General features: G+C 40.3%; 1 protein-coding gene across 2 annotated transcripts; it reads left to right on the top strand.

Annotated features, from left to right (window-relative positions):
* The first annotated feature begins 15,224 nt into the window (after positions 1 to 15,224).
* Positions 15,225 to 49,984, top strand: DCT (dopachrome tautomerase). Of its 2 annotated transcripts, XM_014864851.3 has the most exons (8): positions 15,225 to 16,004; positions 24,080 to 24,379; positions 26,654 to 26,754; positions 26,890 to 27,056; positions 29,870 to 30,049; positions 31,641 to 31,776; positions 42,958 to 43,159; positions 47,242 to 49,984. In XM_014864851.3, the coding sequence occupies exons 1-8, from the start codon at positions 15,614 to 15,616 to the stop codon at positions 47,409 to 47,411; spliced, it is 1,647 nt and encodes a 548-aa protein (XP_014720337.2). In that variant the 5' UTR covers positions 15,225 to 15,613; the 3' UTR covers positions 47,412 to 49,984. The 2 variants fall into 2 exon arrangements, with proteins under 2 accessions (XP_014720337.2, XP_044635757.1); XM_044779822.2 differs by lacking the exon at positions 24,080 to 24,379 and having other exon boundaries at positions 15,472 to 16,004; positions 47,242 to 48,034.
* Positions 49,985 to 72,089: the final 22,105 nt, after the last annotated feature.

Below are 72,089 nucleotides of genomic sequence, written 5' to 3'. Positions count from 1 at the left end.
TTTCTGAGAAGACCCCAGATTTCTTTTATACAACAAACTTAACATGCAGCGTCACTAGGCCTTGCAGAGTAATCTTTGCATGAATTCAGAAGAGGTGCCATAGTAAATGATTTATAAGAAGTTCCTCATAATGGAAATATGAAATGATCACGTTAAACTTCTTAGTACTCCAGTTAAATCATATTTGCCTCTCCCTTTGAGATTCTGTCATATCCTCTATCCTCTGCCATTGTGGAGTGGTTAATACAGTGAGAGACTGGGTAACAATTAACATTCAACAGAAATATTATAATATTAGTGTTGTGACATATTACGTCAAGTTCTTATACTATATTCTTATTTTCTCTTTGAATTTTTGCATCTGTTATTTTGACAGGCACTCCCAAACCCACTAAAATTTAAACTCTGATGATATGTGAAACACATTTTTTCTTTAAGTTTTTGCCTTAAAGATGAAATTATTTCCTGGGTACTTATATATTCTGATTTTGGGAGTGGAAATGGTGCAATATTTCTGGAAGGCAATTTTGGAACATTTGACAAAATCACTAAAAATAAACCTGTACTTTAACACAACAGTCCTTCTAAGAATTTAACCCATGGAAACGATCAGAGACAAGTACAAAGATTAATCGACAAGGATGTTTGTTGCAGAATTATTAGTACAGGCGAAAAACTATAAACAATACTAGATGTCCAAAAATAGGGGAATCCATTAAATCAATTATGATAACATCACAATTAGTTATTGTGCAGTGAGTTACTATGTAGCCCTTTAAAAATCAGATGAGAACAATGTGCATAATATATAGTTCAATAGAAAAAACTATAATACAGACTGTAATATGATCACAATTTTGTTTAAAACTATATATATGTACTGAAAAAGGGTTGGAAGTATCAATGTCAAAATGTAAGCTGTGCTTATCTCTGAGTAAAGGAATAATGGATGAATGATTTTCTTCTTTGGCCTCTGATACTTTATAAACTTCCTATAACAAAATGAATCATTCCTTCACAAGAGGGTAAAAGTTAGGTTAATGCTGGGGAGGACCCACAAGAAGCCAGACAGCAAAGAGTTAAACAAGATTTCACACTTGGATGCCCTAATTTTGCGGCACAGGGGAGAGTGGGTGCGCGTGAGGAATGAGGCACAGCAGAGAGTGGTGTACCTGAGGAATGGGGGAAGGAAGGGGAGATCAATGAATAATACCAGTCAGGCGTTATTGAGTACGACCCCATGTAGCAACTCTCCAAAGATAAAGAGGAAGAATTCATCTCAGGGAAGCCCCAGTGAAATGAGTGAGCCAGGACTGCACCTAAAAGAGACTTCCAGAACCCAAAGAAAAGGATGGAGACTGGGTAGAAGTAACAAAGGAATAAAAATAGATCTCTAAGAAAACATTTCCTGGGGCCTGACAGATGCCGGGACCCTGGGGTGTCAACTCCGGAAGGCAGGTGTCCCCAGCTGTGAGATCTACAGGGGCCAGGTGGGCAGTGTACGTGGGGCAGGAAGAACTAGCCATGACTTGGGGAGTTGGGTTGGGTTTAACTCAAAGTTGCTGGAGCGTCTGGTCTTTCAGAATGAGCTTGAGATTTGAACTTTTAGGTGGAATCTCCTAATTTTATTACTGTTGGCACCTTAAATTTTTTTAAAAAATTAATAGACTTTATTTTTTAGAGCAATTTTAGGTTTACAGAAAAATTGAGCAGAAAGTAGAGAGAGCACCCATATGCTTCCTCCCCTCTGCCCACCCCAGTTTCCTCTATTATTAACATCTTGCATTAGGGTAGTACATTTATTACAACTGATGAGCCAATATTGATATATTATTATGAACTAAAGTCCATGGTTTACATGGGGTTTCACTCTTGGTATTGTACATTCTGTGGGTGTTGACAAATATATAGGCATGTTTCCACCATTACAGGACAAGGCAGAGTGGTTTCACTGTCCTAAAAATCCTCTGTGCTCCACCTATTCGTTCCTCTTTCCCTTTCCCTGAACCCCTGGCAACCAGTGATGTTTTTACTGTCTCTACAGTGTTACCCTTTCCAGAATGTCATATAGTTGGAATCAGACAGTAGGCAGCCTTTCCAATTGGCTTTGCTCACTTAGCAATATGCATTTAGGTCCCCCGCATGTCTTCTCATGGCTTGATAGCTTATTTCTTTTTATTGATGAATAGTATTCCACTTTACAGATATGCCAGCTTGCTTATCCATACATCTATTGAAGGACATCTTGGTTGCTTCTATTTTATTTTTACAGCTTTATTGAGGTATCATCAACGTACAATAAACCGCACATATTTCAAATCTAAAATCTGATGAGTTTTCACATACATATACACCAGTGAAATCATTGCCAAAATCAAGATAATGAATGTATCTACCACCCCCAGAATACTCCTCATGCCTCTTTGTAATTCCTTCCTCACTCCTCTACCTGCCATCCTGTCCCCAGGCAAATACTCGTCTGCTTTCTGTCACTTGAGATTAGTTTGCATTTTCTGAAAGTTTATGTAAATGGAGTCACATAGTATGAGCTCTTTTTGTCTGGCTTCTTTCACTCAGCACATTCGGGGGGCCAGCATTTCCCCTGGATTCTGTAGAAGTTAAACTTCAAGAAGCTGGCAAATCTCCTGAGGATGGTAACTAATGATATGGAGCCAGAGATTTGCCCTAATATCAAATACCCCCTCACCAAATATCTCCTTATATACTATATTAGTTATGAAAATAGCCCAAACTATTCTTCTCTTCAGAGTCATGTTGCAAAAGATTCTTCACTCTCTTTAGTACAGGCATGAAGCATTTTCACGGTCTGATATAAAGAACCTTCCAAAAACAACGGACCTCCCGATGCTCCTGCTCTCTATGACCGCCATGTTTTGATACGATGGACATGGTTCTGATTGAGTGAATTTCTCAGCCTTCCTTTGCTCTGTACTTTGACATCTGCAAATTATGAAATAGCATTTTCAGTATATGATTAAATGGAGGATTAAGGTGGATTATAAAAATGTGTATCCTATAATTCCAATTTGATTAGAAAGACTATTGAAAGAATGAATAATTACATTCACCAGGAATGATAAACAGCAAAAGATTAATTAGAATTACTTCTCGATGGTGAGATTATGAGTGATGTAAATTTTCTTCTCTGTACTTTTCTGTGTTTTTCAAATTTTCTAAAATGAATGTGTGTATTGTTATCAGAAATAGCGTGGGAAAAGTTTATGTTCAGTCTCAAATTTCGGCTTTTGATTTGCAAGAAATTAGCAAGTTATTTGGAACAGTTCTCACCCCCAACTAACTTGAACCATAAGACAACAATAGTCATTGCTTATCATTCATTCATTCATTCACTTATTCCTCCAGCAAACATTTATTATTTAGTTACTAGGGGTTAACTCTGTGTTAGATGTTGGATATAAAGATGATCAAAATAGCAATGCTCTTCCCTTGGAAAGATCCCTCTACAGCTGACCAGTTATCCAAGTCAGTTTACTGATTGACGGGGTCAGTCAAGGTGTGGGGGGTGGCTTAAGATTTCAACTAGGAAGTAGGCTTTGAAAGAGAAGAAGAAATGTGCTGCTCTTGGTTCTCAAGGATGTGGGACCCATTCCAACGATGGATGTCATTCTGCATGACTGTGTTGGTGCTTCCATCAGTGAACTGCAAAAACAAGGAAGGGCCTTTAAACGATTCAGTGCAGTGCAACTGCAGGTCTACCAGTGTGCTTGCTGACTACGTTATTCTAGAGACTTTTTGACAGCTAACTTTTTACTCTGCAATAATTGTAGATTCACATGCAATTGTAAGAAATAATAGAGAGAGATTCCGTGTGCCCTTAACCCAATTTCCCCTAATCATAATATCTTGCAAAACTATAGGACAAAATCTAGAGATTTTAATATCTAGAAAAATGAAGAAGAGACAGCTCCATCTTCTCAGCAAACTTCCTATACGGCCTGTACCTTTCCCTTTCCTGGCAGGATTCTGCAACATTGACTCTTTCTCTCACACTTTAAAAGAGGCATACCTTAAGATAGATTTTTCTTTACATCATAAGATATTTAAATATTTCCTTTAAGGGTTACTTGGCAATCACCTTACATTTGGATTATTTTCTCGGATGAAGTTAATATATAAATATGAAGGAGCAGTTTCTAGTTGTCAGGCTGTGGGGACTCTGAACAGAAAAACTTAACCCCTGAATAGTATGTTTGTAGGGGTGGGAGGAAGGCCGATGGAAGGAATATTCCCCCATCACTGAAGGAGATTATTCAGCAATGCACAGTCTCAAAGGGTCGTTGACAGGGGCAACCAGAAGTCAGTGCAGTCTCCAGCCACAACCAACCATGATGTCATATACAAGGAGGCTTCTATTTCTCCTGCAAGAAGAGGAGCAGACACACTTGGGGACCCTAAGAGTACAGTTTAAGGGAAACAACTAAGAGGGCAAGAGAGGGAAGGTTTCCCTAGGAAGAGCCCAACCCACCTCCCAAGTCAGAAGGAAGCGAAGGAGCTCCCTGCACCTTTCCATAGAGAGGAGGGGCAAGTAAGTCAGGAGACCACCTGGCTGTTCAGCTGAGGAGTTTATCCTTAAAGGCATGGTGCTTCCCTGTTCTCATTCATAAATGTATTTAATAAGTATCATTGAGCACTTTCTATCTGTTCATCTCTAACTGTTAGTTGACAGAAAGACAAGAATTGAGTGACTTTTAAATATGAGCTGCTTGAGACAAAGATGAGAGAAAAAAAGTGTCCTTATCAGGAAAGAGATATCTCACATTTTCTCATGCCTGGTTGCCTTGTGTCAGGAAATAGCGCTATGAATCAGGAGACCGAGGCTCTGTTGCTAACTAGCTTCGTGGTCTTGGGTAAGTTATTTTTGACTCTGGCTGGGCCTTGGTTTTCTCAACTCAGAGTATTGGTCTAAATGATTTTTAACTTCTCATCCAGATCTGTAATTTATGAGATGATATGGTTCAAAGAGACTACGGATGGTACTAACTGTAGGAAAGTAGGAGCACCTGGTACTGACTGACAAATGCTCACCTTTACAGAAGTAGGCTCCCTTCCATCCAATTTTGAACTTCCAATGAGATAAAGCATAATTCCTTGTGTCGCTAGAGAGCAGCTAAGGCTTATGATGGTCTCTCCTCGAGTTCTCTTCATGTCTCTTCTCCACCCACATGACCCACACCAACTGTCCTTCTAAACCCAAATGTTTGAGGATGTGTTGAGGGTGACCTGGGTTGTGAAAAGAGATTGAACTTACGAGTTTTGATGCCCAATTTCACCATTTACTCTCTGTTATGAGTTGAACTGTGTCCCCCTCCCACCAAATTTCTAAGTTGAAGTCCTAATCCCAGTACCTCAGAATGCAACCCTATTTGGAAACAGGGTTGTTGCAGACCTAATTAGACGTACGATGAGGTCATGCTGGAGTAAGGTGAAGCCCTAATCCAATATACTGGAGTCCTTATAAAAAGAGGAAATTTGAACATAGAGACACACACATAGGGAGAACGCCACATGACGACTGGAGTCATGCTGCCACAAACCAAGGCACTACCAGAAGCTGGGAGAGAGTCGTGGAACAGATCCTTCTCTGTTGCTTCCAGAGGGAGCACAGCCCTGCCGATACCCTGATCTCAGACTTCTAGCCTCCAGAACTGTGAGACTATAAGTTTCTGTTGTTTAAGATACCCAGTTTTTGGTACTTTTGTGTTAAAGTAATCAACAAAGAGGCTATTAGACTGAGGAGGCTCTAATGCCTTGGTAGTCTGTGTAAGCAAACTGAAACCTGAGCCAGAGTCAGTTGCTGTAAACGCCTCAAGATTAGGAACAAGCAATCACAGTCAACTGGGTTTTCCCAAATAATGCAACTACTTAAGCTATAGCTAGTTGAATAATTTGCTTGCTTTGCTTCCGTATCTTCTCTGTAAAAACCTTGCCCATAGCTCCTGTTGGTGGAGCGCTCCTCACCACTTCTGGTTTGATGCCAGCCAATTTGAATGATGTTTGCTCAAATAAACTCTTAAAAATTTTAATATGCTTCAGTTTATCTTTTAACAGTTCCATTTAGCAGTCATGGCAAACAGACCATTTGTGCAATCTTAGGCAACTCAGACAAATTCTGAATGGAAATTGAAGACATACAGGGAGGTTTCCTTTTTTTTTTAATGTAGGTATTTTTTCTAATGTCTTTACTCTTTAGCTTTCACCCTCCCTAGTGCCCAGTCCCCATAAGCACCATGACTTTGCCTGTTCACTTACAAATTTGTATTTCCTCAGGTCTCCAGTGAGGACAAACATGTTTCCACCAAGAAACGTTGCTCGCTCCTCCATCATTTCTGCATCTTCTGCTGAGTTCTGACTTGGCCTTCGAATCGTCCCACTCAAGATGAAATCCATTTCCATGGCATAAATAGACAGTTGGTGTTCATAAATTCAATCGATTTCGTGACTATAGAAATAGTAACTTGTTGTAAGTTTCTCTTACAACCAAAATGTCCGAGAAATTGTCTTGTTTCGTACTACTTTTGTCTGTTTCCTTCTTACGCCAGAACACTGTTTAAGAATGAAAAATTCGTAACAGCAAAATTTACATTTAGAAGGCAGCTGTCTGCCCTGATTTGTGAGAAGTACATTTTTGGTGATCCTTCCAGACCCTGAGCACTCTTGATTGCACATTCATAAGCTCTAGTGGATCTGTTAGCACTAAAATTATCCAGAAAAGTTTACATTTTTTAGCTCACACGACCTCTTACAAATGTATAGATGGTATTTGCTGGGTTTGATTGGAAGTGGGCAGAAGGAAGAGTGATTCCTTCCTTCCTTAGATCCGTATCTTGAAGGAGGAGTAGCTATATTACTTACTCAACTCAGACATTAAATTTAGGGATACACATAAAAAAACGCAAATTGAATACCGCTTACCAGAATGGAGGATGAAACCAAAATGATAAAATAAGTGTTAGAGGGCACAAATGTGCATAACAAGGAATTGAGATGAGTATAAAGGTGATGCAAAATCTGAAATCAAAAGACGTGTTTGATGTATAAACACAGCCTTAAGGGTAGACTATCAAAAAATGCATGCAGGCAGGAAAAAAAGGCATCCAATTGAATACCAGAACCACACAGCCCATTCCTAACCCTTAATTCCTCTGAAGAACAATTCACACGACTAGAAAAGAAAAGCTCTTAGATGTAGAAAGCAAAACCTTTATCAGGACAGATTCCCAGCATTTAGGAAACAATTCGGACACAGGGGGAAAAATAATCTCTTTTCCCCATGATGTGGCAGCAGAGAATAGATCAAAAAGCATCAGACAGAGGTGTCTAGCAGGGACTAAACACAGGGAGGATTTTCACATTCAGAGGCATGGAGAAAAGAGCAGACAACTTGCTGACAAGCAGAAGAAAGATGCAGATGATTTCTCTGTATTAATCTTACCAGCAGCTCTAAAATGTTTACCACCCCATTGGATTGCTTCAGCAGGCTTTGAGCCGTTTCTTCCTCCTTTGAATGTAGGGAAGGCACGAGTTGGCATCCTATTTCCAAAATTTTGCATGCCCACTCTGCATCATCCACTGACAAATTCTCTAAAGTATTTAATTCAATTCAGTCCTGTGAACACACACTGAGTCCTTCTTATGCGCAAGATGGTGCTAGGTGCTGAAATGTAAAATGAAAGTATGCAGAACATCTCTTCTCATTAAGATTCTGCCTCCACTGTAAAACGAGAGTAAAATAAATTGCTTTCTAATAAGTCACTTTTTCTACTTTCAGATTATTTAGCTCTATGATACACAGCTGCCTCTCTTTACAGGGTTTCAGAACATTCCTTAGGATAGTCCTTGATTTTCTGGCTTCCACTGGCAATGAATGGTCTTAGTACATCCATGAGATATCTCCTTCCAGATTCTGCTCTTCTTTTTCTAGCAAAGATTTTCCTTCTGTAAATAAAGCAATATTTAATTATAGCCATGCTCATGATCTGAGATCTTGTTGGCTTATATCCTTGGATCTTTGAGTACTTCTCAGGAACTCTTGAATTCTTTTCTAAGTCCTGGCGTGCTTACAAACAACAACTTGGCTGGGTGTTTACTACCTTTGGACTTACACAGAAATATATGTGTGCATGTATATTATCTCTCTGCCTCCTTTTTCAAGAGATTTGAGATAGGCTGGAGAAACACATAACTTTGCAAAAGGGTAAAATAAGAATCCCAGAATCCCGAAACATAAGGAAGGAAAATATCACACTAGATACTGTGTGAACTGGTTTTTTGTCATGGAGGCTGCAAATTTGGCTCTAAGCTTCATAAGTGACCAAGGCAGAGAAAGAAAAGTTATTCTAAGATTCCCAGGGTCCGAAAGTTCAGGACGAGGTAGTCGCTGTGAGGAAGCACAGTTTTTCTGGATAGTGAGCCCCGAGAGAAATCTCTCCCCTGGATCCTCATAAAAAGGATGCTGTGCGGTGTGTTAGATGATAAAAAAAAATGCCTTAGAAGTTTCACGTATTTTCCCACAACGTGCCTTAATGTGGGCAGATGGCTTGATACTAAGAGGTGATTCAGTTAATGTGAGGCTGAGAGGGATCAGACAGTCTCAACTTCAGCCAGTTTCCTCTGTCAGGATGAGGATTTCTTAATTCTCTTCTGACCTGCTGAGGCTTCCATCTAGGGTAGCAATATTAAAACGATTCATTTAAATTAAAAGTATTTAAATTACAAGCAGTGGTTCATTGTAATTTAGGTGGGATAAGAGCTAAGGACACCAAGCTTAGCACAGTATCTGGCACAGAGAAGGAGATAAAGAAAGGTCTTTTCCTCAGTCCCTTCACATGAAGCACTGTGGTGGCTTCCTGGAGAAGGTGATAAACTTGGCAAGGCAGTATAGTGAAAAGAGCATGACCTTGGAGTCAGGAAAACACAGCTCCATCACAGGTCTCACAGCTTCCACTTCTTCTCCTGTAAAATGGGGACAAGACCCAGTGAATAAGTAACCAGAAACGATATATACCAAGCTCCTAGCCCACTGCCTGGAGCATAGCAGAGACTGAATACATTAGGCTGCTTTCTTACTCCTAAAATCACAGAATCAAGTAATACGTAGGAAATAAAAACACCACAAAATCCAATGACATTGAAAGAATCACAACATCTACATAACCTGGAGCCAGATCCTGCCAAATCCAGAGTAAATCTCTTCATCTTTTTGAAAATCATTTGATCACTCCCTAGCAATTTTGCTCCAGGTCAAATAATCTATACTCGTCCAACCCTTTCTCACTTGTCAAGCAATACTATTATTATTTCCTGGTGCATTTTGTTTCTCCTGCTCTTTCAAGGTATGAAACCTCAAACTTGATGTTTCCATGGGATAAATAAAGAGTGCCCTGCTTTTGCGGGGGATGATCGTGAACTTTGGGAGGACAGTTACTCAACAAATATTTTTAAAGTGCTTATGATGTGCAAGGCGGATGAGGTGGCAGCCTGGTTTAAACCTTTCCCTTTAACCATTTAAGCCTTTTCCCCAAAGCCAAGGTGAGTATGAGAATCCTCTGGGCCTCTGCCATCCTAGGAAAAGGGCAGAAAACTATATAAATTCCTCCACTGTGGACAAGCAGAATGGTGGTTAATGGCCATAGATACTTTGGAAGCGTCAATGGTGTCCATAGTGTCTCTCTCAGTTCTCTCTTTGGGAACTCTAGGGTTTTATCTGTGCTGAAGTCTCAAAGTCTGGGTCATGGATCCATTTGAGAAGCTAACAAAAATCTGTGAATTTTCTTCAGAGAAAAAGTCCCATGCTACATTCTCTATACAATTTCAGGATGTTCAAGTGCTCCCTGAAGTCCATCCTGAAACCCCAAGAGTTGGAAGCATCTGTTTGAGTGGCATGCCCCCAGGGTCCTGCCATATACCTCTACTCTCTTTATCATTTTCACTCATGAATTGGGTTATGAAGACAATGATGACAGGCCAACCAAATGTGTGGTTAAGACGAAGGCTGAAATGAGAGAAATCATATTGTTTGGTACACTAATTTAATAGAGGCAAAAGTAAATTCTTGCGTTTAGATCCTGTTATCCTGTTATGGGCTGAATTGTGTTCCCCCAAAATTAATATGTTGAAACCATAGCCCTTAGTACCTCAGAATATAACTGTATGTGGAGTCAAGGCCTTCAAAGAAGTGATTAAGTTAAAAAGAGACCATTATGGTAGACCCTAATCCATTTTGACTGGTGCCCTTATAAGAAGAGGCAATTTGGACACACAAGGAGACACCACCAGTGTGCATGCATGGCAAAAAGACAAGGTGAAGAGACAGCAAGAGGATGGCCACATGCAAACCAAGGAGAGAGGCTTCGGGTGAAACCAACCCTGCCGACACCTTGATCTTGGACTTCCATCCTTCAGAATTGTGAGAAAATAAATTTATGTTTGTTATGGCAACCCTAGCAAACTAATACAGACCCCAAAAGACAATTCACAAGAAAAGAACAGGGAATGGGGCTAGGAGAAGCATTTGACTTTAAAGTAGTCATGTGAAAACCGTATGAAAGAAACGTAGGGATTTAAATTGACTTTAAATGCAGTAAAAATAAAACAGTGCTGACCCTCACTGTAGGGATCCTCCTTACAGAGCCTCTGTCTTTGAGAGCAGCAATCTTGGCCACAGACTTGCTCTTACCAATGGAATGTGAGCAGAAGTAAATGAGGCGGGCTGCACTTTCAAGAGTAGCCCATGACTGCCTTCTTTGCCACAAGATGAACAATATGAGGAAAGGAATGAAAAGATGCTCCTTCTCCCTGAGTCCTGGAACGATGGCATTGTGGAGCATAGCTACAGCTGTTTCACATTGGTTTCATAACCCAACGAGATTTTGAGGTCTTAACTGCAGCATGACTTAGCCTAAGCTAACAGACACAAAATTGATGGGGTGGTGTGGCTGCTAAGCAAAGCTCATGAGCTAATGTTTTAGTCATCTTTTCTTAGATCATATCAGGAATCTTGAATTAAGTTATGGGAAACATGCATCAAGAGGTCATATAGCAAATTGAATTTTCCAAAAAAAGAGAGACGAGGCTGATGGGAGGATTGAAAACTAGATCACATGAAGGAAAAATGGAAGGAACTGAGGAAATTTATTCTGAAAGAGAAAATAAGGATGAAAATCCTATGGAAAATGGACTGTACCCATTCTAGGGCATCTGAAGGGGTTCCCAAGGGCTTTTGGTGGAAGCATTGGTGGAGGAAATTTTCACTAAATATTTGCGTTTAAATTTACATTCAAATTATGTTAAATATTTATTAAAAAGGAAGAATTTCCTAATCCTTAGAACTATTTCTTAAAGGAACCTCCTTACTAGAGGTGTTTAATCAGACACTGGTGATACCTTGTCAGAAATAGTGAGGAGGGGATTTATTGGTGGTGTTGATGTGGGGACCACAGTAGAGTGTTGGACTGGGCCACTGATTTTCAAACATTTTTAATAGTTATAACAAAATATTAAATGGAAGCTCCAACATAATAGTGGTATTAATTATTCTAAATTTATTTTATATAGCCAAACTAATAACATTTAATTTGTGTAAAGCCAATCACTATAATGGTGAAGCCCTTCTGATAAACCCAAAAAATTGAATTGGGTCTATTTACTCATTAACTGCTCTCAAGTAGCCTCTCTTTGCCAAGTACTGTTCTTGGCATAGGGGAAATACAACATGGTTAAGGTTCTTGCTCTCCTGGAATTTATACTTGGGTAGAGGAGACAGACTATCAGCAACTAAACCGTTAGGTAGGAGAATTTTAGATAGTGATAAGTGCTATGAAGGAAAAATAATGCAATGTGATAGAGAGTAGGTGGCTGGGGGTGGACACAGTAAAGTGAGGGGTCTGGACGACTTCTCTCAGGAGCTAACATTTGAGCTGAAACCTGAAAACAAGGAGGATTCTGAGCAAGAACATTCCAGGCAGGCAGAACAACAGTACAAAGGCCAAGGTAGAAATGAATGTGAAACGTTTGAGTAACTGAGTAATTGCTGTGCTCTGCGATTGCAGAACAGAGGGAAAGAGAGACAGGAGAGGGACAAGGTCATGGAGGATCTTATACACCAGTTCTTCTCAAACTATCTATGGGAAAGAACTCAAAGTTTTTTCTTTTTTTAAAAAAATTTTTCAGTCACAGACCAACATGCCATCCAACATGACTAGTTTGCAGATTGTGAGACAAGATCATCACTATGCAAGCTTGACAACTCCCCAAATGGACCATGCTGTCTTCAATGAGATGAGTCCAATGATCATGTGCTTGAAACTTGTAGCAATGTCAAATTGCTATGACAGTTACATGCTGGCTCAATTTCTCTCTTTACTGTACTTATCTTGATGCAGACCAGGAATAGATGTTCATGGATCTGTGGACCACATTTTGAGTCGGGCAGGAAAAGGACCTTGGATTTTACTCTAAGTGCAGTGGGAAGCATATATGAAGGAGGCAAGAAGGAAAAGAATCAAGGGCCTCTTATAGGATAGTGGGGGTGCTCTTTATTAAGATGGAGAAGATTGATGGCGGAAGAAATTTGGAAGGAGAGACTGAAAGTTCTCCTTTGAACAGGTTGAGGGAGAGATGTCTAGACCTCCAAGTGAAGAGGTCAAGTAGGAAGTTAGAACTCACAGCTGAGGTCAGGACCAGGGTTGTAATTTTGGGACATCATGATAGCCTGCATATAAAGCTCCAGACTAGGCAATTTATGTAGCAAGAGCTATTATGAAAGAAATCTCAGGATCTAGACCTGGAGATATTCCAACATGAGAGTTGTTGACTCCATCAGTGTCAATATCCAAAAAATTTGAATCTAATGTTTATGGAACCCTAGGGTTTCACAAAACAGAAGGAAATCCCAAAGTGTCATGATGCTGGCATGAAGTGGATTGATAAATACATGTGGAATCACTGAATAAGCTCCAAAACACCATTCCAATTCTGAGATACTGCAATTTCAGTATTATTCAAAATTCATAACCATGATGTGGTGGGTTGAATGTGGCCTCCAAAAAGATATGTCCATGCCCCAGAACCTGTGAATGTGACCTTATTTGGTAAAAGGGTCTTTGCAGACATAATTAAATTAAGAATCTCAAAATGAGATTATTGACAAAAATAATCCAAAACCAATCTATAAATGAAAATTGAGGTGAGTTTATTATAAGCCAGATCTAAGAACTAGCTCAGCCTGGAGACTTCCTTCCCCAAGGAAGGAAGGGCACAAAGAAGTGGGGGTGAACAGAGTGTTACATACCATCAAAGAGCATGTATCACACATGATTGAAATGTCCCTTTTACAATAGTCATGAGATTGCCCCATCAGCACAGCAATTGATGGACGTAGCAGGTAGTAGGTCTGCTGTCTCAGTGGACACAGCAGGTAGCCCATCTGTTGTCTCAAGGTGAGTGGTCACAGGGTGGGCACAGCAATCAAATCCTAGCCTAGGGAGAGATGCTCATCCTTAAGGAAATGCCAATGTGGGAGAAGTTACATCTTTATCTTAAGGCCATTTGTTCTTGTCTTTGGGACATAGCAAATGCTTAAAGCATCTATACAATGCATGCTCAACGACCATGTCAGGCCCTTTTGAAAAAAAAAACAAGGTTAGACTAAATTAGGTTTACACCAAATGGCTTCCTCATATACTCCAATATATCCTATTGCTTGCCATTTGTTTATCAAGATCATTGTGGATTATCCAGGTAGGCCCTAAATCCAATGACAAGTGTCCTTAGACACACAGAGGAGAGACACAGACACAAGAGGAGAAGGCCGGGTGGCTATGCAGAGATTGGAATGATGTGACCTCAAAACCAAGGAAGCTGAGGAATGGCAGCAGCCACCAGAAGCTAGAAGAGTCAAGGATTTTCCCTTGGAGCTTTCAGAGAGAGTATAGCCCTACTGACACATAGATTTTGGATGTCTGGTCTTCAGAACTGCAAGAGAACAAATTTCTGCTATTTTAAGCCATGCAGTTTATGGTAATTTGTTAAGGCAGCCTGGGAAAACTAACACATATGGAATCTTCTAGCTGAATCTATTCCACATTTCTTTTGGAGCTGCGGCTTATCCTGACCCAGTGATTCTTAACTCTGACTGCACATTAGAATGGTCTGGAGAACTTACAAAAAATGCTGAAGTCTGGGCCACAACCTCAGAGCTTCTGCTTTAATGGGCTTGGGGTACCAACTGGCACTGGTGCACAGCCAGAGTTGAGAAGTGCCATTTAATTAGTCACAACAACTTAATATCATGGGGGTGACACAGAAGTACATGGGACAGGAACAGCTAGAGAAAAATATTTTTAACCCTAGGATTTTGCTTTAGAATATAGCATTCTGAATCTTTATGCCCCCATATAAATTATTCTCTGAAACTGTTTGAACAAGTTTTACATCAGCTGTCTCTACAGGCCCTTTTGGCGCCTAGACAGTCTTGGTTCCACCATGAAGGGGTAAATGCATGCTCTGACAGTGGCCACCACTGCTGGTCTGGATGCTCCCCTCGCTGCCCTCAGAAGCAGTGGGGGAGGCTTTGCCTTCTAGATTGAAGCTTGACAACGCTTAACTTTAACATAAATCAAAAGATGTCACTTGCAAGCGCTTGCTCCAAATTGTCCCACTGCCTTTCTTACAATCAGATAGTGACAATTTTGAATTTCTGGTGGTGTGATACTTTGTATAATTAAAAAAATCTGCTGCATAAGAGAATAGTAAGTTATTATTTGGAGGGAAAAGGGTCCCTAATTGTGGAACAAAGCAATTGTTTGTACGTCAGCCCTAAATAAATGTTTCTTTATTTCTGAAGTTGTGTGACCTCCTGTAGCGGTCTTTCTAGCACGTCAGGAAGCAGTCAGGAGTGAAATGTAGTTAGCAATGCGCACTTGTCTATAAAGGGCCTTTGACAACGAGCTCAGTGCATCTATTGACTCCCTGGGAAGTCTGAGGTCACAAGCTTGGCTGGAGCACGCGAGCCCAGATAATGAAGATGGTTTTGCCCTCTTGAAACAAAGCCAGAAACTTTATCTACTTCACTGTGCACTTTGGGTCATGTGCTAACGATGAGGATTTCTGCAATACTAATCCCCCTAATGACGGCTTCTCCCAGCCCTTACACAAACCCACAAGGCCCCGTGGCTTGGCAAGCCAGACAGAATAACCGCAGCACGGCATTTGGCTTTTGAACTGAGTTCAAGGCAATTAAAGTCATGGGCTAAGGAGGGAAGGAGGGGTTTAGAAATACCAGCATAATAAGTCCTGTGACTGGAGCGCTCCGTAAATTAACTCCATTAGATAAAGCCTGATTTAATGGGGGGAAGATGGTGAGAAGCGCTACCCTCATTAATTCTGGCTGTTAGAGGCGCTTCTGATGGAATTAAATTTGTTTTAGTTGTTTGAATCACATAGAATAGTCTGTGCATGTGCATGTACACACGTGCGTTCTATGATTTTTGTGGGTATTTTTTAAAGAGCAGAGGAAAAGAACAAAAAACAAAAATATGCCAAAATATACCAATCCTCCAAAATCAAAAACTGAATGAATGCTCAAGAGCCAAAGAGTGGAAGACAAGGAGAAAGGCAGGATAGAAGCAAGGAGTGGAAAGTGCAAGAGAGTTCTCCTGGTTATAAAGCCATGAGCTCCCTTCGGTGGGGGCTTCTGCTCAGCTGCCTGGGCTGTGGACTCCTGCCTGGAGCCTGGGCGCAGTTCCCCCGGGTCTGCATGACGGTGGACAGTCTGCTGTCCAAGGAGTGCTGCCCGCCACTGGGCATGGAGCCGGCCAATGTCTGTGGCTCTCAGGAGGGCCGGGGCCAGTGCACAGAGGTGCAAACTGACACCAGACCCTGGAGCGGTCCTTACATCTTGCGAAACCAGGATGACCGAGAACGGTGGCCAAGGAAGTTCTTCAACCGGACCTGCAAGTGCACAGGTGAGGGAGCCGCTGTGAGCAGACTCGGCACGCTCCAAGCTGGGTAGGGAGGGCCCAGCTGGGAAAGGAGCCTCTTCTAAGGAACAGATGAGACCTTGTCAGTATTATACTAGGCTTTGAAAGGCAAACCAAGTTTCTTTTTTGTAGGCAGTGAATTGAGTAAGGCTGATGTCTTGGTGTATTCTTCACATCCTCTATACATCTAGTTATGGAAGCTAAATAAATATCACATGGGCCAAGCCTGGGTATGAACTCATGCCAACATACCATGGGCTTGTTTGTTGGAAGAGGAAGCTAAAGAGCTCAAGAGTCAGCTTTGAAACTCAGAGCAAGTCCTTTCAAGATCAATTCTGTGCCCTCTCCTTCTGGAATGAGTTTGCACTTGTTCTCAGGGGTGGGCATTCTAAGGAGTTCAAGGGGGTGGGCGAGACTTGGCATCTGGAAGACAGGCGTCGAGGGCAGGTGTTCTTTAGTCCTAGTCTCAGCATTTCTAACGATTTGAACAGGTCTCAAGCAGGGTGCATCTTGCTTGTTAAGATTATGACTGGGTTGTAACTTTGCCAAAGTTGGAGAGACGTGGCAGGACAGAGCTTTCTCAGTGGGCTGGGGAAGGGAGGTATAACAAGGTTCTTTTTCACTCTTGCCTGGGTTTGATGTGGGCATCTCAAAATTTGCTGTGTTCCTCTTTTATACCTTGGTCTCTCCTATTACCTGTTTCTTTGAAATTTCTGTGCGTTTCTTATTCCTCTGGCTGCTCTGAGCCTTCTCAAATCCTCCTCAGTAGTGCTCCCTCCAGTGTTCGGCAACCATGCACAGCGAGATAAATACTCGAAGCCTAAGAGGGCATTTGAAATGCAAAAAACATCAGCGGCATCTTTACCAAAGCCGGTGGGCAGTGTTCTACAATGTCCAGCTGCAGATGAATTTTTCCTTCTTAGTTTTTTTTTACCTATATTCTCATATGATGCTGGAACAGAGGAAAATAGAGATATTTGAGCTATATAAGGGTATAAAAAAGTAAACTAAGGGAATGTAAAAGGACTGTGATGTTGATGGAGGAAAGATGCTAGATTTTCTTAACTTTTAAAACATTCTGGCTTTATCATCATTTTGTAGTCACATTGTTAATTCTGTGATTCAGAGGAACTGTTAGTTTTGCCTTGGATGTTCATTGTGACAAGTTTTAAATAGCATAGTGAATATATGTTATCTATTTTTCCTAAGCTAATCGAGCATTTGCTTCTGTAGACATTATCTTGTATTCTCATGGCTTTTCAGTCTGAGAAGCAGTAAATTTCATATTACCTTTGTGATTGGAAACCACACAACACAGTAACTTCTTTGTCTATGACTCAAAAATTCTTCTGGAACACTGATTTCCAGGTCAATCAAAGATAGAGTGACACAACTTACAAAGGTTGAGAATGTCCATTTTATAGAATCCTTTGGCAGAAGATATTAGGAAACAGATATAACTGTTAACTCTTCTTATCATCATCTACTTTATTTTTTTGACCTTGCTAACAAGTTTCTTTTAAAAACAGGTGGGGGGGATGGAAAAATAGAAAGTGGCAGAATCGAAGGGATAATTGCCATCTCTCTTTCCTGAGAGAATGATTATAAATATTCCTCCATAAGTGACAGGAATTTAGGGTCACAGTGACCTGCGTTCAAAATATAAAAAGGATCCCTGCCCTGAGGAGGATAAACATACCCTAGAGGCAGTGGGCCAGAAACAGGGCCTGTCCTGAAGTCCAGGCTGTAAGGACATTGAATGTCTACAGGCCAGTCCTTGGAAGCAGAGCTTCCTCAGTGGGTATAATCTCCATCTCCGACCATTCTCAAGGCCACGGCTACCCCCCGAGACCCACTCCTGGGCTGTGGCTTGCCTTCCTTCCTCCGTGATTTGATCTGTCTAGACTCATTCAGGACCATAGCTCTTTCCATCCTAACTTTGGATGGCTCCACTTATGTTGACTAGATGGTTTTTTTCCTTCAGTTTCAGGGCACCAGACTTAGTCCTTAGTGGCTGAGCTGGAAAGTTACTTAGTATACACAATAATCACTGTGATGTGTCATATGTCCCAGAGCAAGACACATACTCTTCAGTTTATTCTTCCTCAAAAAGAGAGCTGCTTGCCATCCTAGGGTAGCTTTTTCATGGTTAAGGAGGCAGTGTTCAAATTGAAACTTGATCTTGAATGCCCCAAAGCCCTCGTTTCTGGTAGCTTCATAAATCTTTTGCAAATAGGACCCTTGGGATTCTTCTGAGGTCACCCAAAATTTATTAAGGAAGAAAGGTAGATTAACTTCTGGCAACCAGACTGTTGATAACACTGAACTTTGTTAATTCAGTGGGAAAATAAACACACCAATTATCTGTCAATGGGCATTTAGGTTGTCTCCACATCTTGGCTGTTGTGAATAGTGCTTAGTGACATTGAAATGCTAATATCTCTTTGAGATCCTGATTTCAATTCTTTTGAATAAATACCCAAAAGTGGGATTGCTGGATCATATGCTAGTTCTATTTTTGATTTTTTGAGACACCTCCATGCTGTTTTCCACAGCAGCTGCATCATTTTGCATTCTTACCAACAGTCCATAAGGGTTCCAATTTCTCCACATCCTAGCCAAGTGGTATATATGTACAAATGAGTACTATTCAGCCTTAAAAAAGAAGAAAATTCTGCAACATGTGACAACTTGGATGAACCTGAAGGACATTACACTATGTGAAGTAAGCCAGTCATAGAAAGACAAATACTGCACAATTCCACTAGTTTGAGGTATCTAAAATAGTCAAATTCATAGAATCAAAGAGTGGAATACTGGTTACCAGGTACCAGGGGAGGGGGAAATGGGAGTTACTAATAAATGGGCACAAAGTTTCAGTTAAGCAAGATGAATAAGTTCTAGAGATCTATACAGCATTGTATGTGGAGTCAAGAATAAGGTATTGTATACTTAAAGATAAGTGAAGAGGCTAGGTCTCATGTTAATGTTCTTCCCACAATAAGATAAAATTAAAGAAAATAAACACACCACAGTCTCCATGATTTTGAAGCTGGTAAAAGATTTTAGCCTAATACAGAGAAATAAATACAAACTCTGAAGGAGAAAAACCCTAAATTATGTGCTCAAATTCTCTACAGAGAACATCTCTATTCTTTGTGGGAATAAATAGAAACAAAAAAAATTACTGAACTTAACTGTCAGAAAAAGGCGAATTTCAGGAAACTTTGGCATTCGCCATTCACCCTACAGTGTTACCTGCCAGTTGGCATTTCAGAGAATATACCAGTTGCAGCTTTGTCTTTGGCCTTTTGAAAAACGTGAGCACCAAGTAGTTAACTGTTGTCTAAGAACTTCTTGTTTGTACAAGTGACTAAGTGCTTCCATTTTCCAATCTCTGAAATGGGGATAATGGTGAAACCACACTTGTAAAATCCTTTTGAGCTCTGTAGATGAAAGGCCCTGTGTGAGTATGAAGTATTGTTATTAAAATAATAGAATCTCTAATTAAAAGGAATAGGCTATTTAGAACTCCTTGTAAATTCACTAATCGGTAGTCTTTAAGCTCATTTAGTCTAATAGCCTTCGGAGTTTGAGCTTTTGCCACTCGTGTAGGAACGTGCACTGTTCTCACTCTCTTTCTGTTCTTTTTTTTTTTTTTTTTTTAAAGATTGGCACATGAGCTACCAACTGTTGCCAATCTTCTTCTTTTTTTTTTCTGCTTTATCTTCCCAAACCCCTCTGTACATAGCTGTATATCTTAGTTGCAGGTCCTTCCAGTTGTGGCATCTCTTTCTGTTTTTATCCCAGTCCTCTGTAGAAAGAGGACTTTGACTTTTTAAGTTTAATTTTTGCTCAAGGACATACTCAATGATAGACTGGCATCATCTAGGGATCCTTTATTTTTTCTCTCTCCATTTCCCAGTAAGATAACACAATCTGTTCTAAAAAGCCTGTCTTAAATTTTTTGCTGCTGCTATTAGTGTATTAACAGAAAAAATGAACTCATGTTAAATCTGATGCAAAGAACTACTACAAAATCTAAATTAAAGAAATCAACATTTTGTGTGCAAGGCTTTCATGTTGCTGCACTTTGCAATTGTCTTCAGTGAAACGACGAATTCTTTAGAGCAGGTTTAGAAGCTCAGCAATGAAAGGGACCTGACTGCATAGCTGTGGCGTGTTTTCTCTGAGACGCACTGGAAAAGGTATTTTTTTTTTTACTGACTACATTTCTGGGTCCTGGGTGAGCTCAAATCCAGACAAATGCTTTCTTATTAGTACGTCCACAGTGCTTTGCGGGGGCAACTGTGGTATGTGAAAAGAGCTGTGAAGCGTCTCTGGTCTCCTGACTTAGAATTGCTCATTTTGTCTTCTGCTGTCCATGGCGCTTGGTTTATTCCTGTTTTCACTCTCCCACAGTTAGACTTGTGCCCATATTTCATCGTGCACATGTCCGTCATTCATCTCCACTAGAGGAAGGCACTGTGCCTTATTTATATTTGTAACTTCTAGCGCCTAATGCCTTTTATTCAATTATTCACGGATTCCTTCATCACCTACCCAACCAATGTTTATTTAGCACTGATTATGTTAGGCCCTTCGGGTGCAAAAAGTAAAAAGCCCAGCTTGATCTTTAATGTGTCCAAAGTGTAGTGGATGAGTCAGACAGATATGAAACAAATGCTAATACAGTACTACTTGAGAAGTGGTATCTAGTAATACTAGTGTAATAACACTTCATATAGAACTTACTATGCACCAGACCCTGTTCTAAGTGCTCTAATATATTAACATGCTTGTTTTCCATAAGGACCTTATAAAGTAGAATTCTTATCCTAAAATGACAGGCTCTGGGAGGTTAAGTGCAAAGTTACCAAGTGCGGTAATTTGTATGAACGGACGTGAAGCTGTAGGAACAGAGGAAGGCACACTTAGTTTTGTCTGCCCTTTAGGTTGTAGGTGTTAATAAATCATTTGTTGAGTAAATGAAGGAGAGAGATAACTGCTTATTGGTAATTTTGTTTCTAGCCACCAAAAAGAACTGTGGTAAAGAAAGTGCAGGAATCTTAAAACTAAGGCCTAAGGTATGAACGACTCAATTTCCACAACGAGACCCCAAAATTCAAAGATAAGTTTTATGCCTTTAAATATAGAAAGGTATTGAATTTATTATTACAAAATTTAGATGTGCTATTTCTTAGTATTTTGAAGGAAGGAATTACTCTCCTGTCATAGAGCTGTGGCTATAGGCAAACAGCTGGAAGTTTGGATGGTTAGTATTCTTCAGGTGCGTTTCGTTCGATTACTCCTCAAAAAATACACTATTCCTGTAAAAGCTGCCAGAGTTGGTGATATGTTTTAATCAAAGATGTTTTAAAAATAGATATTATACAATTTTAGTAGGTACCCTGAGGGAAAATAAATAGACACCAAGCTCCATGAAGCCTGAAGCACCTTGCATAGCTTCAATACTATAGTAACTGCTCAATAAACATTGATTTAATATTTTGTATTTAGTAGCTTCACTCTGGTAATCAATATAAAATTTAATGTTTAACTCAAACTATTCAGCAACATGATCTTCAGTCTTGAGACCAGTAGAATTTTTCCTTTTAAGTAGTTTTTACTTACGTTCTCGTATGGTGTTGAAACATAGGAGAATACAGATAACGAGCTATGTAAGGGTAGATAGAATATTTTGTATATGACAAAAGGAAAGAACCCAAAAAATCAACTACTTTTTAAAAAAATTCTTCCTACTTACGATATTTTTAGGAACGTTTTCTTTAGCCATCCAAAAATCCATTGGGTTAATAGAAAAGGATGCTGTGCATTTTCTTTACGTAGTACAGGTGCTAATCATTTTGTTTTCATGCTATTGGAAAATTTTCTCTTCCTTTAGCAATCCAAATAAACTTCTCTCTACTATGGTCATAGTATTTTTTACTTACTCTATTTTGGTACTTACAGTTTATCAAAGTTATTTATAGAGCCCACTTTTCTTTCTAATCCACAAGGATAGGAGAGAGAGGAAGAAGTTTTATGTTTATTGAATTATCTGCTACATGCTTTATACTTCGTTCTTTTATTAATTAACTATTTTTAAATTTCAGCTTTATTGAAGTAGAATTGACAACCAAAATTGTAAGAGATTTAAAGCATACCTTGTGGTGATTTAGCTTTATATTTCTTTCATTCATCCAACAAATATTCATTTTGTACAAGGCCAAGCATGCGCCAGTTGTCTGTAGCTGAGACAAGTAGATGATTGCAGTCGGTGTGGTCAAGTCAATGAAAGGGGAACAGGGGGTTACAAACACAGGGAGAACAGCGTGGGAGCATCTGACTCTGACATGTGGAGTCAAGGAAGACGTTGCAGAAGACCCATCCTGAACCTTAAAGGAAGAGTAGGTAACCCAGGCAAAAAGGAACTTAGGGAGACTATGAGGGAAAAGTGTTGCAGACAGAAGGAAGAGCAAGTACAAAGGTCTGGGAGCGTCAGATGGAGGAGGAGGGCAAGGGAGCAGGTCACCTCCCTGTAAATACTTTACATAACCTCTCTAATCCCTTAGGAGATAAATATCATTATCCCCTCTTGTTTCAACATTTCACTGCAATAATACTTATTTATATATTTATTTATTTATTTTTTCTTCCTTCTTCTTCCCCCAAAGCCCCCCAGTAACATAGCTGTATGTTCTAGTTGTGAGTGCTTCTGGTTGTGCTATGGGGGATGCCCACTCAGCATGGCTTGATGAGTGGTGCCATGTCCACACCCAGGATCCAAACCAGAGGAACCCCGGGCCGCCGAATTGGTGCGTGCGAACTTAACCACTCTGCCTTGGGGCCGGCCCTCAATAATATTTAAATGTTTACTCTCTAACTTATTGCCACCTAGTAATGAGGCGCTTATCATACCAAAAGCAATAATCAAGCCTAAGATGGAAAAAGTCAGAGGCAGCGACAATAATTTAAACTTCAGACGCTAATCAGAAAGGTGCTTAGAGCTCGAGCCGACCAGGGCTCAGTGCCGGGGTTGATAAAGGAAAGGCATTTGTGCAGACGACAGGCAACCCTGCAGTGATCTACACTTCCTGACACTATGGCAGCTAATTCAGCTTTATGACCTGCCAGCTGCCATTGATTTTGTCTTAACTCTGTCTCCTTTGTGAAATAAGCTAGCTTTTTTAATGTTAGATTTCACCTAAATTCCTGGAAATCAGCTTATTTATTTTGCTTCCACCTTTAGCTTGGGGTATATTCTCTTCCTTCTCTAAATCAATGAACTGTTTTGTGTCGGCCTTATTGTGTGTGCCACAGGACAAGAGGGGCAGTGTTGACATCCAAGGCTGCTGCTCAGCCCCTGGATGGGAGCATGGAGAGGACACAGGAAGAACCCCCTCCAGCATGATCTGTGAGAGGAAGGAAAGCCTAGCAAGCAGTGCCTGTATTAGTTTGCTAGGGCTTCCATTACAAAGTACGTCAGACTGGGTGACACACAGAAATTCCTTCTCTCACATTCTGGAGGCCTAAAGTCCCAGATCAAGGTGTCAGGAGGTTTGGCTGTCTTCTCCCTGTATCTTCCTTCGTATGACCTTCCCTCTGTAACTAACTGTGTCCAAATTTCCTCTTCTTATACAGACCTTGGTCATATTGGATTAGGGCCTACCCTATTGACCTCACTTTAACTTAATTACTCCTTTAAGTACCCTGTCTCCAAATACAATCAAATACTGAGATATTGGGGCTTAGGACTTCGACATATGAATTTCAGGGGGACACAGTTCAGCTCATAACAGCATGTAACGCATTTCACATCCTATTTCTTTGCTGGGAATATTTCTCGGGAACTTTCTAGTGTTCAGTCCCCTTGGAGATAGGAACCTTTCAAGAGGAGGGTAAGGAAAGGAAATTGACTGCCTTTGCCCTCTTGTCATCACCTTCATCTTCTCTTCCATTCTACCCCAGAGTTCAAATTTGGAAATTTCTTCCAAACTATATAAACTTATTTCCTTTTCCATCTTTCTCTCTCTCTCTCTTTTTAAAAAATAAACTAGGAAACTTTGCTGGCTATAACTGTGGAGACTGCAAGTTTGGCTGGACTGGCCCCAACTGTGATCGGAAGAAAGCGCCAGTTGTTCGGCAGAATATCCATTCCTTGACTCCTCAGGAGAGGGAGCAGTTTTTGGGTGCCTTAGATCTCGCGAAGAACACCACACACCCCGACTATGTGATCACCACGCAACACTGGCTTGGGCTGCTTGGGCCAAATGGGACCCAGCCACAGATTGCCAACTGCAGCATTTATGATTTCTTTGTGTGGCTCCATTATTATTCTGTTAGAGATACACTATTAGGTAGGTTTTTTCCTTAGCTTAAGGTATATTATTACAGGTTTGGGATTGGGGATGAGTGGGTGGGAAGTCATTTCAGGTAAGTTAATTAACAAGAGAACAATCTCAAGGAAGAGTTAGGCTTAGGAAAATCATGGAATAGTCAAATACTGCCTAGGATGGAATGGAGCTGTTTCTTCCTGTACGTTGGCTGCAGACATTTGCAGTTTGTACTTTGGGTTCAAAGTCTAAACTCTTCTCAATGAAGCTCTTAATCTTCAAAGGCAAGAGTTGGTGAAGTGGAGGCAAATCCGTTTTGATTCCAGAAGGAAACCTTTCTAAATCTGGCCATGGAAGGCCTCTCTGACCTTTTCTTCAAATTGGAGGCGCTAACTGAACATGCACTGAAGCACACGAAGCTTCTTTGTGCAGAGTTGAAGTGTTTTTATTGGAAGGTATTGCTCATTAAACTCACAGGTATTAGTCTACGGACTTTCAGGCCTTCATTTATGATGTCCATGCACTGCTGGGATCCCCAAGTTTTTTGGGGTTGTATTGTCAAGGAAAAGCATAAGCTAAGCCACAGCAATATAGCTTAGCTTAGCCCTTTGAGCCAGTTATGTGGGATAGTTGAGAAAATGGTGCCCTGCCCTTCCAGACCCTAAAAGTTGGGCCTGGGAGCACTTGGAATGGAGAGTTATCTGTTAGGAAGGTCATTAATCTTGTAGGTCCAACTTCATCCTCAGTTATTTTCAGAAAGCGAAAGCCGTAGACAGTAGTTAGCTGCAGGAGGGCTTGAATCCCTTCCAGGTTCTGCTCAGTGCAGTCCTGAGCCTTGGCTATACCTACAAGTCTCCACTTTTGGGGCCCCTCATTGGGGTTAGGGTGCATGGAGACCTTGCGCTCCCTTTGAACAGTCGGATTCTCATCAGGAATTCTCTGTCCTCATGTCTATCACTCCTTCCCCATCACTTGATTCCCCCTCATCATTTTGTTTTGAGAACTTTAAACTTTGTTCCACAGTAAAACATTTTAAATGGACTGTGTAGCCAACAGCAGCGAGAACAGTTTTTTCCTCAGTGTGAGTCTTTTTAAAACGCGCCCCACAGGTAAGCATCTGTCTTTCTTTATCGATAGCTACGGAGGCCCTTCTGGCTATAAACTTTCATGGTTTTCCTGTCATCACTCTGAGGAATTTTTGCTTTATGAGAGGGTTGTCTCTCAAGAGGAAAAGAAAACTATAGTTTCTGGTCGTATCCAGGAATTAAATTTATATTCATGTCTGTTCATCTCTCTGAAGTTATTATAGATACTTTCAAAAAGAACTAAAGTTAGTGAAAGTTTCTACATAGCCTTCAAAAGCTGTTATGAAAGAGGGAGGAAGGATGGAACAGGCAGTAAGGAGGTCATTAAATTGCCCAAAGCGTTTCACTCAAATTGGTAGTTCCAGTGGCCAGCCAAATCGGTTTGAATGTATTTTTCTCTCGTCTAGTCTTGGCAGCCATGCTTGTCAGCTAGTAGTTGCAACTGATTGATGGCTGAGGCAAAATCTGTGGGAGTCCTTTTTGGTTCTATAAATGCTGAATTAGGACTAAGTGTAGTTAAAGTTACTTTATTATTAATTAATCCCTCTCTTATAAATATGTGCATTTGTAAGGACTAGGTTAGAAAATGTCTTTTAAAAATGTATTTCATTTAGGTCTCAATGATCTACTCCTTTGGATACTCTTCTTTCATCTTAATGACATGTTGCTTGAAAATTAAATATATAACAGGCGCTTTTTTTTTTTTGAGGAAGATTAGCCCTGACCTAACTACTGCCAGTCCTCCTCTTTTTGCTGAGGAAGCCTGGCGCTGAAGCTAACATCCGTGCCCATCTTCCCGTACTTTATATGTGGGATGCCTACCACAGCATGGCGTGTCAAGTGGTGCCATGTCTGCACCTGGGATCCCAACCGGTGAACCCCGGGCCACCGAGAAGCAGAACGTTCGAACTTAACCGCTGTGCTACGGGGTCGGCCCCTATAATCGGGGCTCTTAAAGCTGAAAGTGACCTGAATTTCTCCGGATCTCTGTCAACTATCAAACTTAAGAGAGATAAAGGAGGATTTATCCCAAAAATGCTAGTTGCTTCTGAAATTGTTTTGTTGATGTTGTTTTCGGAGAGATGAATGACAAAAACAGTTTTTTCCAACTAAAACATCATGGACTTATTGGCTCTGTAGACACATCCCAGGTAAGGTTTAACATTTAAAAAACTTTATTCTGTGATCTTTAATTAGTTTCCCAATTGTTTAGGACCAGGGCGCCCATATAAGGCCATTGACTTCTCACACCAAGGACCTGCCTTTGTTACATGGCACCGGTACCATTTGTTGTGGCTGGAAAGAGATCTCCAGGTTGGTGAAAACTATACATTTGGCTCTTTTAATTTTGCTATAATTTTGGAGACTCATATCAGTCTTTGCTCTACTCTCTTTCTTGTTGTATCTGATGGCGTGAATTAAATGACTAGGTATGCCCTTTGCTTGTAGCGACTCACTGGCAATGAGTCCTTTGCTTTGCCCTACTGGAACTTTGCCACTGGGAGGAATGAGTGTGATGTGTGTACCGACCAGCTTCTTGGGGCAGCAAGACAAGATGATCCGATGCTGATCAGCCAGAATTCAAGATTCTCCAGCTGGGAAATTGTCTGTGATAGGTAATGGCACATGTACCTGCAATGGAAATCCAGACACCACATTTTCTTACATCTGAGAGATGGAGAGTCACTCTATATTTCAGTTTCAAATGCATGTTGGGTTCTGTTTAGATGTTTCTGAAAATGATTTTCCTGAGGGAGATGGGAGTTTAAAAAATTATAAGCCCTTTAATAAAAAAATAGAGGTATGGAAACCACATTTGTGAATTAAGTATGCTTGGCCATCATTTTTTTTCATTAACTTTTTTAATTGTGCTCATAATAGCTTATAACATAGTGAGGTTTTGTTTGTCATACACCATATAAGTATGCCACTTCACCCCTTGTACCCACCCTCCACCCTCCTTCCCCTGATAACCATTAATTTATTTTCTTTGTCCATGAGTTTGTTTATATTCTGCATATAAGTGAAATCATATGGTGTTTGTTTTTCTCTCTCTGGCTTATTTCGCTTGACATCATGCCCTCAAGCTTCATCCATGTGATTGTGAATGGGATGATTTTGTCCCTTTTTATGGCTGCATAGTATTCCATTGTATATATCTATACCACATCTTCTTTATCCAATCATCTGTCAATGGGCACTTGGGTTGCTTCCATGTCTTGGCTATTGTGAATAATGCTGCAGTGAACATAGTGGTGCATAAGTCTCTTTGAATTGTTGCTTTCCAGTTCTTTGGGTAAATACCCAGTAGTGAGATAACAGAGTTATATGATATTTCTATTTTTAATTTTTTGAGGAGTCTCCACACTGTTTTCCACAGCGGCTACACCAGTTTGCATTCCCACCAGTGGTGTATGAGGGCTCCCTTTTCTCCACAATCTCTCCAACATTTGTTGTTTTTTGTCTTGGTGATTATAGCCATTTTGATGGGTGTAAGATGGTATATAAGTCTAGTTTTGATTTTCTTTTCCCTGATGATTAGTGATGTTGAGCATCTTTTCATGTGCCTGTTGGGCTTGGCCATCATTTTGAGATCAGCTGTTTCAAAATTAGAAGTAGTTCCTGCATTCAGCCTACATTTCTTAAGCACTGATCATATTCTAAGCAGTGTAATAGTGCTGAGAATACAAGGATGAATAAAATATAGCTTCCCTTTTGAATATCATATTGTGTTTACAAAGGTAAATTGCTTGTAAACAAGTTACAAAACAACGTGAGAAGTATCTTAATAGACATATGTGCACAGTCAAGAAGAGAGTCAGGAAAAGTCTCTAACAGGTGGGGATGATTATCCAGGGACTTTAAGTAGGCACAGACCTCAGCTAGATGTAGGGGAGGGTGGTGAGTGTGTCCTAGATGGAGGGGACATCAGGTCTGAAGCTAGAAAAGTCTCTTGTAGCAGTCTGGTAGGGCTGGGCCACGGGTGCTAGTGAGTTGAGAGGACAGGCATGGGGCAGGGGAGAATGGCCTCTGAAGTACCAAAGAACACACACGCAGACCAGCAGCCCGCAGCCCATGAAGAGCTCTGTCCTTAGTGATCCCTTGAATTTGTTTCTGTTTCCCGGAACACATGCAGAAAACGCTTCCTCAAGGAACTCATCTGGCTTCCTTTATTCATTTGTTTCCTACGAAATCCTCCTGTTTTTAACCCCACTACTCTAGCTTCCCTCTTCTGTATCTTTCGACTACTCATGGCACAGAGCTTCATTGCCAACACTCCCAGGCTGGGCGTGCGTGTGTTTTCAGGGGTCTAGGCCTGGCTAGCAGGGGTCCCATCTTCTGCATCTTAAGATTTTCCTACAGCCCTCCAGACAGTGCTCCAGAATATGTAGGGACGTGGTAGGCGCTTTTTACATGACTTAGTGTAATTTCATAAAACACCATTTCTCACAGTGCCTTGGGGTATTAATAGGTAGGACATGAAAAGAGATTTCTATGATCCAATAAATTTAAGGAATGCTGAGTTGAAAAGATTTTTTAATTTTAGAACGTAAAGAGCCTTTCTTATGTAAGCGTATCGCTATTCTTCAAGAGGGGCCTGCACTGCACTCACTGACCCGGCACCTTTATTGCACAGATCGTCTCACCGGAACACACTGGGGAAATGCAGCTTTGGAGGCCTTTTTTGCCTAGTTTTCAGGCACTGGCCTCTTTCACCCTCATGCTTGTGCTGATTCCATTCTCACATCCCCGGCACCATGCCCTCACCCATTAAAAGCCACAGAGAAACATCTTTAAATTTTTATGTCTACCAATGAAATAATGCTATGATGGTGGAATTCCAGACCGTAACAGACGTGTAGGATATAACCTTTCATGGCATGGCCCCTCCTCAGCCTCCATGTTTGCCACATAACCATCCCTACTGCCTTGGAACATGTTCTAATACAACGTTTCTGCTAATGCCTCTCCTCTGTATAGTTTCATCTGTTTTTACTCTGACCACCTCCATCTGCCTTCCGTTTGCCTAAAACGCTTTCCCAGTTTACACAGACATTTCTGCCCAAACTGGCTTAGCTCAGTATAACACGGGCCACCCTGGTCTCTTTTCAGTTACTTCAGATTCAAATGCGCATGACAGGAGTCACCGTCTTGCCTTGTAATGGTAATTATTCTTACTGTCTCTCCAGTGGAATGGTAATTATTCTTCATCTTTATGGATATATTGATATTTTATGGGATCTTGGTTTTTGAAACTCCTTAATCCATAATTACTTTCAGAGGTAGTAGTTTTAGCACGTATTTTTGACCCTTGTAAGGTAGCTGTAATAAAATTTTATCATGACCTGATTGGGTTACTTGGCCCAAAGTTATGACACTCTCTATCCATGAATTGACATATTATCTTTAATCTCCTTACAAATCTTAGCTTAGATGACTACAACCGCCGGGTCACCCTGTGTAATGGAACCTACGAAGGTTTGTTGAGAAGAAATCAAGCGGGAAGAAACAGTGAGAAATTACCAACCTTACACGACATACAAGATTGTCTGTCTCTCAAGAAGTTTGACAATCCTCCTTTTTTTCAGAACTCTACCTTCAGCTTCAGGTTGGTGCTCTGAACTCTGCTAGACTGGCATTTTTTGACACTTTCAGATTTTCATGCCTGTTACAACCTGGAAGGAAATCCAGGTCTTGGGAGACGTTTACAAAGCTAAGTAATGGAGAAGTGCTTGATAGGACTGGATAACAAGAGGTCAGTGTTAGGAAAGTCATCATCCATCCACTATAATTAATAGTGTAGATTTAACATCTCCTAACTTAGCTATTCAAAAGCATCTTTTGTATTTCTAATTTCTGTAAAAATAGAGGTAGTCTTCAGGACCAGGGAACTCATTAAAGACAGCATTTAGAATATTTGCTCATACTCTTTCTTTTTATTTTTTTAAAAAAATTTGTCAGCCATAGACTTTCATATTGGGGTCTAAAATCTCAGAGGAGTATTACAGAGTAAATACAGCTCAAATTACAGCATAGCAATGACATTACAATGCTTGAAATTTAAAGACCAGCTAACAATTTTGTCCCTCCAAAAAGACTTTGAGAAGTATGAGAAATATGTATGGATATAAATGATTTTAAACAAAGATAGATGGAGCTCCATAAAAGAATGGTGGATAGATAGATTCATGGTCTTCTACCAGACCGAATTCTCTCTCTCATAACTGTGTGTAAACTATACAACTGATGGGTTATTTGGGGCCAGGGGCAGAGTGGACAGAACTTGAGTGCAGAGGTTGTGCTAAGTGTAGCAGGACTCAGAGTCTGTGCTGGAGTTGGTCACAGCCCTCAGAGTGATGTCAAAGGTGAGGTAAAGGGTGAAATTTAAGACTGTCTTGAAATAGAGTGTGTATTATTGTTTTCACTGTGATAAAAATGTTATTGAAGCAGATTGCAATCCGTATAGATTTGAGTTAAGAGAGTGGTTCTCAATGTTCAGTGCCTAGACCTCCATCTGGGAGTTGGTTAGAACTCCAAATTGTTGGGATCCAGCCTGCACCTACTGAATCAGAAATTCTGGAAGTGGGGCATGAAATATGTGTTTTCCCCCAATGATTCCAATGTATGCTTAAATTTGAAGCTCACTGAGTTAGGGTATGGACAATTGACAATTAGAATTTCCTGAAAATGGGGAGAGGGAAAAAAGAGAAGGATAAGGGGAATTGGGGGATATATTTCGGATGCTGAATGTATTACAGTCAAACTGCAGGTCTCTTTAGTTGAGAAATAGGAATAGAGGATTATATGTTAACTCAAAAAATATTTAATGATCATAGACTGTGTGCTGGTCATGGTACTGAGCCCTGGCAACAAAAATCTGAAGGATATATAGTCACTGCCCTCTAGGAGTTTATAGACCAGCGTGGGAGACAGAAATGAAGATAATTAATTGTCATACAGTACACAAAAGAGGTATAATCCAACTTAGCAGGTACAGAAGTAGCATTGATTAAGAGTTCCATCTCCTTAGAGGAGATCATCCTTAAAAGTTGGGGCGAATTGTTAATTAATTAGCTATGACAGAGCTTCTCATTTTCCTACCCAACTCAAATTAGAAGAGTGTTGTCTAGGCTGGCAACAATCCAAAGAGACTTTTATTAATCCATGACTTTTATTGCTGACATGCTGATTTCTCTCAGGAATGCCCTGGAAGGGTTTGATAAAGCAGATGGGACCCTGGACTCTCAAGTGCTCAGCCTTCACAATTTGGTTCATTCCTTCCTGAACGGGACAAGTGCTTTGCCACATTCTGCGGCCAATGATCCCATTTTTGTGGTATGTTCAAAGACTCAGAGTAGATGAAAAATTTTCTAAACAATATGTTGGATTTATTTGCCTTTCAATAAGATTAAAGTTTGGGATGTGTTTTATTCTCTGTGTGAACCATGGGATGTATGCCTATGTGAATTAACTTTAATCTGCATCATAGGGGTGGTTAGATAGCATCTGAAGTTTCCTCATCAGAAACCCATGCTGTAGAGATGGTTAGCTTTGGAATGACCCCAGCCAGGAGTTTACAGTCCAGAAGTGGATTCATAAATTAGCATAATAATATTATAAATTAGGTCATAACTTAGCATAATATGTATCATAAGTTAGCATAGTAGAGTGTCTCAGGCATTAGAAAAGCCTGAAAGGATTTGGGCTCTTGCTGGGTGATTTTGGGAGGGCTTAAGGAAGCAGGGCTTTGCTCTGGATTGGATGCTGTCAGGAAGCAGGGGTAATTCTGATTGGGTATCCCAATAGTTCTTCTCTCTAGGGTGGGCAGACTAATTGGTAAAGCAGCGGCAGTGGCTTGTATTAGCCAGAAAGGGCTAATGTTCATGTTGGGTATTTTGTGGTTTGGACAATGTTCACGTTTTGTCTGCGATGAGACACGATTATGGAATTGCCTTGGTTTTATCCTGATCCATCACAGTCACAGAGTGACCTTATCTGGTGTTGATATTCCATGTAACATTCCTGTTTACGTCCAACAGGAGAACACCGAGACCTCGCTGATAGGGCCAGGCCAGCTTCTGGATGTCAGAGGCTGCTTTGTTTCCTCAAGTAAAGCTCACCGAAGCTGGCTTAGAAGCTTTAGACAACATAAATGTTTGTTTCTCAGCTGCTGAGCCCAACAAAGTATCTGCTCCACAGACACTTCACTCACCATCCACTATTTTAACACAGTCTGTCTGTCTTCAGGGTCGTATCTTGGATAGATGGTTTCAGAGCAATTACAAGAAGAAATTTCACTGCTGGTCCTTTTTTATTTTGCCAGTATTTAGAGTTTACATTCTTATCCAGTTGGATCGCACTGTAGCAAACAGACACTGTATGGTTTTTTCCCCGAGTTTTCCTGATCTTAATGTTACTCTTAGCAGTGTGTCTTAGTCTGCTCAGGCTGCTGTAACAAAATAACACAGACTGGGTGGCTTAAACAACAGAAATTTATATCTCAGAGTTCTGGAGACTGGGAAGTCCAAGATCAAGGTGCTGGCTGATTCGGTTCCTGGGGAAAGTTCTCTTCCTGGCTTGCAGACCGCTGCCTTCTTGCTGTGTCCTTACATGACAGAAAAAGCAAGGGAGTGAGCTGTCTGGTGTGTACTTCTTATAAGGACAACTAACCCCATCTTCTCAGGGCCCCACCCTTATGACCTCATTTAACCTGAATTACCACCTTATAGCCCCATCTCCAAATACAGTCACATTGAGGATTAGGCCTTCAACATATGAATTTGGAGGAGGAGGGGCCACAAATCAGTCCATAGCACAATGCATCCTGAAACCTTCATCTTACAGCAGTTTGTTTCTCTGGACTCCTGGGAGGCCACATGATATAGTCAAAAGAGCACTGGATTACAAGTCAAATCAGCTCTATTTAGTCCTGACTTGTGCAGTCTTGGGAGCCTCATTGAACTATGTGGAGCCTCTGTTTCCCACTCTGCAAAGTGCGGGTCACAGGCCGGATCTGGCTTTGGGGAAAAGTGTTGTACTCATTAAAGCAACTCGTCATAAATTAGGATATTATGATGCTGCTCTGGCAACTGTCAAGTACAATACAAATGTCATCATAAACATATGACTGTGTCTTGTGGTAGTGAGTGGGAACGGATTAGAGAACTATGCGTTGGGTTTGAATTTGCAAACCCTAGTTAAGTTTCCTTGTCTTGTGCTCCATAGTAGACAGTTGTGCCCTAAGGTGATTTACTGACAAATACAAAGTCAGACGTATTTCAAAGATGATGGTTATTTTCACTCCAGCCAGGGTACAAAAAAGGGAGATATGAAGAGCAAGGGTAGAGATAGAGCTTCCAAGGATTCTAACCTTGTCTGGTGGTGTGAGGGTCCCGGTAGCTTTCTGGACTCCCAGATAGGTAGAAGCAGGTAAGAGTGAGCTATAAGAAATCCTGGGATGGGAGCAGTTGGTGGAGGTATTCCTTCTTCCTAAAAAATGTTTCTACCCTCCTATTTGTGTGGTAGCAATAAATGAAGGAGTTGTCGGAAATGTGGACTATTGGTCCCAACTTTTAATAAGGTGGGGGCTTACCTGTGAGGCCTCTGCAGCCATCTTTGCTCTTCTGTAGGATACCTGTCTTGTTCAGTGGTTCTAACTTTATCTTTCACCTCCTTTTTCTGGCTATCATCTCAGCCATCAGCTTATGCCAAACATTTCTGGTGTCTACCTTCTCTGCTATGTATCTATAAATCTATTTATCTATACTATATGTCTCTAAATAAGTCTTTTTTAAAACATACATTTTCAATTATATAATTTGTACACACAATCTATCATAAAGACAAATGCAACAGTACTCCTTATCTAGTACTCCAAAATATTATGAGTAGAACAGCATAATCCTCCTTCAAGTTGAGGTTTATACGCCAAATCTTTCTTGCCTATGAAAGGAAATAAGAGTGATGCTAGTAATTTGATTTTCAGCCTCTTGTCTCAAGGACTGCTATGTCTTATCTCCTCCTTTTGAGGAAGCCCACTAAGTGTGCAGGCTTGGCAATATTTTTCTCTGAATGACCGGATAGCAAGTATTTTAGGCTTTGCAGGCCAAATGACTTCTGTTGCAGCTACTGAACTCTGCCACTGTAGCATGAATGCAGCCACAGGGAAAATATGAACAAATGAGTGTGGTGTTCTAATAAAACTTTATTTATAAAAACAGGCGGTAAGGCCTATTTGGCCCACAGGCTTTAGTTTGCCAACCCCTGCACTAAGGGATCAATGTCCCTGCTCTGCAGTAGGGATATCTCTCTAGTCATTATTTCTCTTCTTGATTTAGGTGGAAGCCATGACTTTATAGACGAAGAATTCCATGACTTACATATAGTTCAAAGATAGCAGATGTTTAGTTGTCCTTGTCTTTATTACTTTTAACATATTTAACATTTAAAATTTTGTTTTCCTTTGGTATGTGTTATCATGTGCGTATAAATAAACAAAAAGCCACGGCCTTTCTTTGAAGGCACAGATGGAATGTTTTGGCGCTAATTCCAGAATCCACAAACACCGTAGGCTGTTTACAAAGAGTTTCATGTTGAAGCCATTTGAGCCTTAAATGACTTTTCACATATTGAGAACTAGGTTAAAGCATTTAAGTTAGAGTTACAGCTTCTGAAATTTCAAGTTCATGAGGCAATTCATGTAAATGTGTTACATACATTGCATACAACATTTATTAAAATTGTTTTTATGAAATCTCTTCAAGCAAGAGAGACACAAAGTTGTAAGTGATCACAATAATGAGTGAAAGAAAGTTTAACATTAAGATACAGAAAAAACTCTGAACCAATCTCTGAAATTCTAATATTTCCTAATTCTAATAAGGTAATTGAAGGAAATGCACACATTTGTCCTGGAAAATAAGATCAGATCACAGGAATGCTAAGTTGTGCTGTCTTCAATATTAAATTTAGATATAACCTAGAAAAGAAAAAAATAGGGAAAAGGATAGATTGTAAAGTTAAATAGTTGAGTTAACTGCCAAGAAAGAAACATATCAGAGACTAGTAATTTTCTCCCCAATTCCTAAAGATACTATTCTTAGGGTGTATTTGGATGTTATCCCTTTAGAAAGGTGCATTTGGCAAGTTCCAATTCTTTCATTCCTCTGTGGCTGGGGGATTCATAGGTTGCATGGTTAATCCTCACTGAATAGCTGGTGTGTTTGTTCCCCCCCTTATACACTGAAATTCTAAATGGAGTAAGACATACAAGTAGCCTTATTACCATTGGTATTTCTTAACAAAGATAATCAATTGGATTATATGGGTTCATTAATTTAGGGATATAAAAGCAAGAAAAGAGAAAATGAGTTTTTAAAAACAAAGATCTGAGGAAGTACACTATGTCAATCCTGTAAAACCCCCACTGTTCTAGGCTGCAATACAACTAGTAAGATTAATAGGTCATAATAACAAGTATAAAATACTTCTGAGTTACTATGTGTTTAACTGAAATTTTTAAAAAGAAGTGTATAGGACATTGCTTTTTTCTCCCCAAGAGTGAAGCACTTAAAAATGGACCCATTTTATTTATCTTTCTTAAAAAAAGAACAGTCATAATTAGACTAATACTTTTAGTAATTAAAACAGCATTGTTTTATACTAATTTTTTAGCAGTTTAGTGGTTTTTAATGACATAATTACAGAAATATTGGCAAAAAAATGTTAAAATGTCCACAGTTCCATCTCAGTTTTTTCTGCTTCTTTTCATATCTTCTATGTTTTATGTAGTTGCAATTATAATGCACACATTACACATGATATTCCACTTTCACTTCATTTATTTAATTTTTAGGTTGTTACATAGTTTCCTAAATTCTTTAGTTAAAAAATTTTAAAATGCATAATGCACAGAAGAGGTTCAAATGCAAAAGGCGCAAAATGAAGTACCTGTATCAAGCATCTCCAGCAATCCATTATCAGTTTTTCCTATTCTTGAAGATATATTTTATAAATATGGAAGCAAACATGTTTACTTATTTATCCTCACTTTTTTGTCCAAAGGGTAGCATACTATAGACACTCCTGAGATGTTTTTTTAACTTCTTCTAAATCACTCCATATCCGTTCATACAGGACTTTCTCACTCCTTTTTTAAGGATTATGGTATTCTACAGTGTGACTTTATCTTGAAATTTTTAACGTGTCTCCCACTCATGTGCATTTAACTGGTTTCCAATCTTTTGCTTTTTAAACAATGCTGCAGTAAATGGACGTGTAGGGTAAGTCGAGAGAGCAGAATCGCTGGGTCAAAGGTTAAATAAATGCATTTGAAATTTTGATAGACGTGCCAAATTGCCTTCCAGAAGGCTGAATCATCTTCCCTCTTACAAGCCGTGCAGCAGAGTGACAATTCCTGCACTCTTTCTCATTGGTATAGTGGGTTATTACACCTGTTCGTCTTTGCCAATCTGACAGGTGAAAATGGTATTTCAGTGAGTTTTAATTTGCGTTTCTCTTCTTTTTTTTTCAGATTTTATTTTCCCTTTTTTCTCCCAAATCCCCCAGTACATAGATGTGTATTTTTAGGTGTGGGTCCTTCTAGTTGTGGCATGTGGGATGCCACCTCAGCATGGCTTGACGAGCGGTGCCATGTCCACGCCCAGGATTTGAACTGGCAAAACCCTGGGCTGCCGAAGCAGAGCATGGGATCTTAACCACTCGGCTACAGGACCGGCCCCTGCATTTCTCTTCTTATAAATGAAGTTCAGCTTCTTTTCATACATTCAAAGAACCATTTGCACTTCCTTTTCTGTGCTCTGTCTCTTCATATAGGATAATAACTTCTGGAAAGAGAAAAAACCCTAAAATTTCATAAGAGAATTAGTGAAAGTGGTCTGTTGTCTGTGTAGTCAGTAACAAAATACAACATCCTCTTTTGATATTTTATTTTTCTTGAAAACCCAATATTCTGTTCATATAAACATGTGTTTTCTAGGTTTCACTAGCTTATGAGAAGCTACTATGATCACTGACACCATATCCAACCTCTAGAACAGTGCCTGGGACTTAGCAGGTGCTCACTAAATTTTTGTTAGGAGAACGTTACATTATTGAGCATCTATTAATGTGCTGGATGTCATGCAAACATGACCTTTTAACTTCACAAAACTGTATGTTAAACTGCTCTCCTTGTTTTAAGTATGTGAAAAATGAAGTTCAGAGAAGCTAAGAAATGTGGTTAACACAAGGTGATGTAAACCGGTAAGTGGCCAAGCAGAGATTATAAGAACAGTTTCCTGGGGCTGGCTCTGTGGCACAGTGGTTAAGTTCACACTTTTGGCTTTGGTGGCCCGGGGTTCACTGGTTTGGATCCGAGATGTGGACCTATGCACTGCTTGGCAAGCCATGTTGTGGCAGGCATCGCACATATAAAGTAGAGGAGAATGGGCACGGATGTTAGCTCAGGGCCAGTCTTCCTCTGCAAAAAGAGGAGGATTGGTGGCAGATGTTAGCTGAAGGCTAATCTTCCTCTAAAAAAAAAAAGAAAAACAGTTTCTTACTCAAAATGTCCCCATGTCAAGTCTCCCAGCTCCAGTTTTGCCTTTTGTCAGTTTAGATAATTCTTAATTTGATCCTTTCACAATTAATTTCATTATAGCTGAGCAAATGTAGTCCTGTTAGATCATGTTAACAGGAATTAAGACTAATTCGTGAAGGGCAGGTCTGAATAATTTTGCTTGGCTTTTGAAGCATTCATGTTTTTAAAATGCCACATTCACTTAATTAACGTATGTATTTTTAAATAACTGACATGTATAGTCGCTAACTCCTAAGTAGCATAAACTTTTGGTGAATTTTATAGGAGCTGAGCTGTCAGAGAAGGTGACTGGCCACCTACTTGGGCAGAGTCTCCCAGAGTGGCGGGATCTCTGTAGGCTGGGTCTGGGGGATGGTTTGGTTTTTTAACTTGGCAGCTGCTAAATGGCACCTGAAAGTGTTCTTTTCAACTCTAGACTTTACAGGGATAAACACATACGCTACTGAGAACTAACTCTATATTAAAAGATGAACTACGTATACTTCATTATTGATGAAATTAAGTAGTCTAATGGTAAACTACAATTTATATACAAATCTAAGATAGTTCTAGCTTTGATTTGAGTTCCTCTTTCCTAGAGCTTTGCTATTGCTTAGCCACGAATAGCCTGGGAATATCTCCGTTCTTATCTAGAATCTCCTCTGACATCACCCTGGTTCTCTCTGTTCGATTTGTTTTGTCTGCTTAAGGTGTATGCTGAACTGGTCACTTCTTTTAAAGCTGACTTACTAACAGCAGAATCTGTTTGCATCCGTTCAAAGTTTAATCCTTAAACTGCAAGCATTCTTCGTCAGGGACTTAGCAACTGAATTTCTTTTTTCTTTTTTAAAGATTGACACCTGAGCTAACATCTGCTGCCAATCTTGTTTTTTTATTTTTTCTTCGTCTTCTCCCCAAAGCCCCCCAGTACATAGTTGCACATTCTGGTTGTGAGGGCCTCTGGTTGTGCTATGCGGGACGCCGCCTCAGCATGGCCTGATGAGAGGTGCCGTGTCCGTGCCCAGTCTCGGAACCGGCAAAACCCTGGGCCACCAAAGTGGAGCTCGTGCACTTAACCACTTGGCCATGGGGCTGGACCCCAGCAACTGAATTTATAATGCTCTTGATATTTCTTTTTGTATACATGCTGTTATATCTTGTATACAGTGTATATTGTTACATTTTATGTATACATACGTATATTTTAATAATAATAATGCTATTATACAAATCTATGCAGAAATAGTGCCTTCCTTATGTAACTCCTCCAAAATGTCTGAAAAATATCTTCTATTCTGTCTGCTTAGGATGCAAGGAGAGCATAGATAGGGAAGGACAAGAAGAGAAAATTAGAGCAAAATAGAAAACATACTGTCTTGCCTCAGCACTGCCTGGAAGACTCTATGATCGCTCCAATGTCCTTTTTTCTGTGACTGTTTCTCGTCTCTCACTATGCTAGGTACGGAGTAAGCAGCTCCCTGTGGCAGAGCTTCGTCAGCTAAGTAGAAGCTTGGGTGTTGTTTAACTATGTTTTGCCTACGACGTATGGCTTATCTAGGGAAATGTAAAACCAACATCTTGATTATACCTTGCTTCAAATCCTTGGCAGAACAAGGCAAGAACAAATAAATATTACCACAAAATAATAAGCATGATTAAATAGGTTTTTCAGGAATTCTCTCATTTAGAAAATGTGACTCAACTTTTTACTTTGGCCTTCTACCTTAAGTTTTAAATTGGAACTTCTCATATGGAACTGTACATCTACTATGTGACTTCTAAATGATCACATACAAATTCTCTGAGGACCAGAGCACGTTCACATTACCACAACAAGATCCACTCTGATGATGAATGACATCTCTTGGACAGTAACACGCGAACTCGCCTCGTGACAACCACAGTGTGCCGGTCTTTTGTAACATACAAATGTCTTTGCAGACAGCCTCAGGTTTCCATGGCGCTCCTCCGTGGGCAAAAACGCTTCTCATGTCACCAGTGTGGCAGGAATCTGAACTTGCAGCCATCTAAGTTAAGGTTAAGTTTAATAGTAACTCTATCTTCCAATGATCTTGAGAAAGATAAGCATGCTTTCCCCATATTTTATTAAGTTTATTTACGCCCATAAGCACAATATTTGTTGATTAATTGCTTTCTCCTGCAAGGGTTACATTTAAAAACTTTGGGGCCGGCCCCATGGCTGAGTGGTTAAGTTCACATGCTCCGCGTCGGCGGCGCAGGGTTCAGATCCTGGGCGCGGACATGGCACCACTCATTAGGCCATATTGAGGCGGCGTCCCACATGTCACAACTAGAAGGACCCACAACTAAAACATGCAACTGTATACTGGGGGATTTGAGTAGAAAAAAGCAGGGGGAAAAAAAAGAAGAAGAAGAAGATTGGCAACAGTTGTTAGCTCAGGTGCCAATCTTAAAAAAAAAAAAAAAAAAAGAAGCTTACTGCCTATGTTTAAAAAAAAAAAACCTTTACCTTCAGAGCCTATGTAATCACATTTTCTTCAATAATGCCTCCAGTTTGAAACTTAGTTGCTTTGTTTTTCTTCCTGTACCTATGTTTATTTTGTGGGAACAAGGTGGAATAGGTTTGTATACCAACATTTGTAACCTCATTTCTGAAGCACTCAATTTTTAACACTATCACATAGCTAGGTATCTCTACAGCGGATAAAGCCACTAGAGTCCCCTTTTACTTTTATTACCCTCAAATTACATTTGGCCTTTACAGAGATAATAACTGAGCTCATTTTCAACTTGTGTCCACAAGGATACCATTAGTTTCTCAAGAGTGATTCAAGGTATCTCGTGTAGGGACAATGCTCACAACTTTAACAAAAATACCCATTCTGCTGGTTGCACCACTTCTCTTTCTAGCCCGTGGACACGTTCTTGCTCCTAGCATCTTGTTTATTGCATCCTTTGCATCTTCTTGGCATGCACTTGCCTTCTTTACTACAGTCTATAAACTGGGTTCTCTGGACAGAGTTCCCACTACAGCATTCATTGTATCATGTTTTACAGGCCTTCTGAGACCTATAATCTCTCCTTATTATTTTTCCCTGTTCTTTTATCTCTCCAAATTATGAATTGCTTTAGTCTTGTCCCCTCCTTAATTATTTACACTTTGCACTAGGTGAATTCCGATGCTTTCCAAAAGTTATTTGCTCCTTTCTCCAGATGTGATGCGCCTTCTCAAAGATGACTTTTTCTGAACTCCACTGTGGGAAACATTCATCACTTGCATTATCATGTCTTCTTCCAAAGTGGTTGCTTACATGATAAACTCTAGGCCTTTATTCCCTCTGGGCTTAAATTTTGTTACTCAAAGCCAAGGCTTTAGAATTCAAAAAATCTTTTCTCTCACTAAAAGCCCAGGTCTTATAATTTGATGTTTTGGTTTATAAGGTGATTGTCTCTGCCATGAGCTTTAAAAGTCTGTTCAGGAAATAAATCCCTTTAGTAAATCACTTGATTTCTTCTACTATCCCAAGTGTAGCCACGTGAGACAATACAGGCAGAAAGCTTTCACTGTTGCCTGAATAAGGGCAACTACATACAAGTAAGGGAGTGGGGGAGGAACCATGGGTATGATTTGAAAATGTTATCTACTAAATAAATAAGAGTAATACAAGCCAGAAGAACAGCACAATTAAAGGAATTTAGAAGTGCAAAGAGTGATGGATTCAGGCAGGGACCAATGTCTCAGAAGAGGGACCATTGAGCTGGTCCTTCAAAGACTGACACCAGAAAACAGAGGGAACAGCATTACAGGCTGAGGAAACAGCACCCACGAGAAAGGGGCCTGATTGGTTGAATTGTGGACAAAATAACACCGCTTTGCACGGCACTATCTTCAGCCAACAAATACTTACTAAGCATCGACTGTCCAGGCTGCCTGCTAAGCCTGAGTCTTCAAAGGTCAAAAGATCCTCTCCCTGAGCTTTAGGAGTTAGGGGTCTTGTTAGGGGAAATAGACAAATAGATAACAAGTTATATATAATTTGACTAGTGGTATCACTGGGGTACAGTTGGTGAATGGATGAATGAATTCACTTAACAAATATTTATTGAAAAAGTACCTCCCTGGCTGCATGTTACAGGCCCTGGGGTGACAGCTGCTGGGGCCATAGAGGGAAAGCAAAGCAGCCACTGTCCCTAAGCCCCTTGAATTTACTGTCTAGGAATGAACAAGGATCTCTAGCGGCCAGGCATCGAGCCTGGGCTGGACTCTGACATGTACATCCTGTTGCAAAATTGGGGCTGTACATGTGGAAATTTTGCTGTTAATCTTTTAAATCTTGTAATAATTGCTGTATTTGAAAAGGTCTTCAACAGCTTCCTTGAGAAAATAAAAATGAGCACTATGCACATTACAACATTTTAGACTTTGTTTTGCTGGCATACCACTGAGATTTCAAATGAGAGGGTTATGAAATGAGTATATAGAACGGTGTTCCTGGTGAGGAAAATTTAAAAACCCATTTTGGAGATTTTCTCTTTTTTTACAGTCCATCTGTATTACAGTACTGGTAAACACAACCTCTTCTTTCTTTTCTGTTAAAACCAAAGCATCTGAATATTGACTAGACTGTGTATCTCATCGTACTTGCCTTTTTTCTGAACTCAATAATTGACACGCACTTTTGAAGGTCTCAAATGTCCCCAAATCAATGGTAAATCTGCAACGTGAATTTCATTTGTTCATTTGACAAGGGGGTTTATAGTGCTGTTTGGAGGGATACGGCCATCCATCCTTGAAAACTAAACTAAAAACGCCACTGGGTATGTCACTAAGATTAGACTGGGTATATGGAGCTTCCTCCTTCGAGAACCCCATTCCATTTCAGAGAAAGCTCCAATCAGATGGTCTGACTGAACAGACTGACCAATGTTAAACGCCATGGTCCCCTCTCTTTCAGGTCCTTCATTCCTTTACTGATGCCATTTTCGATGAGTGGATGAGAAGATTCAATCCTCCCGCTGAAGCCTGGCCTCAGGAGCTGGCGCCCATTGGTCACAATCGGATGTATAACATGGTTCCTTTCTTCCCTCCAGTCACTAATGAGGAACTCTTTTTAACCGCAGACCAACTTGGCTACAGCTACGCCATTGACCTGCCAGGTAACCAATACAGTTTCTAAGTGGGCGATTCATGCATCTTCTAAAGGAGCATTCTTTCTGATGAGGATTTTAGGCTGGTTACTTTTAAAACTCCAGATGAGAAGCAGGCTCCAAGGAGTGCAATTTGCTTGCCCTTGAGAGACATTTGCATTTGTGAAGGAAGGGAGATGACCTTGTCTCTAGAAACTCTTAATGGGGAAGGCACGAACTTGGGTTGGTTGCTGTCTGGCAATCTCATGTAGCTGATTTAGTGTGGTGGCTTCTGACCTTTACTTAATCCGATTTGATTCTTGTCTAAAAGTCATGGGATCACCCAATGACCAGACCCCACCTGCACTGATACGATTTTAACTTTTTTTTCATGTTCTTTCCTTTGTCTTGTAAAGAGATGACTCATATACCCATGCCTGAAAATTAGCCTTACACTCCACTCATGTTTGCAGCAGAAGCGGCAGCAGCAACATGCCAGCAGCAGCTCTGCCTGCCCATGGGTCCTGTCCCCATGCCAGTGGGGGCAGCAGAAGCGGCGGCAGCAGTGGCTCCTCCTGTCCGTGGGCCCTGTCCCCATGCAGCGGCCTGACTGCCCGTGGGTCCTGTCCCCATGCTGGCAGCAGAAGCTCTGACTGCCCATGGGTCCTGTCCCCATGCTATTCCATACTATTCTCTAATTAAAAGAGCACTACTGCCAGATCTTAAGAGTCTAAGAAATCTTTCTTTCGACTCCTTGGCTCCCCAACCCGGCATCATTTCTTTCTTTCTTTTTTTTTTTTAATGCAAACAAGACCTTAAAGTTATATACGCAGATCTGATTAAGTTTATTGGCAATTTTCTAGAATATATATAAATTTAGCAAAACGACCCTCTAACCTACCAGTTAAACACCAGAAAAGGGACTGGTTAGATGACTGTTGTTTTGGAAAATTGAAAGTTGTTAAGAGACCTTATTCCACAGAGGAAGTATCTCCTCCTATACCTGATTTGGCAATTCTATCTGAATTCATTGAAAACTGGCCGTGGTTTGAAATGTCTAGCCAATAAAATCAAAATGCATCAGCCACGTGTGGAGGGACCAGCAGGACTTCAAGATCTTTGCTTGAAGGCGGGGCTGGATTTAGGGTGGAGCAAGTGCAGCATTTGCCTTGAGCACAAAGGTCAAGGGGAGGCCAAAACCTTCAGTAGCCGAGATAAGTAAAAATGTTAACACAATATTTTAAAAAATCAAAATTAATGCCAAAAATCCATGATGAATACACTATCAAATTTTTAGATAAAGACAGGCTGTTGCTGTTTGTTTTATACCCCTGCATTATTTTGTAACAAGACCAATTATTTCCAACGAGCCCGGACCACTCCTGCTGGGTGGGTTTGTGAGGTTGATGTTGGCCTGCCAACAGTTTGGGCTACACCAGGCTTTATGTGTGTGACCTTTAATTAAAGTTTTTTTAAGTCATGTTTTTAAATTATAAATTTGTTTACTAACTTTTCCCACTTGGTTCAAAATATGGGAGGATATTTTGATAAGTGTGTATGAGGGCACACATTTTTCTGTTTGCCTAGGCCCCAGTATAGCTCCACGTGCCATTTAAGGAATTTTAGACAGGTCGAGAAAGGAAAGGTCAAACAATAAAAAATGTCTTAATTTGTCAAGAAGCTGAAAAACACACAGCCTATCTGCTGGTGGCTTTTCCTCATTTGTGTCTATCTCATCTTCCTTTCATCTCAGCCTACAGAGTTACCACAACAGTTTCAGAGCTCACATCTCTCTCTCTGACTTCAGCATCTTTTAGGCCCTGGAACCTGTCCTCTGCCTTTTGTTCTAGTTCTGCCTCGAATACTGCTTGTTCTCCTTACTGATTCGAAGTTTCCTTTCTTTGGGCAGCTGAGGATAGTTCTTTCAACCTCTTTCTCTTTTCTCTGGGATTGAACATCATAATAATCAAAAGTTTGGAATGTGCATTTTGACATGCTTCCATCTCTTCTGATGTCAGTCAATTAATAGGTATAGACAGAGAGCCTAAGTCCGCCGAGAATGTGTTAATTCATTAGAAGATACAAATTCACGTTCATTTATTGGTTTGACAAAGAAATGTACAATCCTGCCTGGGGAGACATAACTGTAACCAAAGGTTGGAGAATGGGGTGAGAGGTTTGGGAAGGCAGGTGGGTCTTAAACTAGATTCAAAGATATTGTAGATCTTAGGTAGGTTAGGGAGAAAGAAGAGAGCATTTTAGACTGAAGAAGGGCTGCGAACACAAATGTGAAAGGTACACGTTGTCTACATAGAGGACTGTGAGAAGAAAGCCTGGGGGTAGTGGAAGGCTTGGGTAGAAGATTACTGTGAATTAAGGGTGGATCTGGGAGAAGGGCCTGATTACAGAGGGCCTTAAAAGCTAGGCAGAAATCCCAGTGAGATACTACTTCACCCCCATTAGGGTAAGTACTACCAAAGAAGCAGGAAGTAACAAGTGTTGACGAGGATGTGGAGAAATTGGAATCCTTGTGTGCTACTGGTGGGAATGTAAAATGGTGAAACTGCTGTGGAAAACAGTATGGCAGTTTCTCAAAACATTAAAGATTGAATTACCATATGATCCAGCAATTCTGCTTCTAGGTATACACCCCAAAGAATTGAAATCAAATACTCAAATATTGTTATACCTCTTTTCATAGCAGGATTATTCACAATAGACAAAGGTGAACACAACCCAAGTGTCCATTGAAGGATGAATGGATAAACAAACTGTGTTGTATACATACAATGGAACATTATTCAGCCTCAAAAAGGCAGGAAATTCTGTCACACATTACAACGTGGATGAACATTGAGGACATTATGCTAAGTGAAATTAGCCAGACACAAAAGGACAAATACTGTATGATTCTACTTACATGAGATATCTAGAGTAGTCAGAGTCATAGAGACAGAAAGTAGAATGGGGGGTGCCAGGGGTTTGGGGGTAGGAGGTTGGGGAGCTACCATCTCAGTTCTGATGAAAAAGTTTCTGTGGCTAGATGGTGGTGATGATTGCACTACAGTGTGAACGCACCAGATGCCCCAGAACTGAACACTTACAAATGGTTAAGATGGTAAAATATATGTTATATGCATTTTACCACAATTAAAAAAAATAATCATTTGATTCCTAAACAAAGAAATGGCAGAATAAAAATCTATGTTTTAAAAAGATGAGACTGTCAACCCCCCCCCCCCCAAAACCAAAAGAAGATGAAACTGTCACCAGATGCTGCTGGGTTATAGCAGGAGGATAAAAATTAAAATCTTCTTGGAGTAATCCCTTCAGGATGGGTCAGGACCCTCTGTGGGATTGGAGGAAAAGAATTAGAGGTAGAATTTTACATCTAGATGAGTGTAGGGTATAGAATAAAAATCCAAGTCAGAGAAAGTGAATTTAAGAACAGCTGGCCAAGGATAAAAGAATTGTGAAAGACATGGCAAATAGGCATAAATATACTAAAAATGAAATCCATTAATTTTGTAGAAGAGCATTCATAAAATATAGTTGAGTAGAGGATTGGATCTGTCATGGGGAAGATTCAGATTTTATTCACAACTATTTGAATGGGTACAAATTTCCTCTGCTCCTGTTATTGAATGTCTCCTGTTGTAACAGCCCATCTGATCTCTCTCACACATTTATCACCCTATCCAAAGGCAGAGACAAAGGCAGAATTCCTCTACCTGAGAGTTGTGTGTTTTGCAGTTCCCCAGACACCATTTTAGCCTGCAATTTTACAAATGAGTTTTTAACTCACGAAGGTAGTTATATACTTCCTTGGAGGGTTTATTCTGTATAAGTATTTATTATAAGAAATTTTTAAAGTGCAATAAACTGTCTTTAAATAACGGAATTCCATTTCCCACTTCTTCAAGAAAAACAGTTGTGGATATGATAAATAGTTGGTAAGAAAGGGGAAGATAAATTTTATTCTACCCAGTGTAGTTTTGCTTTATCAACAAAAATGCATGTGAAAGGCAAATTGGTTTATTCTTTCCTTTTCTAAGAGTATTCAGCTGATGAAAATCCTAATCATAGACTCTTCTCTTCTGCTTTAATTTCAGTTGAACAAACTCCAGGTTGGACCACAACCCTGTCAGTGGTTATGGGAATGCTGGTGGCTTTGGTTGGTCTTTTCGCTCTACTGGTTTTCCTTCAGTATAGAAGACTTCGAAAAGGATATACACCCCTAATGGAGACACATTTAAGCAAGAGATACACAGAAGAAGCCTAGGATGCTCACACTTACCCTAGAGAAGAAGCTGGCCAAGTTGTAGTTCTGACTCTGACAATGAACAAACCTTAGTATCCTTCCTTTAGTTGAAGATCTTTGGCATAGCTCCTCCAAATGTGGCGATGACCCCAAAGACAGAAGATGCTTATTTATAGTCTGGTTTGCTTGTTTGGCAAACTCAGGCTAAAGTGCTAGAGGCTATCTCTGCCATCAAACAAAGGTAGAGCTGATGGTTTGTGGTATCACATAATAATTCCCTATGTTGATTAAGCCTCCTCACGTTCTGAGAGCACCAAAAAGAACCTGATAGAGTGGATTCATTTTAATTTACAGGTCAGTGTAATTTGAGACCTGGACCAGATCACGGTTCCATCTTTCTTGGTCCAAAGGTCTTCATTTGTAATGGGGTGGAGGTAGGGGGTGGCAGGTGCTACATGAATCTCCAAGATCCATTTTAGTTATAAACATCTATGCTTTTAGGTGCCTTTCTGATAATTTTCCTGAGGCTTGTTTTTCTTCTTTGTCTTCTCTGTCTTTTCTTCTCCAGCTTTTAAAATGTTCTTGAAGATGAAAATAGGCCTTATTTTCCAAATAGGATGGAGAATAAATGAATGAATGAATGATAAATTCAGTTCTTTTTTGTAAATTGGACTTTACAGAATTTATCAAGTCTGCCATTTCTGACAGTAGGCATATCACAAGGTTCAATAGCTGGATAAACATTGATCCTATAGTGATAAATAAATAGACGAGGGATTAAATTATAGAGCTTTCTAGTTGTTACAAACCTCTTAACAAGCATAGAATCACTATTTCCAGGAAACGCTGACTGGTGAAGGCTGGCGAGGCGATAATCCTGAATATGAGACAATTTGATTAGTGTTCCATTGCTCTGAGGCTCCCTTTGGCCGATCCTGAACCAGTTCCTTTACTAGGCAGCCTCAGATGAAAAATCTTTCACGTATAATGCATTTGGCTTATTTTTAAGAGTTGACTTCAGATTCATTAATGCCGCACCGTACTGACAGTTACTTACGAATACTCATCAATTAAGTGTTATCATTTAAAAGCAAACCATCCATACAAAATATAACAATTCAGAATTAAATGGTTATGTTCTGCTAAGCAATCATTAGGTCAAGAGATATAAGAATGAGGTAGTCTTTACTAAGAGGTTTAGACTTATTAAGATGATGCTTGCTGAGAACTTAACGGTCATTGAGATTTCAAGGCAAATTTCATCTGCTCCTATCTGGTACCTGTGCATCAGGAGTGAGCCCAAAGTTCTAGAAGGTGGCCCATCTATCTGTTCATTTCAGCCCCTCTCTATCGGAGTGAATGAGTGTTGATAGACTCCTGGAGCTGCCTTCTATATATGGGGGGCCTAGAAGGTGCAAGATTCATTAAGATAGTGTTATCTGCTGGAATAAGACTGTAAAAGCCAGAAAAATGAAAAAGCCCAATGTGACCTGAATTTGAGTTTGGGTGAGTCTCATAATCCTACAGGTATATCTGAGAGTAGGTTCAGTGGATGAGAATCAAGATAGCCCCGAGTTCTTCAGGGGGTGAAGCCCCGCTTGGGCATTTTTAGCCACAACCACATACATTGATCTCAACTCCTGCCTTTATTCGTGGAAAATTCAGCAATGGTTCAATAACATGCTCCACTCTAGAAGATTTATGCTCTGAACTCAGGGTTGTTGAGGAACACATTTTTACATCCTGTTTTTAAACCAAAAGAGAAATATATTAAAATGAAGCTATAATTGTGCATGGTAGATATGTTTCTGAAAAGTTAGGTATAAATCAATTATGCGTTAAAAGCATCAGGGGAAATTACTTTTTATAGATGAACTATTACGAATAATTCTATAAAGCACATAACAACCTCTAGCTTATCTTCCAGGTATATCAGAATTTTTATGCATCATATTCCCATAAGTTTTTTTTGAAGCAAGATCTATCTGAGGTAGAAAAAAAGAGTAATCATTTATACTTAGCTACTTTTATATATAGCAATGCTACTTTTTATAAATATTATGTTTTATAATGGCTTCCTAAGAGAAATAATTGCCTAATTTTGTAGTTCATATAAGAGGAATAAAATTTTCTAACATTTTCTAACATTATAATAAATCAATGATCAGTAAACCTTTTAACAAATCTAAAGGTAGAACAAACATGTGGAATAAAAAAGTTGGTATTTACTTACACTGAATGTTATGCAGATAAACTCAGGCAATATCACCGAGCACTGTAGGGCTATACTTCTCATTAATAGGGAAAAAAATTCAACCTTGAAGAAAACGAATGGATCACTTTATATGCTTCTATGCACAGTATTAGAAAAACTGCATGTATATGAATTTTGATTTCAAAAGGAATGCTTTTACAAAGCTAACATTCAGAAGTGAACTGAAATCCTTTAACATCCTTCCTTTGTGAATTAAATTCTCTTCTAATTCTAACTCTTTGACATTAATTTGTGTCTTGCTTAGGATTTAACATTGTTAATTATAATAATCTTAATGAATAATTTCAATCCCACGTTAACAAGAAGTCTAAAACTTATTAAAGAAGAAAATAAAAATAAACCTTGTTTTGCACATTATTGTTTGTCTGTTGGGGGCTATTGTTTTTTAATTTGTGAACATAAATTTCCATCTTTTTGACATTCAATATACATATATTGGATATGTGTATATATATAAAAACTACGTAACAACTACTTCACTTTTGAAAATAAGTTCTTAAACTGATGTTTCTACTTTCTTTTGAGTTTCTAAGGAATTGCTACTTCCTGGCATTCTGTTATAAAGGTGGGAAAAGCAGACACCAGCCTTTTTTCAGGTGAAGAGTTTTGCTGTCCCCTTAGTCTAAAGACTGATCGTATGGTAGGAGTGGCGTAGGGTGGCTACTTAAGTCACTGACCAGGAAGGATCCTGCAGCAGCTAAGTGGCAGATCCTCCTGGAAAGGCTTCCAGGTCAGTCAGCTTGTTGGAGACCCTCAGAATAAGGAAGTTAGAGCCAAGGAAGCAATGGTTATGTCGTGTCCGCTTCCACATCTAGACTTTAAGTTTCCTGAAGCTTGGAGAGGTCAGACTGTACCTCTCTCTGTACAGCTCCACTGCCATCCTTTCAAAGCACTTTAAGTACTCAGAAACTGTTGATGGTTCACTGATACAGGGGCATAAAAGAGCCAATTCACCACTCCTCCCCACAACTGGGAGATAATTCCTCTCCTTGATGCAATGGCAAATCCCAAGGTTAAACTCGTCCTGTTTCTACAGTGCCTTGCTCATCCTGAGTTCCCTATAAATATTTTTTGAATGAATAAACTAATCTCAAAGTAGAACTTGGACCATGAAATTAATAACAACCTATTTTTCAGATTCTGAGCTGTACATATACTAGGTGGAATTTTACTCTATGCAACCCAATACAAGGGGATACTTTTCAGCCCTATTTTCTTCTTGAGTGTATCTTCCCCCCATTGTTGGTAGGCCTTAATTCTACCATTTATAGGGACAAAGATAGAAATTTAAGACCCCACAGTATCATTTTAAAGCCTTCCACTATCTGATGTCTTAAAAGCCTTGTTTCAGTGGATGGAGTTAGTGGGCGCATTATTCAGCCGGGCAAACCAGTGCCCTTCTTACACCGATGGACCTAAGAGTTTCTCCAGAAACTCTCCAAAGATGACAGGACTTTATCTTTAATGGCAATTCAAGCTGAAAATAACCTCTATGAACTTAATTATGCCTTGGCAGGTAGTTTAATGAAATCTTGAAAATAACACACAAGAAAATTCTGAGCAATAGGATAAGTTAAAGTTTTCTACAAAGAGACAAAACAAACGAAAACAAAAGATTCCTATTCAAGGCCTATATGCGCTCTATATTCTCACCAAGACTGTATCTATTTGGCAGAAATCATTAACGCACCTGTGTTATTTGCCACGTTGACTCAAGTCGGACTTCTTGGATGTAACATGGTTGAATTTGGTCCTTTCTCTTCCTGCCATTCTCTGCTCCTTTGGTGGTTTATAAACATAAGCTAAAACTGGTGTTTCTCAAATGTAATTGTTCTCTGTGTTGTAAATAACACCTTGCAGAATGTCCTTCTTTATTAAAATACCAGAATTTCCTGCCAGAGTCCACACTCTGATTACTCATTCACTTTGTATGTTATTGAGTGTTTCTGAATTTGTAATGAGCACAATGACCATCCTGATTAACAGCAGAGGGGAATGACTTACGCTAAAGCAAAACCTGCCCTCTTGTGTTTTATTAGAACATTGCACAATGTGGTAAAGTTCTTATAGCTATTTTTCTCTACCGTGGTTAATTGCACGGGTCAAAGAAAAAAAACAAATAAATGCCGGGAGATTTGCCATGAATTCAGAAATCAGAGAAGAAGAAGCACAATATTTAGAAGGAAATGATTTCCTGTGCAGGCAAAGTGATCATATAATTAAGGCTTTTAGAATTTCCTTTTCAGTATATTCTGATATGTTAAGTGTTCACCAGCAAGCCATAAAAATTTGGGGAGACATTTCAGGCTGCTGGGCAAAACTCTTTTATGCTTGTCAAATACACATTAGGGTATAATTTAGTTAAATATTATTTACATGATCATACTCCAGCTGGAGTTTGGGGAAATTTCTTTTTCAATTAAAAACTGTTAATGAGAAACTGGTAAATTTTGGAAGAGTTTTTAGAAATATACTAGATCAGTGAACTGAAACCAGATACAAATATCTGAATTTGAGTGTGAGTATGAGAGGTGTCATAAAATGTCCTTTACTCTGGAAAATTCACTTTTCAAGACTGGACTATTGGTATGATGGTGCTAAAAGCAAATATTTATATGAGTGCCCACAGTGGCTTATCTTATATTCACTGGTTGAAAAAGGGACTCGCATAATAGAGAAAACATGATCTCTATCTAGTTTTTGTAAGGCTTTTCCTTCTAGTACAGATGCCCAGGTACAGATTAAAGGGGGGAGATGGGCAGGGCATTGTCCGCATATTCTGAGAAGTTTTAAGTGAAAAAATTGGGGCTCAAATTTTCCAACTGGCTATGCCTGTTACTCATCTTCTCTGTGCTTCTCTCCGAATGGGGATTCCAGACTTGGTGGCAGTAGCTAGCTGTTTTCACGGAGAGTAGGGAATAGGCAAAAACGTCCCCAAACCCAAAAAACAGAAATTGGGGAGTCAGATTCGAAACACTTAGACTGCTGCCAGAAGAAGCAGTCTTGGGAGAGTCATTAATTTACTCCCTATTGATGAGTATGTTATTACGTGGCACGCTTTGCTGAAAAGTCAATTTCCAAAGCAGGAAATTTATTACTTACGTTTCTACTTAAAGTCTCATTTCCAATATTTTATTTGCTTCTTTAAATAGTAAGTTTTGACTTGACTATTGCCACTGAGTAGTCTTTTTCTTCTTTTTCTTTCTCTCTTTTTTTTTTTTTCGAGGAAGATTAGCCCTGAACTAACTACTGCCAATCCTTTTTGCTGAGGAAGCCTGGCCCTGAGCTAACATGGGTGCCTATCTTCCTCTACTTTATATGTGGGACGCCTACCATAGCATGGTGTGCCAAGCGATGCCATGTCCACACCCAGGATCTGAACCAGCAAACCCCAGGCCGCTGAGATGCGGAACGTGTGAACTTAACCGCTGCGCCACCAGGCCAGCCCCAGTCTTTTTCTTCTTAGAAGAATATTTGTATTTCGAAAGTCTTGCATTTCACACCAAGGAGGCATGCTCAGCTAAAATGCACGTGTAGTCACAGACCTACTTATGCAAGCAAATGATCAGTCCCTGAAAACAGAAATGTAATTGTGATCACAATCCGTGCAGTAATCTGTCGCTCCCCTTTCTCTTGTTTGATTGTAGCAAGGATACAACTTCCAACCTTTCCAGCTCTGAAGCTTTTATTAGAGCTGCACATTTTCTTTTCATTTCAGACATCTTACAATTCTGAGGCTTGTAACATTTTACAGACTCAAGGTCGTTTTCTTTCTTTCTGTGCATTTCTCTCTTCTGTGATGTCCTCTTATCAGGATGCAGGCTTCTCTGTGTTTTTAACACTTTTACTTCAGATAGTCCCAACTCTTTGATCCCGTGCTGACTCTAAATCATTTGCTGTCAGCTGCCCAGAGCAGAGATCTGGGGTGTCTCGGTGCCGCTATCTGCAAGCGCTTGACAGCATCATCTGGCCTCTCCAACAATCAAAGGGCTTCCAACCCAGTAACATGCAAATTTGTTCCTTTTCTGCTTCAGTCTGTCACAGCTCACATTTTGCAGCTAAACCACACAAGAGCAGGCATGATAAAATCATTCTGAAGTTGACGCTGGGCATAATGGATGTAAATTCATTGTTTTTCAACAACAGTTCCTCAGAACATCAAATTACTGTGAACTCACCTGCAGCTAGATGGCTGCCTTGGATCTGTTTTTCGCTGGCTGGAGAGCTGATGCCATTGAGTGGCTTTTATCACAGAGCAATCTGCTCACCTTTGTTGTAGCTGTCACAAGGTAGGAACTCTGCTCTCTGGAAGGGTTTGCTGAGACTTCTGGGTATGTACCAACTATACATAGTCACAGGAGAAAACAAGGACGCTGCAGCTCATTTCCCGTTTATATCTGTCAGCTTCCCTCTGCTAGAACTTATTCCCTTCCTCTGTACATACACTAAAAATGCCACTAGAAAATGTTAGCTAAAAAGCCCACTACTTTTCCCCATTCAAACCACCAATAAGTGATTTGACCTTAATTATCTCCCAGTGTGAGATCTCTGGCAGTCTAAGATAAGGGTTCTGGCTCCCATGAATAGCACTGAATTTCCTGAGCTGGGTTGCAAGTCAGTGTTCAACACAATCTGAGCGTAATTCTCTCTGTTGACATCTGGCTGCCTTCTTTTCATGCCCGTTGGCCCTGGCACTGGTTCAGTGGTTAGGGAGGGCTCCCAGGGCCTGTTTGCAAAGGCAAAGGGGCACTTGGGGAGGAAATATGAACTGGCCTCAGCTGGCGTGGAAGTGAAACGTGTTAAGAGAGTTTATTTTTATTTTACTTTTTAAATTACTTTATTTTTTGATAGTAAAATACATACAATATGAAGTTTCCTTGTTCCTTAAAGATTGCAAGAGAAACATATTGGTGCATAAAGAAGGGCTCCTCAGAACGTAGAGGGACAAAACAGTGTAATGGTTCAGTACGTGGCCTGTGAGGCAAAGTATAGACATTTAAATTCCAGCTCAATCACTTATTTGCCACCTAATCTTTTTTTCTAACTTTGGTCTTTTAAAAGCTCTGGGCTTTAGTTTCCTTATCTGCAAAAGGATATTGATAATGCTCCTCCTGCTCCACACACACAGGTTGTTGTAAGAATGAACTGAGTTCATATATAGCAGTCCCTTCTTATTCATGGTTTCGTGTTCCTTAGATTCAGTTACCCTTGATCAACCAAGGTCCGAAAATATTAAATGGAAAATTCCAGAAATAAACAATTCATAAGTTTTAAATTGTGCACCATTCTCTACCTGCCTGTTGGTCACTTAGTAGCTGTCTTGCTTATCAGACCTACTATCGTGGTATCACAGTGCCTGTGTTCAAGTAACCCTTATTTTGCTTAATAATGGCCCCAAAGTGCAGGAGTAGTGATGCCTGCAATTCGGATATGACCAAAGAAAGTCATAAAGCGCTTCCTTTAAGTGAAAAGGTGAAAGGTGTGTGAAACCGATGCTACAGGTTGAATCTTAATAAGGAACGAGAAAAAATCCTATGCTGAGCTTGCTAAGATCTACAATAACTTTTATTACAGTATATTGTTATAACTGTTCTGTTTTATTATTAGTTATCATTGTTAATCTCTTACTGTGCCTAATTTATAAATTAAACTTTATCGTAGGTATGTATCCATAGGAAAAGACATAGTATATATAGGGTTCCGTACTATCCCAGGTTTCAGACATCCACTGAGGGTCTTGGAACGCAACCCCGTGGATAAGCCGAAAAGGAAGCCTACTGTATGTAACTTCTTCAGAACACTACCTGCATTAATTCGACTGGGTGGTCTAAACAAGAGAAATTTATTTTCTCACGGTTCTGGAGGCTGGACGTCCAAGATCAAAGTGCCGGCAGGCTTGGTTTCCTCTGAGGCCTCTCTCCGCAGCTTGCAGACGACTTCTCTCTTGCTGCCTCTTCCCATGGTCTTTCCTCTGCCCACAGGCACCCCTGGTGTTTCTCTGTGTGCCCAAATTTCCTCTTCTTCTAAGGACACGAGTCAGATGCGATTATGGCCCACTGTAATGGCCTTATTTTAACTTGATCACCTGTTTGAAGGCCCTGACTCCAAATAGGGTTACATTCTGAAGTACAACATACGAATTTTTGATTTTTTTGTCAACATACAAATAATTCAGCCTATAACAGCAGCCTGGAACAGAGAAGTCACTCAATAAATGTTGATATTATTTGTCAAATCTCTTTGGAATGCATGGTGTGTGAAACCGATGCTGCAGGTTGAATCTCATTGATCAAGACAGGAAGTCGCAGCTCCAAAACTCAAAAGTAGGCTCTGCCGAGTGTGTGATGATATCTGACAAACCAGTCAGGGCTCTGTGTAGGATCGTTGCCCTTTTATTCATGATGGAAGTGATTTCTCAGTACTCAGCTGGGGGCGGGAGTGTCACTGAGCCACAGACGGTTTCAGTTGGCACAAAGATCTCTCATCACACAGTGAAGAAAAAAGGGAAGGGAGGGGGAGCCGGCGATCCTGCTAAGCCCCAAAGGGCACCAGTACCTTTTTCACTTGGTAGAGAGAGAACTGGAATGTAAATGGTGTGTGAAATGTTAAATGTGAGTGAACTTTAAGCAATTGACATGGTGCTTCTGCTTCATTACCAGTTTCATTTTTTCTGCTAGTGAAGCCAGAGAAAATGTTCTCAGTTTCCAGTTCTTTCTAAGACATGAAGAACTTTAATGGCAGACTCAGGTTGGATTCACCACAGAGAGACCTTGAATCCTCAGCGCCTGCCCTTTCCTTAGTTTGCGTCCTTTGGTTTGGCTTTGAAGGGGGAGAGAAACAGACGGGGATCGGGTCATAGGGAGGGAATGGGTTGGCTAACTCTCCGCCTCCCTTAGTGTGGAGCTTGAGCTATTCAGTGCCTTACAGAACAGCTGAGCGAAAGGGAGAGAGTCCGCACCTGCTTAGTCACACACCCCGCTGCTCAGCGCTTGCCTAGATACTCGAAGGTTTGATTCATAATTTTAACCTTCCAGAGGTCGTTTTTGGTGTTTGCATATCTTGCCTGTTGTCTTTCACGTACTTGACTATAGTGGAACATATTCTTCCAAAAACTGAGCATTAATACCCTTAGCCTGCCTTATAAATTGCACATTGGATTTGCACTTATCATCGAACCAATGGAAATTGTGGGCCACACTGCGCAGGGTGCAGCCTGCCAGGCAACAGTTTGGCTTCTGCAGAGTCGTGAGGTTTTTCTCCCTGCAGTATTGCATTCTTATTCCAGTATTTAATTTCATGTTTACTCCTTCATATTTTAGAAAAGTGGGTGAAGAATGAAGCAAAAAAAGAAAGACTAATGAAAAGTTTCACAAATTTAATACATTTGGGACAAAGATGGAAGTCAAGACGGGGTAGATTTAGCCTAATGGAATGTAAGCTGGTTAACTGTGGATTTAATTGCAACGGAGAAGAATAGAAAGAATAATAAAAATCCTGAAAGCATATCACCAGAGATTACGTGGAAATGGTGAGGTGTAATGACAAATTTCAGAATATTTTTTCACTCTCTGGGAACATATATTTCTTGTAGACTTTCAATTCATCTTTGAATATTTACTATCATTAGGATTAGAATCGGCTGCTGTCAGGTAAAGTGTGTTTGGCTGAGGCTAATTTTAATCGGCAATCCCAATCTGAACTATTCTTTTTCAGTAGGCCATTAAACATATCAAAATAATGTCTAGGGACTGGCCCTGTGGCGCAGCGGTTAAGTTCGCACGTTCCGCTTCTTGGCGGCCCAGGGTTCGCTGGTTCAGATCCCAGGTGCGGACATGGCATCCCTTGGCAAAAGCCATGCTGTGGCAGGCGTCCCACGTATAAAGTAGAGGAAGATGGGCATGGATGTTAGCTCAGGGCCAGTCTTCCTCAGCAAAAAAGAGGAAGATTGGCAGCAGATGTTAGCCCAGGGTGAATCTTCCTCAAAAAAGAAAGAAAAAGAAAACATTGCAAGGAAGATGGGCATGGATGTTAGCTCAGGGCCAGTCTTCCTCAGCAAAAAGAGGAGGATTGGCAGTAGTTACCTCAGGGCTAATATTCCTCAAAACAAATAATAATAATTAAAAATATAATGTCTATTTGTTTAACTGTTAAAGCAAAGTGAACTGCATCCCCCCCGCCCAGAGTTTATATACTTATTGAACAAAATTTAAGGAGACAAAAGCAAATATAACTTGTCCCTTTTATCATTCATCACTTTTAACAATTCAATTAACAAATAGAAATTGTATTCCTGACCCTGACTAAAAAGTCCTTTTCCAAAGGTCACAGGCAGCCTGAGATTGCAACCTTGGGGTCCAGATATAATCTCGTTTCTTTATTTCCAGTTAATGATATATGACCCACTATCAAGAAATCTAGGATTTCTGTCTCAGGGTTTTCCCCTCCTTGAATTACTCAGAACTTCCAGGGTTTCTGTGGGCTCCAGTCTGACTTTATCCCGGAAGAAAAGGGCACTGGTAATTGTTTAATTGTTCTTGCTGTTACTTCTCATGACCCCACAGGGTGGGTTTTGGAAACTGGCTGTAAAGAGTTCAGCAGATCAGCCTGTGTCCCTCTTGACTGAAGAGATCTGTGAAGAGCTGCCCCCTGCTGCCCTTTGAAAAATGCTGTCCCTTTCCCAAATCGCGCAGGATGTCGCCGCCTCAGGCTGCGGTGGGGCGCAGCTCTTTCAGCACCACACACAGGCATGGCTCAGGATACCACCTGCCCCCGGAACATGGGGTTTGGCATTGGACTGGCCTTGTTTCTCAACTCACTGTCGCTTTCCCGGCAGAGGAAGGAGAGAGTTTTCCCTCGGGCCCTGGCGGCTTTTCCCTTAGGAGCCTTAGACCTCCCACTGTCTGGTTACATTTCTTTCCTGGGACAATAGCACCACCTGTTCCTATTTCTAAGAGAAACCAAACTTAGGACCTTTGATGGGGCCCCACATCTACTCCAGTAGAGGCCCACATTCAGTGACTTGCCTTCCCTAGGACGCGCCAGGTGACATTCAGGCATCCTTCTCTTCAGAGCAGAGAAAAAGAAATCAACCTAATGCAGTAAGACAATTTCAGCCTCTTGTGGACCATCTGGTTATATAATTCAACTGAAATTTTGGATCCTAAATCTCTTCCAGGATTGTCACAGCCTTCTGAACTTTGTAAATACTGATTATTAACCTTTTAGCAAAATTTCTTTGACTACTACAATAGGCTTTCTTTCCTAAAGAGTTATTTACATCATTTTTTCCATCTCTCATTTTCAATTAAAATGGAAATATTTCACAGGGTGGGAAGGTGGAGGGGAAGAAAAAGGTTTTCCTTGTTGCTAATGTCTTGTTTGCTTTTTTATTTTGAGGAACAAAAAAGGCAGAAGTGAGACTAATCCTTTAAGTTTGTCGCTACGTAGATTGTAGGAAATTTTGTGACTCTTTCTGTCTTGTCTGACCCTGTTTCTTTCTCCCAGTTTTTAAATCAGAAAGGAGTAATTGTTGGTTGTGAAAACTAAAGGACATAACGGTCAGTCACTGTGCTAGTGGGTAAGTTAGTTAGTGATCTTTAATCGACCACCTAATATGGTACATAGATGCCTCTGCTTTTGGGTATAGCTATCAATGTAAAGTAGGCATAAGGAATGGTTTTTATTAATAGCTCGTAATTATATCAGAATAAGAACTAAGTCTCACCAGGTTTTCAGTAGGAGGAAGTAGGATTATATAATATATGGAGCTTGGATGAACAGCTAGCCATTTGGAAAATTATAAAGCTGGCTTCCCAACTTTATTCCTTCCACCAAAATAGATTGCAGATGGATTAAAATTCAAATTTAAGAAATGAAATTATGAGAGTAACAGAAGGAAATATAAGTTAATATCTTTATAATGTAATGGTAGGAAAGGCCATTTCTAATTACCACATTAAATTTAGAAAGAATTTTTTTAGATTTAGACAGCATTCATTTAGAAAATTGTAAAGTAAAAGACCAATAGATTTGACAACATTCAAGTGTTAAAAATTTATTTTTTGAGCATTGACCATGTGTCCGACACTTTTCTAGAAGTGAATAAGCAAGTACTGTTTCTGCCCTTGTCCCCCTTCAGTCTATCCTTATACTGTCAATCACATCAGCATAGTCATCATGTCACTACCCACTCAAAATCCTCAAATCACACCTCATCTCACTCAGAGTCAAAAACTTACAATGACTTAAAAGACCCACAAAATCTGCCCCTTTCCTTCTCTCTCTGAATTCATTTCCTATCACTTTCCCTATCTTGCTCATTCTGTGCCAGCCATACCAGTTTCCAGGCTGTTCCTCAAATAGTACGTTCTGCCTCAGGTCCTTTGCACTTGCTGTTCCCTCTCTGGAGTACTTTCCTCCTTGACACATGCGTGGCTTGCTCTCTTACTTGCATGTTTTTACCCCAAAGTCACCTTCTTGGTGGGGCCTTTCCTGACTACCCTGCAAAAAATTCAACTCCCCACAGGGGCACTTTATATCCTTCTCTCTGATTTATTTTTTCTCTTTAGTGCTTAACATTATCTAACATACTGTCACTTTCTTATTCATCTTGTTTATTGCCTGTCCCCATACTAGAAAGTGAGTGTCATAAAGGCAGGGATGTTTGTTCATTTCCAGTGCCCAGAATAGCGCCTGGCATATAGAAGTCACTTAGGAAATATTGGTTAAATAATTGAATGAATAAATTACAGTTTTGACTATTTGAATTAGTGACATTTAGGAAATTAAAGATGCAAACTGGCACTCAGGAGGTAGTTCAGAGCTGGAATGTCAGGTTTAGGAACTCATCTGTAGGAAGAGATCATCAAAATGTTGCCAGTGACGAGATCTGCAACATGGCCCTAGAGGTCAGGGAGATGTGAAGGGTTAAACCACAAGAGGGCCATAAAGAAAGCAAGCATAGGGAGAGCCCAAACTGTGCGCCCTGAACAGGAGGCTGGGGGATCTAACCCCAAGTCTTCCATCTGCTGGCAGGGTGAACCTGGATAACCAACCTGGCCTCTCCGAGCCTCATTTTGCCCATCTGTAAAACTGGGGCATTGAAATTAAATCATCTTCAAGACTCCTCTAAGCTAAAGAGGAAAAACTGTGTGCTATAACAGAAAGAACACTGAAGTCAAAAGCAGAAAGCTGGGTCTAAGTTCTTTTTCTAACATTTGCTAGTTCTGGAACTTGGACAAATTATACGTGTTCTCTGAACCTCAAGTTTCTTTCATAAAGGATGGTAATGCCTCCTTCACGGGTCGGTAGAAAGGACTACGTTAGGTAACACGTATGAAGACACTAACCATGGTGCTGGCACATCAAAGTTGTTCAGTAATCGTTCACTGAACCTCAACTAATGAATCTAAAATTCATATTTCGTGATTATAAAAAGGATTGGAGGACCACCTCATTTTCCAAGGATTTTTCCCTTATCTTCAGAAACTTTGGCTGACTAAGGTAAATAAAAGCTAAAACAGAGGACAATTAAAAATCAAAAGGACAGAGATGAAGCAAAAGGAGCAGAGGAATTGATAATAACTTGTTCCTGACATAATTTAGTTACAGAACGGGACACTAAATCTAGCACTGTTTCTCAGCAGCTAAATGAAACCTAAGAATACATCAGCTCTTCTAATTAGCACTCGAGCCTGCGAGAAAGCTTGCCCGCTCATATGTAGAGAAGTCTTGTCTGTGATGGATAGTTGATCATGCCAGCCACTATATCATTACAGAGGGACACTGATAACCTTGGACGGTGTCTTCTTCATCTTTGATTTGCAATTTATTCTGAATTAAAAGACACAAAGATGGGGTAAAGCTTTTTGTTTGTTTGTCTGCTTTGTTTTTAGGTTCAGAAGATGGGAAAATCAGATTGGCTTCAAAATAGAATGATAATAAACTAGCATTAGCATCAAGGAATATAGGGAAAAGAACAAAATCAAAAGTACCCCCCCTCGCCCTCCTTAGCCTTTGGCTACCCCTGATATCACTTTTGAACAAAGAACAGTCTCTATTGTTTAGCACCCAATTTACATTTTTAAGTGAACCAACTAGATTTTGCCCCCCGTTCATTTTAAATTATGCGAATTTCATTTATCCTAGTGTGAAAACAGAAAAAATTTACTTACAGAATAATGACTCTACACAACTTGAATGCTTTCTATACAGAAGTGAATTGTCTTCTCCATTTTTGTCCCTGAAAAAGATTTAACAGAGCCTGTCCCTTCTCCTCCGTACACTATGATAGAATTAGAAAAAAAAAAAAAGGAAAGATATTACGATTTTGTTTCAAACGTTAAGGAAAGATGATTTAAGACATTGTTTGGGGCTGGCACTGTGGCCGAGTGATTGGGTTTGCACGCTCCACTTCGGTGGCCCAGGGTTTTGCCAGTTTGCATCCTGGGCATGGACATGGCACCACTCATAAGGCTGTGTTGAGGTGGCATCCCACATACCACAACTAGAAGGACCCACAACTACAACATACACTATGTACTGGGGGCATTTGGGGAGAAAAAGAAAAAAAAAAACAAACAAACTTTGTTATCCATGCAGGGAAAAGACAGCAGAGTTTGAAGAAAAGATAAAATTAGGAGGAATATGAAATGACCTGTCAAAGTCAATGTAAGCTTCATAAAGTTCTCTATACATGCATTAGTTATCTACTGCTGCTCACAGGGCTGCAATCAAGGTCTCAGCCAGGGCTGAGGTCTCATCTGACACTCAACCGGGGAAAGGTTGGCTTCCTTCTGCTGTCCTCACTTGCTTGCTCCTTGGGCCCCACAAACATGGCTGCTTGCTTCCTAAAGCCACCAAGGGAGGGACACCTTCACCAAGACAGGCATTTCAATCTCAAGTAATGTAATCCGATATGTGTAGTCACATATTTCCTATCACCTTTGTTGTTTTCAATTAAAAGCAAGTTGCGGGCACCACACACACTCAAGTAGAGGAAAGACACAGCGGCATGAAACCAGGAGGCGGGGGTCACGGGGACCATCTTAGAGTCTGTTCACCACTATACACAAAATACATAACGTGTGTTGCAATCAATTCCAAATAAAAGATACACAAATGATTTTGGACGGACAATCAAATCTGCAAAGCCAAGCATCAATTAGTATCCATTTGTGGCCTCCGCCTCATCCCTCCCCCTGTCACCCACCCTGCAGAGCCTCCTGCCAATGTTAGCCTCCCTTTCTTCTGTTTTCCCCTCACTACCTGCATTCCCAGTTTCTGGCAACTGCTTCCTCTCATTTTCTGAAGTTTAAACTCTGACTCTCATCTCTGGAGTTCAAATAACAGCACCTCACGCGAAATCTTCTACCTTCCCTCCTTCTCAAAGGTACTCATGTGGCTGCCCCTAAAACAGGATCTTTTCCTTCTTCCTTCTCTTGTTCTACTTACCAACACCCCCACTTCAATCTTGTTTTGAATAGGAAGATTTAGACATTGGAGATGCCCTCTTTTCTTCAAATCATTCCCTCTAAGCACCATTGGTTTTGAAAAACTTGCTGATATTCATTTCTTTCTAAAGGTGTACGTATTCTCCAGAGCTGAGCTCACCTGTGTGGCATCTCATTCAGATCCAGATCGCAGGTTTTCTTTTTTGTACACAAGATCATCTCAGTGCCTTTTTAAGTGACTCTCTGCAATTTGCTCAGTGAGCTGCAAGTTAAGGACCAGAGCTTTCTTTTTGATAACTGGCACGCACTCAGGCTGAACATCCTCACTAACTGTTTTAAGGGTTCATTATTCTCCAGGAAGTGTGTCCTTATTTTCAAGACTGGACCATCTAGGTTGGCAAATGTTTTTCATGAGTAATTTGAGAAGCCAGACATGGGCTCCAGGTTCATGGCCCAGGCCAGGTTGGTGCCAGGGCCAGCCTCATGGGGGTGGGACCTGTACAGTTGCACAGGCTCCCATGTTCAAAAGGGCCCCATGGTTGCTTTAATCCTCTTTTGTCATCACTTTAAATTCTTAATAATTTTATCTTTGAACTTGTGCTTTGTATGTAAAGTCTGATGGGACTATGCAACACGTCATGTCGGCAGATGTGATATGCATAATGAGCAGAGGAGAAGTGCATAACATACATATCTGCTGTCCCTCTCCACTCCTTTCACGCATAGCATTTGTGATGTTCCTTGAGCACAAAATTCTGGTGGCCCCAAGATTTGTGAGAGAGTTCAGCAAGACCCAAAGCAAGTACCAGTAAGCCTGTTGCACCTATGACCGGTAAGTGGGGGTGCTGATAGCTCCAAGGGACAGTGTTTCCATTTGAATGAGAACTTTTTCAAATGCAGAAAGAAGATGATAATGTTCTAAGTGACAAAATGACCAAAGAAGCTTAGCATATCTTTTATTACTTGTGGTACTTTCCTGTTAAGTCAACCACTCACCCTGAAAATCATGACACAGAAGGAAAGGGAAAAATAAAGCAGCCCATAGTTCCTTTTCCTCTCAGTCCTTCAGAAGGTAGAGAGTGTTGGTAGAATGTGTGACCATCAGGAAGTGAAATGAAAACAGTTAGTTTGGTGCAGCATTTTTACTATTCTGGTAAGAGCAAAATATATATGCACATACAAGCTATGAAATACAGATTGTGTCATTTTTGTGATTTCCACATATGAGTTAAATATTCTTAAATTTTCATGTAAAACTGTCAGCACACAATATAAAGATGACTACTAAAATTCATGCTATATTAAATTTTTTTTCCATTAGAACATTAAATAGCAAATTAAAAAACACCGTGACAAGTTGGGAAAGACAACGGAAGAAAGGAAAAAGGTTTATATTTTGGTACCCCTAACTGGACTTTTTTCCCAGCACAAGGCACCCAACATTTTCATTTTTCAGTGGGCCTGGTAAATTGTGTAGCTCTGGGTACTGACTGAGGTGGGAGAGCAATTCCCTTTGTTCTACGAAGACATGTGGCCCCAGGCCAGAAAAATTTTAGAAGGTTTCCAAGTATTCCTTGTGATAGCTCATTTCAGTTGCTCTTAGTCCTTAGAGCCGAGTTGTAGGCAGCCCAAGATACTGATTTTCTCAGCCCTCAGTGCTGTGGGCAGGGCCAAAGCTGGTCAAAACCCTCAGGCAGGGCTCCCCTGGACTCAAGGAGCCTCATCCATTGACAACACAAGGCCACGTATATGGAGGGGAAGGTTGGGGAAAATTGCCTTAGAGAACTTCAGTTGTGGCTGAGATCAAAAGACTTTAAAAAAATCTATAATCTAAGATCCTGGAGAGGAGACTGGAAGAAAACATCTTCTTTCAAATGGACGTGCCTGAACCTCAAGACCACCCCAGAAGCTGTCAGTTTTGGTTAGAGCCAGATGAGTAGGGGAGCACATGAAGTAAACAATTTTGATGATGCAGTTGATTCTTGTTGTTTATGGTAGTTGTGTTCTATGGAGTCTCAGCAAACCCTGAATTAGCGAATACTGAATCATTGTCCCTGGGTTAGGTTCCTGCATGCCCCTGGCCACAATATTTTCATCAACATACAAATATTTTGTTTTATGTGTGCTTCTGTTTAAAGATATCTTATTTAATATATATTGTCAGTTCATTGACATTGAACTCACAGCCAAGAACAATGCAACATGCCTGAACAAAGCTTATCTAACACATGTCTTTTCTCTGTAAGAAACATCACAGACTCCTTGAGTTTAGGAATGCTACACAGTGCTTCAGCACTATGCTCAGGGGCCATTTAAACAGCAAAATCACCAACAAGAAGCACAGAAATGTGAAAAACATGACGCTAAATAGACTGCAAAAAGCATATTCAATTACGGTAGAAGAACTGAAATGAGAAGGCACAGCATCACCGTGTTTGACCTCAGCCGGGATGTGCACATTAAGCAACTCAAAGTTCTCACTGCTCTGTGCTTACGCGTGTCTGTGAACGACTGCAGAAGTGCCTGAGTATTGACTTTGGAATTACAAATAAATTTTAGCAGATAGGCAAATTTGCAAAGATGGAATCCTCAAATCATGAGGACTGACTATACGGAGGAGAAAGTTCAAAAACACCAGCTGTATACTTGATTCTAATATTTCATGTAGAGTTTGAAACCAATAGATATTGGTCTCTTTGTGGAATAAAATGTCAAATGAAAGTGAAAATATAAACAATATGCAGTGTCTGGGTGGCATGGTACACCTATTCCGTCCAATTGTTACGAGGATAAAAATCACAATTACAATGGAGCAGATAAAGGTTTTTGTTGTTGTCGCTGCTATGGTAGCTACTGTTAACAAATCATTCCATAAAATTAGGTCAACTAAGGCGTAAGTAAATTTTTCACGTAAGTGAGAAATGTATACAACAGCACAGAATACTGTTCCAGAGTTAAGTCCTGGTGTTCATCTCAGGGTTGAATAAGTGTAGTAAAAACTCTTGGGTCGATGGCCTGAAGAGATGGCAAGCTGGAGTTGCGTTGCTTATCTGGAAGCCCCAGATTTGCCAGTAAGGAGTTCATGGTAATTCTGAATCCTTGTTTTAAAAAGGGGATGAGAAAGCAGGTTTAAGGGTCTAGGTGCTGACCTTTTTGGTGATTTTAAAGAGGGGTCACAAACTGGCTTTGGGGAAGGAGATTTCTGCTCTGAGATCTGCTTTGTTTACCAGCTGTGTGCTGAATGAGGACCTCGGAGTCACAAGGAATGCCTTTGGGTGAAGCCGGCCCTTGGTTAGGGCCGCCGCCTCCTGGTGCCTTCTATCTTGGAGCTCTACGATTGTGCTTCCCGCTTGGGCAAGGAGGCAGTTCTCCGGACCACGCCCAGAAGCCGTGGGCCTAAATTATTTTCTTTTTCTTATTTTGTTGGTATTATCACTATTTTAGCCATTCTGTACATGTTTTTGCATTAACATAGATTACACAGCTTAAGTACTCAATATATAGCAAATATTTAAAAAAATACATACCATTTGCAGGATTCTATATTAAGAAATGATTCTCTACTAAATTTCTAAAAATTGTAAATAAAATGAACTGAATTTGCTTCTTTTTTTATTGAGGTAACATTGTTTATAACATTATATAAATTTCAGGAGTGCATCATTATATTTCAATTTCTGTGTAGAGTACATCATGTTCACCACCCAAAGACTAATTACCATCTATCACCACACACATGTGCCTAATCATTGCTTTCACCCTCCTTCCTCCCCCCTTCCCCTCTGGTAACCATCATTCCAATCTCTGTGTCTATGGGCTTTTTGGTGGTTTTTATCTTCTACTTATGAATTAAATCATACGCTATTTGACTTTCTCCGTCTGACTTATTTTGCTCAGCATAGTGCCCTCAAAGTCCATCCATGTTGTTGCAAATGGCAAGATTTAATCTTTTTTTTTATAGCCGAGTAGTATTCTATTGTGTATGGCTAGTATATCTTCTTTATCCATTCATCCATTGATGGGTAGTTAGGTTGTTTCCAAGTCTTGGTTATTGTGAATAATGCTGCAATGAATGTACGAGTGCAAATATTTTATGCATTAGTGTTTTTGTGTCCTTTAGATAGATACCCAGAAGTGGAATAGCTGGATTATGTGATAGTTCTAAATGCTTCTGCACAGCAAAGCAAATCACCAACAAAACGAAAAGACAACCTAACAATTGGGAGAAGATATTTGCAAACCATATATCTGATAAGAGGTTAATATCTAAAATATTTGAAGAACTCATACAAATCAACAACAAAGAAACAAGCAACCCAATTGAAAAATGGGCAGAGCATCTGAACAGACATTTTTTCCAAAGAAGATATACAGATGGCCAACAGGCACATGAAGAGATCTTCAACAACACTAATTATTAGGAAAATGCAAATCAAAACTACAATGAGATATCACCTCACGCCAGTCAGAATGGCTATAATTAGCAAGATAAGAAATAAGAAGTGTTGGAGAGGATGTGGAGAAAAGGGGACCCTCACACACTGCTGGTGGGAATGCAAACTGTGCAGCCACTATGGAAAACGGTATGGAGATTCCCCAATAGAATAGAGCTACCATAGGATCCAGCCATAGGGCTAAATTACAATGGGCCTAAGCAAGAGGCACTTTGCCCTACACTGCCAACTGCCTCGGTCCCCCCTCCTCTTTCCAGGCCAAAGGGAGGAATTTGCTGCTTTTTCCTGCATTCCTCACAGTCTTGACCCACCCTTGCTTTTGGGCTCTTCCACATTTGGAGCTTTCTATTTTGAAATAAGAAGGATTTCTTAATAATAGCAGTAAGACATATTCAGAGGGAAATTAGATGCCTGAGGATTTGGGGGTACTTAACTCTTCCTTTCTTTGTGCTTTATAACTGTGATTAACACAGCACAGACCACACTCACTATTTCTTATTGCTTAATTAAGAAACATCTCAGAATTTTCTCCCTATTAGTTTCAGGCAGATTAGAAGGAAAAAATATTTTAACAGATGCTAAAGAGTCTTTCCAACAATTTGAAGATTAGGAGAATGCTTTTTATCGAGCTCCCAAAGTGTTCCCTGGCTGCTGCTGCCAGAGTTGAAAAGAATTTAGTGGCTGAGTATTTAACGAACAGCCAAGATGCTCTGACAAAGAACTCTTGGGCAACTATTACTCTGGCTCCAAAGAGTTATTGCAAATTAAATTTTATCCTTGTCCTTTATGATCTATATTAGGCAGTAGGTGTAATATCATGACTTAAATATTCTTGTCTTCCACTGTTAATAAAATCACACATTCATTAATGTATGTGTACCAGCTGGAAATATGCAGCAGCGCGCTCCAGTGGAAAAGCCGGATATTGTATCGGCAACTTCTTAGGCAAAAGGCAGGGTAAATACAATTTGAGTTTGGGGACAGAGTAATTACTGTCACCATCTGGTAGCACAGTCTTTATCTGAACTCAAACCTCTTATGTGTTTTAAGTGCTTATGGGGCATCTTACTAGGCAACCTAATATAGGATTACCTTTTCGATGTTACCTTGAAACCTAATCAAGGTTGCCGTAGTCTAATAGCACAATATCGCATTTGGCATGATCACCGTCACTGTAAAGCAAAGTCTTTTAGTAGTATTTATTAAGTACTTTCCAAAGATGCATAATCACCAACGTGAGTTGGTGTTCATAGAGAGTCATTAGTCAGCTCAGTCTTCAATATTTGTAGAAAATGCAGACTCAGCAAGAAACACATAATGGATGTAAAGCAAATACAAAACACAACATCCCTGCAGCCTACTCCTTCCCTTGATGGATGGGAACGCTGCGTCTCACAGTCTCACTTCTTGGCGATTTCTGAGCACCATCTTTAAAATATTTGGCATGAAATATGAGCTGAACAAGCATTAGGACCACAGCAGCTAAAAGGAGCCTGATGGGAAGAAATGGTATTTACTTTAATGGCCATGGCTTAGGAAATTGCCATATTCCACACCGGGTTAATACAGGCTTAGGGCGAAGGGAAGAGTGAATGGGCAGTCACGCTGACTGAGGGCATGGAGGAAACGTCAAGCACCTTCTTCTAGTTGTCACTGCAACATCAGAACTCTCCTCTCCCCTGTGCTCCTTCTCCCATCCCCACAGCCCAGAGCAGGGCTGCGTTAGACAAGAATTGTGATTAGGGTAATTCAGCAGCTGGGAAGGTATTTTCTGACAGCGCTCTAGATAATGGAGTGCCGTACACAGGGTAATAAATAGGAGACTATGATTATAGAGCGGTAATTCAGTCAAGAGGTTAGATGACCTCATAAACAGCACAAAGCCACTGTGGTTTGTCTTGAAGTCATCAAGACCTTAAGATTGAATGAGAACTTTGCTAGTCAATATTTTGCCTTGTTTATTTCTTTGGAGTATAGGGAGTTGGGGGAAAAAAAAACCCTAGGTCTCCATTTGATCAATTACTCTAACCCATATATATTTATGTGCATATACATATGGCTTTATGTATATCCTCCCAGAGCTAAGCATTCTCTCCATACCCCGGGGTATGTACAGGAAACACAATTTTTAAAATCTTGGCAGAGTAAAAGCATATATGGAAATGAGATGATCATTGACGATTTTTCATGTGCTTTCCCTGCAGTGGAGCCCACACTAGATCATTATTTCCAAAAGGTAGCCTTCCTCCTTCCTTTAAGCTACTGCATAGCAGGGAGAGCACTGCCTCCATTCACGTGGAGTCGTGCACCTCTTCAAATAACCACGCTGCGTTTCCAGCTCTGGTGATTTCAGCATTTTTATTTTCTTTTTTCCCCAGCTTTACTGAGCTATAATTGACATATTGCATAAGTTTAAGGTGTACAACGTGCTGATCTGATACACTTGGATATTGCAAACTGGCTACCACCATAGCCCTAGCTAACATCTCCATCATGTCACGTAGTTAGCATTTCGTTTTTGCGGTAAGAATGTTTAAGATCTACTCTCTTAGCAACTTTCAAGTATATAACACAATATTATTAACTATAATCACTATGTTGTACATTAGAGCCCCAGAACTTATTTATCTTATAACTGGAAGTTTGTACCCTTTGACTAACATCTCCCCATTTGTGGTCCCTCCCCTTGTCCTTGGCAACCACCATTCTACTCTCTGTTGTTATGAGTTCAATACTTTTAGATTCCACATTTGTGATATCATTCAGTATTTGTCTTTTTCTGTCTGGCTTATTTCACTTAGCATGATGTCCTCAAGGCCCATCCATGTTAGTGCAAATTGATGCGGGGTCGGTGAGCCGAGGAGTCGAAAGAAAGATTTCTTAGACTCTCAAGATCTGGCAGTAGTGCTCTTTTATTTAGAGAATAGTGTGGAATAGCATGGGGACAGGACCCATGGGCAGTCAGAGCTTCTGCTGCCGCCGCTTCTGCTGCCCCCGCTGGCATGGGGACAGGGCCCATGGGCAGGCAGAGCAGCTGCTGCTGCCCCCACTGGCATGGGGACAGGACCCATGGGCAGGCAGAGCTGGTGCGTGGGGACAGGACCCACGGGCAGTCAGAGCTCCTGCTGCTGCCTCTGCATGGGGACAGGACCCATGGGCAGTCAGAGCTCCTGCTGCTGCCCTGAGTTGAGGGTTAGGGCTAATTTTATAAGGCATGGGTACGTGACTTATTTTTACTGGAAAAAAAGAAAAAGATGATGTAAAAAGTCATTAAATGATTTCAGTGCAGATGGGGTCTGGTTATTGTGCGGTCGTGTAACTTTAGATACGAATCTGGCCATATAGATCAGCATGCAGGTGAGGATGCCCCGGGCTTCTCTCCCTGGGGCAGTCCTAATTCATACGATAAAAAAAGTCCACTGGGTCATATAGTTTGGCATGTAGGCCAGGTCACCTTGGGCTTCTCTAGCTGGGGCAGCCTTAATCCACATCACAAATGACAGGATTTCCTTCTTTCTCATAGCTGAATAATATTCCATTGTGCATGTATATACCACATCTTCTTTATCATTCCTCCATTGATGGAGATGGGTTGTTTCCATATCTTGGTTACTGCGTGTAATGATTTCAGTGCTTTTCTATATCTGCTGATTTCTAGCTATATGGGACCTTGGGCAAGTCAAATTGTCTGTGTATCAGTTTCCTCATCCATCTAATTAGGAAAATAATAGTACCTACCTTTTTTTTTGACATTTTACTTTTAGAATAAAATTAATTACTATATGAAAAGGGCTTGGAACAATTCCTAGGCTTTGTTTATTATTTTCTCCTTGAGAAAACAAATGTGTCTTGATCAATTATATATCTTCCCAAACATATATCATAGTATAAATATGTGAATTGAATTTAGGTCACTGACTAGATTTTGCAAGTCTTGTATAACATTTTTAATTCTAGCAGAAACCTTCATCTCTATTCTGTAGACAAAGTAAATCTACACATTCATGCCCAACATCCTTAAAGAACATCTTTAGGAATAGGTGTTCCTGCAAAAAGGAGCCTGACATACCCTTGAGGGGCTGAGTGACTTAGTCAAGGAGTAAGTTCCTTCCTGCTGGTAGCCTTCAATCGAAGAGGCATCTTTTAACACTTTGTTCTCTTTGGAATACGTTCTCCCAGATGGGAAGTGGAACAGCATGCAGTTTTATAAATCTAATCTAGGAATCAGTTGGAAAGTACTGCAAGTAGTTTGTTAGAAATAACAATGAGGAGAATTTGTGAGTAACTATCTATCTGTAAGTGGGAGTGAATTCATCTTCAGCTCTCTGATAACTTCATACCCATTGCTTTCTTGCATTCTGGCATGCTCATTTGAGTGGGAGAGAAAGGGGAGGGGTTACATTTAATGCATGGGAAATTACCGGTACCACTTGATATGAACATCACGTGTCATGCATGCTGGAGCAGGAGAAAGGTAAAGAACTCTGAAATAGATGGCCAACCTTGCAACAGTGGTCAA

This window comes from Equus asinus, chromosome 11 (assembly GCF_041296235.1).
Source record: "Equus asinus isolate D_3611 breed Donkey chromosome 11, EquAss-T2T_v2, whole genome shotgun sequence".
Taxonomy (NCBI): Eukaryota; Metazoa; Chordata; class Mammalia; order Perissodactyla; family Equidae; genus Equus; species Equus asinus.
The sequence above is the reverse complement of the archived record's forward strand: the minus strand, read 5'-3'. Positions and strand labels throughout refer to the sequence as shown.

Excerpts from the sequence above, each read along its gene's own strand:
- DCT (XM_014864851.3), top strand. The coding sequence starts at position 15,614 with ATGAATGCTCAAGAGCCAAAGAGTGGAAGACAAGGAGAAAGGCAGGAT. Across the intron at positions 24,380-26,653 it reads TGTTAGAGATACACTATTAG|GACCAGGGCGCCCATATAAG; the intron begins GTAGGTTTTTTC and ends CCAATTGTTTAG. Across the intron at positions 43,160-47,241 it reads CTACGCCATTGACCTGCCAG|TTGAACAAACTCCAGGTTGG; the intron begins GTAACCAATACA and ends CTTTAATTTCAG.